Source organism: Solea solea, chromosome 18, assembly GCF_958295425.1.
Source record: "Solea solea chromosome 18, fSolSol10.1, whole genome shotgun sequence".
In the NCBI taxonomy this organism is placed as follows: domain Eukaryota; kingdom Metazoa; phylum Chordata; class Actinopteri; order Pleuronectiformes; family Soleidae; genus Solea; species Solea solea.
Genome location: NC_081151.1, coordinates 3,064,155 through 3,125,102, shown reverse-complemented (window position 1 = coordinate 3,125,102; position 60,948 = coordinate 3,064,155). Strand labels below are relative to the sequence as shown.

General features: G+C 43.5%; 2 protein-coding genes across 2 annotated transcripts; both read left to right on the top strand.

Moving 5' to 3' along the window:
* Positions 1–213: 213 nt before the first annotated feature.
* Positions 214–36,151, top strand: prkd3 (protein kinase D3). Its single transcript, XM_058615788.1, has 20 exons — positions 214–841; positions 2,019–2,189; positions 2,315–2,593; positions 17,909–18,047; positions 21,568–21,699; positions 21,810–21,967; positions 22,786–22,975; positions 23,734–23,811; positions 23,939–24,125; positions 24,535–24,658; positions 24,872–24,949; positions 28,767–29,043; positions 29,603–29,655; positions 29,937–30,009; positions 30,113–30,219; positions 31,119–31,280; positions 32,574–32,672; positions 32,756–33,023; positions 33,582–33,667; positions 34,517–36,151. The coding sequence occupies exons 3-20, from the start codon at positions 2,345–2,347 to the stop codon at positions 34,688–34,690; spliced, it is 2,634 nt and encodes an 877-aa protein (XP_058471771.1). The 5' UTR covers positions 214–841; positions 2,019–2,189; positions 2,315–2,344; the 3' UTR covers positions 34,691–36,151.
* A 9,992-nt stretch (positions 36,152–46,143) lies between these two features.
* foxa2 (forkhead box A2) lies at positions 46,144–48,827 on the top strand. Its single transcript, XM_058615369.1, has 2 exons — positions 46,144–46,463; positions 47,117–48,827. Exons 1-2 carry the CDS (start codon positions 46,392–46,394, stop codon positions 48,329–48,331), a joined length of 1,287 nt encoding a protein of 428 aa, XP_058471352.1. The 5' UTR covers positions 46,144–46,391; the 3' UTR covers positions 48,332–48,827.
* The last annotated feature ends 12,121 nt before the right edge of the window (positions 48,828–60,948 follow it).

Here is a 60,948-nt window from a genome sequence, read left to right as displayed (position 1 = left end):
GCATCCACACAAGTGTGTTAACATCTTGGTATCCGTAGATACTGGAGCTCGGATATTGGTATCAGTATCCCAGGCATCCCAGTTCAATTACAGAACATGGAGACACCAACAACTACTATAATAAAAAAAAAAGTGGCTTCTTTTAAGAAGAGATTCGAGAGATGAACCTTTGGATCATTCTAGTGGGGACACAGAGAATATGAAACCCCTCAGGGCCCCTGAGCCTCCTGGACTCCAGTGTGGAAAGCTGCCTGTTTCAAACCAAACCAGGTCGTGTGGGATAACGATTTTCTTTCTCTCTCTTTCTTTCTTGGCACTCATGGCCAAGTTAAAATAACGGAAAAGAAATGCACATGCGCGTTGGTTTTGAGCTCCATCGGAGGCGCCATTGCTTCACTGCGACTGTAGTTCAACTTTTCCTCCCCACACATGGAAAGTCAGTTATGCGGAGGTAATAAAAAGACTCCAAGCCCCAGCCCCAGCCCCACCGTCGCTGCTCTTTCTCTCGCCAGGCACAGGGGGGAGTAGTCACAGCTGGAAGCATAATAAGATGCGCATGAATTTACAATCATCTGGAATCAACGATAAGAGAGTAGAAATGGACTGCTCGGGAAGCCTGTGCGCGCGCGGGTGTCAGACAAAAGTTGCCGTTTGTTGTCGTTTGTAGGACGCGACGCTGCGCTTCGGTGCGTTTCCTCCACACACACACACGCACACACACAAGAGAAAAAAGGAGCAGAATATTCAAAGCTCAGGCGCCGCTGCCCGCAGTTGATGGAGTTCACAAGTTTCTTCAGTCCGCGCACAATGGAGAGAAAAGCGCCCTTCGCCGACTGTGAAGGTAAAGTTTCTGTCTCTTTCTGAAGCCTTTCTGTCGACGTGTACACACACACACACACACGCACGCACGCGCGCGGACGGACGGTTCTCAAACTTCTGCCGTGTCCAGTGAGCGGGTTGTATAACTTGTTTTGCTGGCTTTCTGCAACTCGGGCTTGTGTTGTGCCAGCGAGCCAATCATAAGTGGGAGGGGTGCAGATGTTCACGAGCTCTGGCTCCAGATGTTTGTTGAGTTGGAGCTCTCGTAAACACGCGGAAAGAATCGCTTTTACGCGTCTCTTTGTGCTGTTTTACGCACGGACACAGAGGCTGTGTGTAGTAGCCCTGGTTTGTTTTTGTTTTCTTTATTTAAGTAATGTTTACGAAGAGTGAGGAAAGGGTCGATATTGTGCGGTTAAAGCTGTGGTTCAGTCTATTATCATGGTTAGCCTGAAGCTAACTCTGGGGAAGTAGCCTTCACACAGTCACAGTGCAAGGCTACAGCAACACCATAACCACTTTATCACGTGTGATATTCATCAATATCAATAGTTGATTGGCATTGACTGATTATTACATACTTACTTGTACATGATTACACTTTGTTGTTCTCAGAAACCTCATAAATGCTGCTTATTGCACTGGAACTTGTTGAAATGTATATTCCAAAAGCCATACATGTCAATGTTACTTTAAGAAAGGAGTTAAACTGGTGTATTGTGTCAGATGCAGGGAAATAAATCAATAAAGTCTGCATTATATATCAGCTATTGGATGCCCTGAATTCTATAAAGATCGATATCAACCGTAGAAATATCCATATTTGTGTCTCACATCTCTTTTTACAACATGTCGCCTGTGCTTACTTAAGTATGTTATTTATGTTGTTACAGATTATATGAAAAATGTCCTTATTCCCCCCTTTTCTGATAAATAATCCAGTGATTTTGACCAATACCGACACAGGTATTAATCATAGAAATGAATTTGCAGAAGAAAACAAACGTAGGTAACTCTTATTATAAGTAATAATATGAAGTCTTCGTTATATGAGTGCTTTAATTGTATTGGCTGAAACAAATTGTGTCTGTAGTGCAAAAAAGAAGCGGTGGATTCATTCACACAGCAAGAAGAAGAAGAAGAGTTCATTTTTTCATGCTAAAAACAACCCTCTGTGTTTGTCTGTGTGTGTGAGACAGGTTTCCTGTGGTCAGAGTGGATTACTGACTTCAGTAAGAAGAGGGAACGCCAGTCCAGGTTATGAAGTTTGCGGCAGCGACTTTACGGCACAAGCCTGTGGACCGTTCCAAGACTTCTACCTTCTTCTCGCTTAATGAGTGTGCGGTGTGTGAAATCCGGCGGGCTGACAGGTTATTACCCTCCTAATCTTCTTCAAAACAATGTCACTTTTGACAAAAACAAACGGTGCATAGTCACTGTGACAAGAGGTTATCCCCTCTCTGGATGACCCCTCTCTGAATCCTCCACTATTCAGCGCCTCCACGTTGCTATTGGAAGAAAACCAATGTCTGCCTCCTCTCCCCCGTCCTTACCTCGAGCCTTCGTCCACTCTCTCCCTCCGCCCGGACCGCTCTACACGCGGCTGTCCAACGGCAGTCACAGCGCCCCCAGCCCCACCAACTCCCGCAGCTCTTTCCATGGAGTGTCCTTCCTGCTGCAGATCGGACTGACCAGAGAGACGGTGAACCTGGAGGCCAATGACCTGTCATTGTCTGCTGTGAAGGACCTTGTGTGCTCTATAGTGGACCAGAAGGTAATGTTTTCATTAAACTGTCTCTCTCTCTCTCTCTCATAACCTCTGAACAGTGGCGGTTGGTGGTGTTTGAAGTTATTTCTACACAAATTCTTCAGTAAATTCTGCAAACGAACAACTAGAACAAGGAACGACGACATTTATGTCAAACTGAAATGCCATAATAGTGCGTTACAAACGAAAATGGGCCCATATTGCCATATAAATAACACACAACGACCAGCAGCTATTTGTTTTCACACTTCCCTCATGAAATTCCTCCAATCAATATGCAGAAGCAGAAGCTTAGCTTCTCTGGAAGTGTCAATGTTGCCGCATTTGTCCAATCACCGCCGAGCTGCTACAGGATTCTGAACAAACTAGTTCTAATGGCGTTCTAGTTAGCACTGAAATGCAAATACAACACGGTTCATATTTGACGATGATTTATAGGAAGCTGAGCTTCTGCCACTGAAGTGAAATGTTTTCCACAAAACGCATGCAAACCTCCTACTTGTTGCCTTGTTATCAAACATGAGCAGTAATCCTGGAGGCAGTAACACGCTGTAACGTGACGAAGCACTGATTTGTTCTGCCATCTTTTATCCTGTTTCATCTGTTTGGGGTTTTTTTGTTTCCAAAGCAGACATCTGGGCCTCGTGCACTTCAGAAGCATGTGCACAATGACACAATGACATAAGCTAGTAGCATCATTTATTTACAATGTGGTGTAAAGTTACGGCACTCACATGATGCGTGCTGTTGTTATTGGAAATGCTGTATTTTCCATGACTTTGTTAACGTGTTGTTATGTCACCAGAGCAATAATTCCACCATAAGAAATTGGCTTTAAACACAAATACAGGCCACAACATGATTTCGCTGTGTAAAGTGGAAATCAATGGCGCAAGTTTTAATGTTGTTCTTCTTCAGTTGCGCTGAGAACGGCCTGATTGTGGTCTGTGTCTGCATGTGTATGTGTGTGTGTGTGTGTGTTTGTTTATAACGTGCAAAGTGAAATTGAGGCTTGAACTAGACGTTTTTATTTTCTACTGTGTAGTGGCCTTGTGTAATGATAAGCACTGTAAAACTACACCGCACATGTAATACCTTTTATGAGAAAGAAAGGGGTTTTCTCTGGCAGAGAAATATGTCCATGACTCTGCTACACACACACAACAAGACCAAAACACATCCCACATGAAGAAGTGAACTGTTCGAACCTTGGCTTGACCAACTGTAGGTGTAGGAGCTCCCCACTGTGACCCTCAAGGGGGATAAAGTGGTTAAAAATGAATGAATGAATGATTTGAAGCAGTCTCATGTAAAGTTATGACACCAGTTATGAGAAGGGTTTTTTCTCTGGTACAAATAAACTAAATAGTCACTTTGTTTCCATGCACAGCTGTGGTTGTAACTCGACTATGCCGTTCCACTGATTGGGCTACTGCCCAGTAGACAAGGAGTAGCGGGTAATCGATTCAATGAATGAAGTGTGTCTGCCTCAATTCTGCTGGGGGGCGTAATGCGTCGCTTCCAGCTTATTAGTGTAGGGTGGTTTCCAGTTTAGTATGCAGCTAGTTGTTAGCAAGTATCTCACTTTACGTACCGAGTATCTCACTTTACGTACAGAGTATCTCACTTTACGTACCGAGTATCTCACTTTACGTACAGAGTATCTCAGTTTATGTACCCAGTATCTCACTTTACGTACCGAGTATCTCAGTTTACGTACCGAGTATCTCAGTTTACGTACTGAGTATTTCTCGTTACGTACCGAGTATCTCACTAATCGTACCGAGTATCTCACTTTACATCTCACTTTACATACCGAGTATCTCAGTTTACATACCAAGTATCTCAGTTTACGTACTGAGTATCTCACTTTACGTACCAAATATCTCACTTTACGTACAGAGTATCTCAGTTTATGTACCGAGTATCTCAGTTTACGTACTGAATATCTCACTTTACGTACCGAGTATCTCAGTTTACATACCAAGTATCTCAGTTTACGTACTGAGTATCTCACTTAACATACCAAGTATCTCACTTTACGTACCGAGTATCTCACTTTACGTACCGAGTATCTCAGTTTACGTACTGAATATCTCACTTTACGTACTGAGTATCTCACTTTACGTACTGACTCTCTCTCTTTACGTACCGAGTATCTCAGTTTACATACCAAGTATCTCAGTTTACGTACTGAGTATCTCACTTTACATACCAAGTATCTCACTTTACGTACCGAGTATCTCACTTTACGTACCGAGTATCTCAGTTTACGTACTGAATATCTCACTTTACGTACTGATTATCTAATTTTACATACTGAGTATCTCACTTTACGTACTGAGTATCTCACTTTACGTACTGACTCTCTCTCTTTACGTACCGAGTATCAGAATGAGAATCAGAATACTTTTATTATCCCGAAGGAAATTGTTTTGTTACAGTTGCTCCATATCAGACTCAGAAGTACCAGTTTTTTTTAAAGGGCACACAAGTACAGAGTATCTCACTAAACTATAGAGTATCTGACTAAAGTACAGAGTGAGGGATTAATATTGTGTAAAGCCTGTTAGAGTAATGAAATGGCTCTTGTGTGCATCCACATGTTCCTGTTTTTTTTTTGAACCTCTTGTGAATAATGATGATTACTCCATTTGTGTCTGTAATTATCGTTGACTGGATAAAAAAGAAGGTGATTAAACGAAGCACTTTTCATCAGCCTCCGGGCTCTGAACATTTGGGTCGGTCAGAGCTGTGTTTGTGTATGAGGGGGATGACAAAAGAGTTAAATGAATAAAGAACAAAGTTGTGATGAACAACGACAGCGAAGATGCTGCAGCGTCCGTGCCGAGTCTGTGTCCTCTGGTTCCGCGTTGTCCAAGTTGACATTCCAGAGGAGCGCGGTAATGTTGTTGTTCTTTACGAGGTCTGCTGATTCTCACTAGCTAGTTATGAACAGTTCTGGTCTGCAGAGCAGAAAATCTCATCACTGCGCATATTTGCTGGGATCTCGTAACACTGGCACAGTTGCAAGAATCTGTAACAGGAAAAGAGTGTGAAATGCAATGCTCTGAAGATGACCCGTAAAGAAAAGCAGCAGTGGAGCGCTCACGCTGAGTAACTGCTGATCATCTGCCGCAGAGTTTATTACTGTCAATCACTTTATATCACACTCATTTGTCTAAAGATGCCTCACCATATGAGCTCTTTCATTTATGGTCAACAGTCGTAAAGGTTTAATGTATAATAAACATTATGTATCTTCATCATCTACATTATTGTGCATTTCCTCTATTAGACTCCACCAAACGCAATGCACCGCATCAACTATTTGGTGAAATACAGCCATGTGGCTTTGATATCAATGGAAAATATGACTGTAGTCCACTCTCCAGTCCATCCCCGCCCCACTTCTTCTTGCTCTGAAATATGTACGACAGCGCTGAGCCTTTTACAAAGTCCACTCATGCCGGACGACTTATCCAGCTGAAGATCTCTGACCCCAGCTTAGCCGTTGACAGTCGTCCCAGGAAGTCTCCACTCAGCAGAACCTCGGGTCCCTGTCAGCAGACGGGAGGCCAGGAAAAAGAAAAAAAGATTTAGACTTTATGTGGTAATATCTGTGTGGAGATGAAGTCTGGCTGGAAGTGTATAACCCCCCCTTCCCTCCATGCTGCCGTTTCCTCCGCTGAAAGCTGGCCTGCATCACTCAGTGACTCACCACCCAAGCATGCAACAAACATGGATGCTTATCCCTATTTATCCCCCCAGTCACTGTCAGGTTTTCTGCTGTGTCAGCTGTTGTGAACTTTCAGAATGGGGTTCAGTTGTGTGTAAAGTGTGTTATTAGAGATAGTGACCGGCCTTACTCGGCTTTATTTTACCACGGCAAAGCTTGTCTTGAGTATCAAGGTGTGAGTCAGAGAAAGTGACCCTGAAAAATGTCGTTTTGTGCTGAGGTTTTCCTCAACACACAAACAAAACCCCTACTCCTACCACTCACTGAGCAATTATTCAAATAAAACTGGTGTTGTAGCTAAAAAATACCTACTTTAAGTGCCATAAATCAGTGCAGCTTGTAATGTACTGCATTGGATGTTAGCTGCTTATCGTCATAATTAGGTTAATGCATTGTGTTACACATGACCAGGCCACATTGTGCATCGAGTAGCTCGCGTCAACTGTGTTTACGCTCCTCCATTTACTTTATGAAACTTGCTTCTGTGTATTAAAAGACACGGGCAGCACACGCGCCGTGTACTTGTGTACTTCCATTTTCCAGTGGGCGAGTGTTAAACTTAGACTTCTTATTCCAGAGAACACTACACCCCTGTTTCGACTGCTGGTATCTGCAGTATCTTTCTCTTTCATTCTCAACATCTTCTTCTCAAAGCTTGTGACCATAGCTTAAGGACAGACCAGAGAGCTTGCTTTTTGGTACATTTTTAATTTTCTTCTTTTGGAACCCGTCACTTTTGCTGCCTTACTATAAGAGTGTGACGTCTTTAGGTCTGAACAACATCTGTCAATAGCTCATATCCAGTTTTAAACTGAGCCTTTTTATTGAAGATGTAATGCAGAGAAATACTCTTTACAGACTGCGAATAAAAGCGTTTCTGCTGTAGCAGATGCACTCTGAATGGACTTGTACAGCTGTAAAGTGTCCAGATGTTTGCGTGCAGTGGTCTTTATGGCTTCAAGGTCGACATTTCATATCTTTTCTGAACCCGTCTGGTTCTGAATCAGTCTCATTGTTTGTCAGGGAGCCATGAAGCCTGTTGTAATAGCTCTGTATTGTATAGATTTTGCACAGCTCATTCCCTCTTCCTGCTAAAGGCTCGACCACATGACTTCGGCAGAGTCCGCAGACTAGATTGGCTTTCTCTCCGTTTCCTGCGCTGATCTGAGATGAGTGCTGATAGAAGTGGTTTGGACCACATTCGCCAACTTTTGCGGTTCAGGTCAATTGTAGTCCAGGAGAACCGGATCCTAAGGCTCAGTCTTGTAGAGCAGCTGTGGCTGTGACTGTTTTAATGTTAAAAACAATGGCACATGGGTATCAACTCCTGGCCAGGCTCCTTGGGGACTGTGAGAAAGGATGAAAGGAGCCAGTCACCCGCCCCAATCGGGTACCATCTAGCCCAGATCTAACCCATGACGGCCCACTGACGGCTCCGTGCGACCCCAGATCAGGGCAGCCTTGTTTTAACCAGTCTCGGTCTGGTTTTTTTTGTTTTTTGGGGCCTGATGAATGGTGCGAGATAAACATCCCAAAGCTTCCACTTGTTGAACATTTCCTGTTTGGTGTCGCCCAAGTCCTCTCGTGCAGCCTGCGAGGGAGCAGCGGCGGGGCAAAAGTTCACCACTCCCTGAGAAACGACTCCCCGTTTGCCACTTGGTCAGTCTGGACAGACAGACAGACAGACAGGCAGACAGACAGACAGACAGGCAGCTACAGAACATTCCTCTACACCCAGGCATTTTTGGAGGATGATGTGACGCCCGCTCGGGATGGTTGGGATTAGAATGCTCGGAAAATGAACGATTTGACATTCATAGGTCGTGAAAATACTGATGTTATAAATATTTCATTGTCTTTAGGATGTTGCTGCGTAGACACTGTAGCTGGAAATGTTGTGAAAAGCAGATGCTTTAGCCACAGGTTTCCCGAGTCAGTGCTGGAACTACCAGTTCTGGTTTAGGGCTGTACATCTGCCCTTGTAATTAGTGAGACAAAGGCTGTTTTGAGTTTGAAACAGGCTCGGTTGAACAATTTACAGTAAAAATTTGAGTATTTTAAACAAGTTGGATTTGTTCTAAACCTTTGAGTAATCTCTTTTCGCTTTTGTAGCTCATGGTAATTGTGTTTTCATGTGAGTTTTCATCACGTTAAGAAGAGAGACCTGGACCTGGACCTGGTCTGGGAATAATCTCTCCACAGAAAAGTGCAAGTGAAAATTTAAGAGCGAAGCAAAAATAGCCCGAAAGGAGAGTGCAGATGGAAACTGGAGGGACGGTAGTTACCAAAGCTAACTGAAACACACGGTTAATAAATCAACACCATCTCTCTCTCCCCCCTTCTTCTCTCCCTCCCTCCCTCATTTCTACAGTTAAGGCCACATCTGCATGTTTCCTATGGAGCTGGCAGCCACATTTCACCCCAGAGGAGATCCCAACAGCACAGGGCTTTATGTGTGATATACATGGAGCCAGACATTTCCTGGAAAGCACATTCAGCTCCTTCTGTAGAAAAAACAGGTCACCCCTGAATCAAAATATCCACTGTTAGTATTGGTTCTGAATACGCACTGTTGTGGCCTTAGCCTTATTTGGTTTGCAGTGTTCATTTGCAGGCATATTTGGTGTATTCCAAAGTCATGGAGTGGACAAAATTGATATCACAACTGGGAATGCTGAAATAACGTCAACTTAAAAGCCTCCTTGCACTAGGAATCTATCAATTTCTTCAGATTTGGAGTTCTTTGTGGAAAAGAGACGAGGTAGAGAGTGTGTGTGTGTGAGAGAGAGAGAGAGAGAAAAGGGGGGAAAAAAAGAAATCTCTGAAGTTAAGTGAGCGTCGTAATTTCTACCATCTGCAGTGCACATTTCTGCCGCCTCGCTCTCCTTCAAATGTAAAGTGGCAAAGCAGAATGCACGGCCGCGGCCACAAGAGTCACAGAATGATAGAGTGGAGAAGAGTGGTCCTCTGGGGAAAAGGGGCCGGGGTTGGCTGCATGGGACCGGCCTGTTGGCAAAGCCTCACGTGGGACACGGAGGGAGTGGGAGTGGGGGGGGCGGGGGTTGGTTGGGGCGGTTGTGGCCACACCTCACTCCTGATGTCTGATGCCAAAACCATCAGTTCAGAGCTGCTGTGGATTTTCCGTCCTCCCAGTGCCCAAATGCCCTTCACCCTTCATACTTGACTTCAGCCGGTGGGCGGCTGATAATCTCCATCACTCCAATCTGGACTAATGACCCGCCGAGTCAGGCTTTGATTGTGATTATGTTGAAGTGGAAGGCAGCACAACTACTCTACTTTAGAGCCATTTAATACTCAGGGGATCCTGGTGACTTTGTCCTTGTGAAGCCACCTCACACGTGGTGGTTAAAGAGCACTTCATGGGAGGCACGTTTTTTTTTCCCATTCATAAATTTGCAACTAGGGCACGACACGGTTCAGTGAGAGGTTATTATTTCTTTATCTTTACTAATTTACTCATTAACGACTTTTCCACCATGAATGCGTTCACTTACAGACTCGGCGTGCTCGGAGGGCTTGAGAACATGCCCCTCTTTAAAATGTTAACACTTGCTAACAGACCATGTGACCGTGGTATTATTGATCCCTTGCAGTGCAGCTCGGTTGCAGAACGTCTTATTCTTTGTTGTTTTCACAGCCTTTCCTGTCAAACTGACAGGAAGGTGGCAGGGGAAGTGCAATCACACAATCACGCAACGATTTGTTGATAGGTTTGGAAACGTGGTGCAACGCCGCCCCAATGAGACGCACGTCGGTTTGATTTCTTTGCCACTCGGCACGACACGCGTCTTGTTCACTGAGAATCTCCTCGGAGCCGCTCCCTGTTTCCATATTCTCCTCTCTGCTCTCTCTGCTCTCCAATCTGCTGTGGTTGGTGGTGCAGCGCTGCCCGTGAATGCCGCATGTGCCTTGCGCTCAAATGGCTTTTCCTTGTCGACGTGCTTAAAACTTCTCAGAAAGTGCGTCTTGGTGTGCGTTTTAAAGAAAGTGACAGCTCGCAATTTGGCAAATTAAAAACAGAGGAACCAGCTATTGTCCTTCTTAATCACGAAGCTCAGCAGTTATTATATATGCTAATCCAGGCCTCAGAGAGGCGGAGGATCGCAGCGGGGCTGTAACTCATCATCAGCAGCAGCAGCAGCAGCAGCAGTGTGCGGGGGCCTGGCCAAGCATGTTTTAGATCACACTGCTCTCTTCCTGTGAGAGGCTTTGGTTCCTGTGACTCAGCCTTCCACTTCTCCGCCCGGCCTCTGGACACTGTTATTACATGCTAGAGTCATGCATGCACACGTGTGCGGGACACAGTCAAAGAAGAGGAAGAAGAAAGCTCCTGTGATGTATGTTAAAGAGTCAACCAAAAAACGTGACCTCACCACAATTATCCCGACTTCACATCAGTGCATCTGCACCGCAGGTCCAATTACCACGGAGGATTCAAATAGTCAAGATCCTGGTGAAATAATTGAGGGATTTTCTTTGGAAAGCTGCACAGGGAAGAGTTCTGAAGAACCAGGGAGAAATTTGGCTGAAAACCATCAGCTATTGTGGTTTTTTAGAGTCTCATGATGTTTGATATAGGTTTAGGATGACAGGTGTAGAGTCTCCTGAGCTCAGTCGTCCATCTGCACCAGAAATGTGAATACAGACATGTTCACCAGGGGCCTCAAACTCAAAATGACCCGGGGGCCAGTGTACTTCTAGTCTGGTCAGGAGGGGCCGGGCCAAGTGAAAAAAGTCCAATGATTTGGGAAAAATGAACAGTTTAGTGATTAGAAATTAAAATGACATCTTGATGTTGCAATTACGAATACTTAGGATGACATCGCACACCATTTCAAAGTAAAAGTGTTAGTTTTGATCTATAGTTTGCAGAAAAAAACCCGCAATTTATGACGCAAAATGAATCTAAATAACAAAAACGGACAGAAATAAAACAGAATTAAAACAATAAACATGTTTTAACATGTTTTCAAAGTGAAATCGCTGCGGTGTCAGGGATGCTGATATTGACTGGACTTTAAGCGAAGACTTGCTTCACTCTTGGCTGACCCTCGGCCACGAGAAGCATCGCTGTTATTCATGCTGGATTTATTAGTCCCGAATAAGAATGTACTGTTGTGTTCCACACTGAAGAAACCTATGAATGAGCTATGAGCCACACTCCTGCCACATGGAAGGAAACGAGTTAGTCAGGCAGTGGAGTGAGAAAGTCACAGCTTCTCTTGCTGCACGAGTTTCCTCTCTGCTGCTTCAGTGGGTTACCCTGAGTGAGGTCTTCCTTCTGTGGTGGAAAACAAGCTGACTTTACTTCAGAAGGAGCACTTTTTTATTTTTTATTTTTTTATTATCATTATGCTCTTGTGGAAGGTGATAGGATGATGGTTGCTCTATCCTGTAGGAGAAAATAGGTTTAAAACAAATAAGGATAGAAACATGTGCGGCGTATGGATGTGGGAGTTACAGTACGGCACACATGCAAGGTGTGTGCTAATGTCGCACATAATTTACAATCTAAACTGTTGCAGCTGAAAATAACTTTTAAAGGTGAGCCTGTAAAAATAAGCGAGGGCCATAAATCAGGTGTATATTGGTGGGAACAGTGTATCGAGAGTTATTATCTATGTATACAAGCACATGTCGTCCAACATTATTTGGAAAGAAATGCTTGTTCACTCTGTAGCAATGATGCCAGGTTTGTGTTTTCCATCCTGCTCTAGTCCAAACAGCTCAGTTGTTGTTTCATGCTTTACAGTAGCTGTGGGCGTTCAGCTTTAATTTGGTTTATTGGAACAGCCACTTGTTGTTTCTGTATAAAACGACTTGTGCGAGACGACACGCGGCAATTATGAAACAGCGTCCATACCCCATAATCTAAAGGAATGTTCATTAGCCGTGTTCTTGAGGAAAGGACATACTCATATTTATGGCACACTTCTGAGACTCCTAATGAAAGAAATACTACTATAATACTAATACTAATTGTTATTATTTCCCTAAATCTAATAGTATTTTTGTTGTGGATATTAATTAATGTACAATAAGTATATGTTGCACCATTAAAGTGATTTATGACGAAATCATGCGACCATAGTATATGGAAATTGTAAAAGCAGGAGCGAAAACACTTCACGTTGAACAACACCGTGGAAAACTTCAGTGTTTCCTCTGTGATACCTCACTTAAAGTGACGCCGCAGTAATAATTTAACTTGCAACACATGTATTTCTCTCTTGCTCGGAATTGCATTATTAATAATAATAATAATAATAATAATAATAACATGACAATAACATAACAAAAACAAATACAATTCCACTGTTGACTTTAATAAATGAACACAGTTTTCCACACTGGTGTTTGATGTGGCCCCAACAAAGTAATTCCACAGCTTTTCCCCAAGGTTAGCGTGAGCACATAATTGGATTTTCCAATGCGTTGGTTTTTGACGAGTTCTTGAAAGTGTGTTTTTTTCCTCTGCTGTGGGCACTGACGCGCAGCTCAATGTCAAATAATCTTCTCCCACATTGTTTTGACATCAAAACACTGTTTTCCTACGTGTGAAAGCCGCGCCGCGCTCGTCGTAACTTTCTGTGTTTGACGACTGACTGAGGACCGAGAGCGTGTCGACGCGGCACATGTTGTCTATTAAATCTTCCGTATGTGAAAACAATCGAAGGAGCTTTTTTAAGTAAGTGTGAAAATATGGACTTTGACTTCTTCGCTCTTTAGGATTCATGCAACACAAACGACGGACAAAAAAGGAAATCAGCAGCCCGTGTCTCCTGATGTAGGTGTGATGGGTGAATTAGCACAATTAGATAAACGCGGGATTATCACTTATCAATGGACTTATTTATCTGGTGAATAAAAACACCTTGTATAATACGGATCTTGTGATTTCTTGTTTTGTCTTTATCTCGCCACCTCAAGCTAAATGAAGAAGAAGAAGAAGAAGAAGAAGAGGAGGAGCCTCCTCCCTCCTGACTCGATAAAACATATTTATGTTCAGTTCAGTCATTTGTAGTGATGTTGCTTTATTAAATCACAGGCTAGCTTTGGACCGAGTTCAGAAGTCGACCCTGTTGCTTATTCACAGTTCCCCAGTTGGACTTTGGATTCAAAACTGGCATAAAGTAGAAGAATGTGGTCCACATGTTGTTTACTCTTTGACCTGACAGAGTCTGACCCCTGGAGATTGTTAGGAGACATTTTGGGTTTATTAGGTCAGAGCGTGGCTAAAGAACGGCATAGAGAGGTCACCTTTATGATCACATGACAATGAAAACCTCCCTCTTTCCTTGACCTTGTGTTTTCATATGACCAATCCAAGTCAAGACAGAAGGACGCAACAGTACAACTAAAGGCCCGTGAAAAGTTTCCAGTTGCAGTTTGTCAGGACACATGCTTCTTGACCTTTGACCTGCCCCTGCACTGCTGCTGTATACACACAGATGCTCCCTCAGTCAGGTCTGATAGTTGTGCCACCCGTTTGGTTGTTTCTCTTCATGAAGACCAAACATGCGTCTGCTGTGTTTTACTCGCCCGTCGCCTTCAGGATGGAACCTGGAACCTGGAACCTGGAACCAGGAACCTGAAGCTCACGCGCGAGTCGCTGCAGTCCACATCTGTGTGGCCCGGTGCCAGACTAATAAAGGTGTGAGGAAGCCTGAGGTCGAGCAGCATACTTTTTTTCCCCTCAGTGTAATCACATGGCCATCTGTCAGAGCCTTTGCACTGCTGCTCTCAGCCCCGCTTCCTTCATGCCACCCACCTCTGTCTCTCTCTCTCACACACAAACGTCTAACCACAGAATCATGTGCACGCTATTCTATTTCCACATGAGTCCTTGTCGTCCTCGGTGACCGAGCGCCTCGGCACGTCGGTTCTGTTTCTGTGTGTAGTGATAGCAGAGCGCCTCGTTGCCCCCCCCCCCCCCTGTTTTATAATGTCACATTTAATCACTGGGTGTAATTATGCCCATGATTGATTTCTCTCATTTATCATTTTTGGAACTTTGTAGTACAAATGATTGTGATGCAATGCCAAGTGGCACTGTTGGTTATTGAAACCAGGCTGCCCCCCCAGCCCCGCCCCCCCAAACCCAAATCATCTCCCTTCTTTTCTCTACTCCCCTGCGTCTCACCCTTCTCTCCTTATAACAGGATTTAGCATATCAATGGTGGATTAGTGCGTTTAACAAAAGCTTACCACTGCAAAGCCCCTTTTCCACTCGTCCCTGCAGCCTGACTTGTGGACCTCACACACAGCTCCTCCGCGCCGGGGTCTTTGGTGTGCGTGTGTGGTCGCGGCGGCTCCGCTGAGTGGATTTGTGTTCGAAAGTGACAAAAGATGCTCTTAGTCACCATGAGCTTCAAAAAACATGCATTTGTGTGTGTGTGTGTGTGGGTGCGTACGTGTACGGGAGCATGGTGGAGGTGAATTTGTTTGTTTTTATATACAGGGAGGAGAGAATATGTGCCAACAAAGGGATTCCTGTGTTATCCACTCATGCCCCCGCAGGTTAGTCATCAAATATGACGCTTTTATCTCCATGATCTCAACGACATAATATTAAAATGTGCCCTGAACCAGGGATCTATTGTTCTTGTATATCTGGCTTCCTCTTGCTTTTTAATGGGCCTTGGAAAAAAAGAAGTGTCCTCTGGCCTCGCAGTCGTTCCGTTCTGGCCTGCAGATGCTCCTGCTCTGGAATGGGACCCAGTGTGTGTGCAGCAGTGGAAAGTGTTGCACTCCGTGCCGAAAGGAGGTGACTCAGCTGGCTAGATTTGGGCATGGATCGCAATTTATGTGTGTGTGTGGGTTTGAGAGCAGGCGAGTGGAGGAAAACCCCACCATGACACTGCAACTGCCTCAGGAAGGATGCCCCCCCCCCTCATCCCCTCGCCACACACATAACCCCCACCATCACCTCCCAGCGACTGCCGCTGATGGGGATGGTTTGGGTCACACAGCATTAATCACCTCCCAAGGAGACAGGATTTAGGATGTAGCCGTGTCAGAAGCAGCAGGAGGCGAGTTGGAAGTGTTCATATGTGCTCATGTGTGGAGCTGAAACAATGAATCCATCCATCGATTATTAATCGACAACTATTTTGATTAAAAACAAGCTGAAGAGCAGAGTTTTATGAGCAGCATAACTAACTTTTTGTGGTCACTTCTTGGCATTTTTTTCCAACTCATGATTCAACCCTGATATAAAATGATTCACTTCCTGTGTGCAGCCAGTGCATGAGTGTTGGTGATACAAGATCTAATCCCCACTACTGTATGTTGATGAGGAAACACAGTGAGAGTCATGTGGAGGCTTAATTAGCATTGTAAAAACTCATTTGACAATGGTTTGGATGAAATGTTAATTAACATCAACATGTTTTAAGCTACTGCTGCTATTTAGTATATAAATGATATGAATTGGAACATTAAAGTGCGCTTAAAATGATGAAAAATATCTCCTTCGGCTTTGTTAACCTGCAGAAAGGTGTGACTTTAGCAAGTTTGAATGATTAAAAAGGTCACTTAAGTATTTGAAAATAACTAAATACACCAGACTCCTCTTTTAAATATTGAGATTTTAAGAAATGTCCTTTGATAAATGTTGGAGATGAACACATGTTTTCAGGATTCTTAAGTCGTTTTAACTCATCTACAGTTCGGCATTGTTGGGTTTGATTCCCGTGTCGGACTTCGCGCTCCTGACTCTCCCAGTGACGAGGAGTGTAAAAGCGTCATTATACATCACATGTTAGTGGGGACCAAAGCAGCTGAATGATGAAGAAGAAGGCTACATCTAGGTCTGGTGGTGCTTTCAAAGCTCATTGCTGTATATGAAGTCAGTGTGTTTCTCTGTCTCTCTAATGCCTGAAGTATAACAAGCCACTGTAGCTGTAATCTTTTGTTGTTTTTTTTACATTCTTGCCTCGTGACGCTTCGTTCCCCTGACTTTGTTGATGCGCGCCGTCGTCCACTGTAACCATCTGTTTTGCCGTCTCTGTATCCGTGTTTCTTGGCACACGGCGGGCTGCAGGTGTCTTGCGTGTCCTGTGCCCCAGACACCGTGCCAACCTCGTTGCTCCTGGGCCGCGGAGGCATTGTTTTCTGTGGCCCATTGTGTGTGTGACCCTGGTTGAGAAGGAAACAGCTGGTGGATCCTCCTGTACCAGCCTGCTCTGCATTGAGCCAGCACCCAGCATCATTTTTTCTCTGCAGGCTTATACTTGTGACAAGAACACTGCTCTCACTGATCTGCCCTTAGCACAGGAAGTGACTCAGTATTGACTGGCGCTGCACTTCCTGTGCGCTGATTCTCCTCTACTCCTCTCAGGATGTTTACCTCCTCCTCCTTCATGTCACATTCGCCCGCCCTCCTCTCCGCCCCTTTCCTTGGTCATGTGACCTTATGTCAGCGCACTCGACTCAACAGTTCGTGACCTGGTTTGTCTGGGTTTGTTTTGGCCCAGACGTGAGCAAACGAAGGAGACAGATGTTTGAAATGTCTCGGCCAGGCTGGAACGGTGGTGTCTTTGTGTTCACCTTGTACATACAGTACGTTATATACTGTAAGTGCAGCTTTTCACAACAATGTTAGGTACATGATTCCTGAGGTCTTTATGACTCCATCCATCCATCCATCTTCTATTGCTTTATCCTCCACAGGAGGGTCGCAGGGGGTGCTGTGCCAACCTCAGCTGACACAGGGTCACAGGGTAGATAGGTGGGGTCACACCAGGCCATCGCAGGGCCACATATAGAGACAAACAACCGTTTGCTCTCACATTCATACCCACGGTCAATTTAGAGTCACCAGTTTACAAATCTAATAACCGATAAACCCTTTGTTTTACATTTAATGAAGTATCAAAACATATTAGAGAACAGAGAACATGAAACATTTAGTCACAGGTTTTCTGGGACTGAATAATATAGTATTTGACATCTTCATGTGGGCTGGATTGGACCCTCTAGTGGTCCGGTTCTGGCCTATGGGCCGTATGTTTGACACCCCTGCTATAGCACATTTGTTTGAAGGGAATAAACAATAACATATGGAGGAACTCTGTCCTGAGCCACAGGTTTCATAATAGTCCTCATACTAATTGGAATGTAAGCCCCAGGAAATGACATAATGTCTAACTGTGTGTGTGTGTGTGTGTGTGTACAGGACGTATACTATAGAAGTCATTGTTTTTCTTTGTCTTTCAGTTTTGATGATCAGATTTATACTGTATGTATACTTCCATTATTTATCAGGGTTAATATCGGCTTCTTGTGTTGCGAACACAACAGATGTCGCGGTCACCGTCTCTTGATTGGTTGAAACGACACTCTGACCTCTGACCTCCTCCATTTCTTTCACTCTCTTAGTTGAAGTGAAGTAAAAAATCTGCTCTTCCTTAATTATATCAACAACTTCATCAAATCTATGATCAAAATGAAGGTAGGAGGTGAAGCTGGAGGTTTGTGCCTGCAGCCATTAGAGTGTAAATCAGGCTTTGACATTGACGATGATCTGATCTTTACTCATTTCCTTACTTCTCCCCCAGTTCCCAGAGTGTGGCTTCTTCGGCATGTACGACAAGATCCTGCTGTTCCGCCACGACCTAAGTGACGAGAACATCCTGCAGAGGTTGACCTCGGCAGAAGACATCCACGAAGGAGACCTCATTGAGGTGGTGCTCTCTGGTATGTATTAGCAGCGACTGTGATTATTGTGTTCAAAATGTCAGGTGTGAGATGTACAGAGCGGACAATACTCGCGTATCATCCACACAGCTCCTGCTCCTCTTATTGTGACTTTCCAAAGTGATTTTGGATTCAAATGTTCAAATCTCATCATGGAAGCTTAGAGTCAGACACGCAGTTTAAAGGCTGTAGTTTATTGGCAGCGTACGTCCGCCTCCGCCTCCATAGGTGGCGCTGTTTCTCTCTATAATCTTGAAGAAAAGACGGTAGTTTGGATGGATGGTGCTGTAGTTCTGTTTGTTTCGTACCTGCTGTGCATGTACATAGCGATACAAATAAGATGTCAGACTATCTTGTTTACATTAAGAAAACCAAACGATTGTCTTCGTCTGCCTAAAATCAGACGTTTTAACATACATGTCAACACACTGACTGACATCTCTACTTGTGTTCAACACAAACACATTTGAGGTCAATGCTCTGCTCGTTCACGCTTCCAAAACAGAAGAAAGATGAGCCTGAAATTCCATAAACTGGAGGACACTTGACTTTTAGTCAAAGCAAACACACCTTCTCCCAAACACAGCCCGTGGCGTCTCCTTTAAGGGCAGACTCACTCGGTCAGACACTTGCTGTCAGGCCTCACTAAGAACTTGCCTTGACTCATGACTGTGAATCACTCAGCACTACACCCTTTTACTTGCTCTAGATAAGATTGTTTTATTTTCTTATCTGCTGTGTTTCTCCTCTCCGGTATTTGTAGTTAACTTCAGATTTAAGCCTGGGTTTAAGCCCACCCACAAAATATTTGTCTTTTATTAGAAACTATTTCCAGTGATTATAAAGCAAACAACTTTTCGTCTTTTCTCTTTGGCAAAAACAGTTTAACATTTTATTAACTGGATGAGTTAAGGCAGAGGAGTTTAACAAGAGCAGAGTACAAGCTAATAAATAAACACTGGAGAACGGAGTTATCTGTGAACAAGCACACGGTGACGTTTGCCACACAGAGGCCTGAAACAGCCAGGAAATAAGAAGGAGGTGCTTGATGGTTAGATTGCGAGCAGGTGTGCTCCCGCCGCAGGTGAACTGATTGCATGAGTGCAGGAGGCGGAGCCTGACAGGGTGTTTCCTTTAGCATTTGCAGCACATATGATAAACCTTTTCTAGCTTTGTCTATGAAGTAAAGTGAAACCCTTCCTCCATTCTCGTCTCATGCGGTCTTAACAAACAGTCCTACAGGTGTGAACACATCAGCCCTGTTCTTCACACACTCCACTGGCTGTTTGTTTTTAAATCAATCAGTGGGCTTGAGAATTTAACCCTTTGTGAAAATAACAGGGTGTTCAAGTTCAAGTCAGCATCTACTCTTCTTCTTCTACTATTTTTATACCAGTATCAGTTTCAGGGAAGCCTTACAACAAAGTGATAGATTGTTGATCCGCCATTGTAGCGCCTTCACAGGTGTCTTTCTTTGCCGTTTCCTTGCGTTGGATAAAGGAGTTTTCCTGTGCGCTGTGGGCTTAGAGTAACTGTTGTGCTCCGTCTGTCTCCACGAGGAAACACCTGACACCACCTGTGCCGAGTTTCTCCTCCTCCCTGTCGAGCCGAGACGATTGTTTGTAGGGATTTAGACGGGATGATTGTATAGGTTCAGGATGGGCTGATGCTCCAGGCATCGGGGGCTGAGGAATGTAGACTGAAGACTGGAGAACTTCCTTCTTGTTTTGTTTTGGACTGTCTGTTTGCCGTGCACACTCTTTTGTGTCAGTCTTTGTTACTTTCTCTCTCTCTCCCTCACTTTTTTCACTTTGCAACAGTCAATAAATGTGGGGTTTTTTTTCCATTAGAGGAGCTTTATTATGTCCGACACCTGATCCTTGTTTGAGAAACAGCAGAGCAGAGACATCCACGTTGCCAAGCCTTTCATTTCCGAGAAAATATGAACCTTCTCCCGCGCCCCGCAATTTGTCTCCCGTCATCTTCCGCTCGGCGCTCCTTAACCAACCTGTCGCCGGATTCCGCAGCTGTGGGAGAGAGAGATGGCCTCAGTATCTATCTCGGTATGAGACGGAGGCCAAAGTGGCTTTTTCTTGGCTGCGGGCTCAAAGGCAAAGGGCTTGTTTTTCCTGCAGTAAGTGATTGTAGTCGACCCGGGGAGTGTAAACACACTGGGACGCAGCGGACGCCGCACTGGCCATCTCGGCCCATGAGGTTTGAGGCTTGGCCTGACCGATTGTCCCTTTGTTCCGTTTTCCACTCCCTGAAGTTCCCACCCATTCACAAGCTCCTTATCCCCCCCCCCCCCCCCCCCCCCCGCTGTGAACCTGATGTTTTATAATACTTTCTGTCTGTCATTTTTTCATTTGACAAACTTGTTTTTCTCACATGGAAAGTTTGGGCCGTGAAAAACAGTGCGGCGGGTTTATGTTTGCCATTGTTTGACGCTAATAAGCACAACCAGCATGATTACGTAACACTGCGACTGCTAAGAAGCAGCTCGTTGTTTTGAAAAAGCCCCTGAATGCAGCCGTGCATGTGTCAGCGTGAGCGAGCGTTGACATGTGACTCGCCCCGCGCTCTGTCCCGTCTTTCAAATCAAACCCGAACAGCGAACGTCGGCCCCGCCCATCCCCCGCGTTCATTTCAAGTGGACGATAAAAATGTGGCTTGAGTTCTCTCGGATGATCTCTGCAGAATGTCATCGCAGTGATTAAAGACTTTATGAGTAGCCCTTGTCTTGTCACATCTGTGGAAACATCAAATGAGCAGATCCGATTGGTTTAGTGTAACCGTCTATGTGATGCATTTTTCTGTGTTTTATTGCCTCTGAATCTTAATTGTTTGTTTGTTTTTTTTCACCCCTTTTTGAGCATGTGTTTCCTCTTTGTTTTAAATGAAGCGTGTGGAGCTCACTGACCAAAAATCAGTCATATTTGTTGTGAATGTTGTGCTCACACACACACACACACACACACACACACACACACACACACACACACACGTGACATCACCACCACCACAACCACACAGGTTAACCTGAGTATAAGATTAACCACACCCCCTCTGTGGTCGCTGGTCAAATGATTGCACTGTGCTGAAGCTGCCTCTGACACACACACACACACACACACACATGCTGACTCATCTTCTTTGATGATTCACAGCCATGACTCGCTTCCAGCCATGAGCTCAGTGAGTCTGTTTGAAATAAACGGCAGAGAAACTCAGAAAGAGAGAGAAACACAGAGACGCAGTCACAGTTCTGTATGTGTGCACGATAACAAAGATGGATTGATAGAACGGGATCACGCTGCTTTGCTCTGGTGTCGTCTGGGTGTGCCCCCCCACCCCCCCTATAACTCTTTATCCAAGCGATGACGGAGTTGAAGTGTTGCCACTGAAGACGTGACGCCCTCTAGTGCAGCAGTGTGGGTACAGCACTGGTCGTCTTTTTGTTTCCTCTTCTGAGCAGTTGCCAGATACACGGTACATTGTTGCTCTCGTGTGTTGTTTTCAGCTCAAGCCACGGTCGAAGACTTCCAGATCCGACCTCATGCCCTTTTCGTTCACTCCTACAAGGCCCCCACCTTCTGCGATTACTGCGGGGAGATGCTGTGGGGTCTGGTGCGGCAGGGCCTCAAATGTGAAGGTTAGACACACACACACACACACACTTTTTGTCTTTTTTGTCTTTGCCCACACGGATGCACAACATCTCTGCTGACTCTGATGACTGTTGTCATCTGTGTTTGTTTTAAGGATGCGGGCTGAACTACCACAAGCGCTGTGCCTTTAAGATCCCAAACAACTGCACTGGTGTCAGGAAGCGGCGGCTGTCCAACGTCTCGCTGCCGGCGCCGGCGCTCTCCGTCCCGCGGCCGGTGCCTGCCGAGAATGCCGTGGTCGTCCTGGAAGAGGTGAGCCCTGATTGGTGGATGTGTGACGTGCTGTATTACACCTAGAAAAATTGGAAAGATAGTATCATCCTCTGAATAAAGAGGTCAGGAGTGCGACGATTTTATTTTATTTTACACAAATGGACCGTAATCAGACTGGATATGACGTGAACTTGCCAAGAATGTGAGGCATCCACTCTGAGGCTGTTAAAGATTTCTAAACTCGGCAAATCCCCGGGGCCCCGTCATAGATCACCACTGAATCAGGAAATTTAATTGAGCTTTACGGAGGTCAACGGCAGAATCCTCACCGAGGTCTTTTTGCATAAACCCACACATGAGAGATTATTCTCCTCTCGTCTATGTCCCCGCAAAAGGTCGTCAGAAAATATAATTATATGCTAACGACATTACAAGTCCACCGCTCACATCTGGACAAAAAAAAGAAAGAAAGAAAGAATGAGAGCGGCTTCCTTTTCCATTTCTGTCAGGAGCTTCCAGGCTGCTCCGTTTATTCATACGAGAACGGGAGTAAATTCACATATGTGGTGAAAAAATGACAAATCTAATAACATTGTGTCGACCACCAGGATTGAGAATGCTACGCAGACGCGCGCTAACTCAGTGTGACAGATTTCTTTTCCCCTTTTCCACTGACTTCTTTCTCTTCTTCTGCTGCCATGTCATCATTCACTCTGGCTGTCCCTGTCATTTGAATACTCCCTTTGAGGACTTCATTTCTCATTTTTATTCCGTCAGGCTCATGTTTTTTAATCAACTTTAACATCAATCCGTCTTCTCCTCTTCCTCCTCCATCCTCCCACTCTCCCCCACACCAGAGGTCTCATCAGGAGGCAGGGAAGCGGATCCTGTCGTGGAGTGGTCGGCCTATCTGGATGGAGAAGATGGTGCTGGGACGAGTTAAGGTGCCGCACACCTTTGCCATTCACACCTACACTCGGCCCACGATCTGCCAGTACTGCAAGCGTCTGCTCAAGGGTCTTTTTCGCCAGGGCATGCAGTGTAAAGGTAGGGCAGAAAAATGTCTTCTTAAAGTTGTAAGGGTTAACCACGAGCAGATATGTACAAAATGCCAACTTAGTTCAAAACCTCAGCTGCATACTGTTCATCATCTGTTGAAAAATTAAGCTGGACGATTTTGTCTTTCTCACAAACTCACAAACCTGAGAAGACTTGAACAACTGCCTGAATATGTGCCTGAATGTGTCGATTGCAGCCGCTGCTGTTCCTGCACCATGCAGCTCCAAATGTCCTGGACGAAGTCTTAATGTAACGCAGAGAGAAATAAAGAATGTCTTCAGGCAAAGAGCTGTGTGAGAGAGAGAGAGTGAGGACGGGTCGGGAGGAGAGAGTGTTTTTGGCAGTGTTTTGATATTTAGAAGTCTACAGGGGGCGATAGAGGTTCCACACTGGAGCGTAAAAACCCCCGCCCACTTCTTCCATTGTCGTGATAAATACTTCAAACATGCAAAAATAATCTGTGAACTTTATTTTACACTTTGTGGAAAATTGTCTTTGGCGGAATGGAGAGCTTGGATTTCAATTCAGTTGGACAATTTCATGAATTAACAATTTACCTGAGGTATTACAGAGGTTTAATTACCATAATATATATTTTTTGTCTTTTAAAATCAATACACACTACAGTTTAGTTTAAGAACACATCATAAATTTAATATAGATTTTTATTTGATCCATTTTAGAACATCATGGCAGTGTTTTACTATAATTACCATGCATTATATTCATAAACTCTCTTTTGTTAGATTGCAGATTCAACTGCCACAAGCGATGTGCGTCAAAGGTACCGAGGGATTGTCTCGGTGAGGTGGACTTCAACGGAGGTCAGTTCCACTACTAACTCATTCCAAATTGATAGTTATTATTTATTTAATTTATTTATTTAATTTATTAATCTTTTTTGCATTTGTGATTTCATGATCTCTGCATATTTAATGTCCACCTGCACAGAGCCGGCCAGTCCAGGCCCAGATTCAGACACCACCATGGACACGATGGAGGTGGACAGCAACGATATGGACGGCGGCAGAGGACTGGACGACTCAGAGGAGCCGTCGACACCAGAGGAGAGGATTTTTGACATGGACTCTCCTTTTTTGGACAGAGAGAAAGATGAAGAACCGATCAAGGCTATTAGGTATGAAGAAGAAGAATTATGTCTTTCACTTTGACATGTGTCACGATTTTTGTTGGTGATGACGTGTGAGGTTCTGTAGGTGGCGCTGTAGCCTTGTTCTGTTTTTATATTTTATTACTTTTGGTATTAAGTCAGGTATACAATGACGGGGGAAGACATGGAAGCAAAGGTCACCTTACTAATTCAAAGCGGGGACTTTGTGGTTGTGTCTTAAACCCACCACTGAGCAAAACCTGTATTTATTCTGCACCAGCAGTGGGTTTGTGTTTGCACGAGTGTTACCGTGTACACAAAGGACAGAAATATGTCACAGTCAGGAAAGCCCACGAAACGCTGGCTGCTTAGAAAATAAAATAAAACTTTCTTAATTAAATATAAATATATATCTTTTCTTTGTGCCTGCGTCTAGTCCGTCCACCAGCAGCAACATCCCTCTCATGCGGGTGGTCCAGTCCATCAAGCACACCAAGAGGCGGAGCTCCACTCTCGTGAAGGAGGGCTGGATGGTACACTATACGAGCAGGGACAACCTGGTAAGACTGATAACCCCAAAGGCTCAACAGAGGAGCCCAGTCTGAAATGGACTGAGCTCTTGCCTATGTGCTGGGGGAAACTCCAGTTCGCATGTGTTGAATTCAGCACAGAAGGTATTTTGCCTGAAAAACTAAAACATTAGACTTCTGCACTGTTGGTGATATTTTGCCACTCAGACTAACGTTGGTGTTTGTTTCCCCGACATTTAACAGCGCAAGAGACATTATTGGAGGCTGGACAGCAAGAGTCTGAGTCTCTTCCAGAACGACACTGGAGCCAAGTTCTACAAAGTAAGCGTGAAACTCTCATCGCCGCCTTGTTCTTGGGATAATGTCGTATTCTTTGCATCAAATTAACCGTGACGGTACTTAGGACCAAAAATACAGCTAAATTAAAACATTAATACGTAACATTTCCACATTTAAATGTTTAAAAAGTATGAGACTAATAATATATATAATGTTGAGTCGGGTTCGTACATAAGCCAAACTTTTCACATGGTTGCTACCAGTGTGTTGTCTTTTGTTTTTTTATTTTTTGTCACTTGGGAGCTTTTTTGGAACATTTGGAGAAGCACCTGTAGATAGTTTCCATTTTTTTTGGCCTGTTTTTTGCACATTGAGAGACAAAGAAACACTGAGAGACTCAAAAAATGTTATTGTATGTTTTATACTGTTCAAATGTGTTCAAATTTAACACAAATTTAAAATCTGTCGTTCGTGTACAACTGCAGTGTTTTTCAAAATAATTCATTTCATATTTAAATTGTTCAAACAGTATTTTAATATGCACTGAATTGTAAATAACTGCCAGACAAAAGCACTTCTGGTTAAAATAAGCAAAATAAAGGTCCAGGTTGACATTTTTAGGGTTATGTGTTAAAGGGTGAACTGCGTCTTTGTTCATAAATGAAGTATCAGACTAATATCTGGAGTTTGTGATATCTGTATCGATATCAGACACATAAAAGTGGTAGCGTCCCTAATGTTAATAGAATACAAGATGTACAGATTACAGATTAGGAGAAAATGTGCCGTGGCATGTGTGTGTGTGTGTGTGTGTGTGTGTGTGTTAATGCAAGTCATAAAGTCCATGTGTGGGTGTTTAAGTGTTATTATCAAACATCACCATCTAAACAGCTAAACAGACCGGACACTTTGCCACGTCCCTATAATCGAAACATCTCAAATATTAACCGTGAAGTCATCATGTAGGGGGATGTTTCTTTGTTTCTTTGTTTCTTTGTTTTCAGATTCACATTTAAATATCAGACGTGTGTAAATAAAGTGTAAGCAGTGGATTCCTGCGTGGTTGTTGAACAGCAACAGTAAACTACCGCCGATCACTCAAAGTTCCCCTGTGGGTTTTTTTAGTTTTTTCTTCCTCACAGTGCAGCGTGGCCTCTTGTGTAGACTTCATGAAGTGAACATAAAACAGCTGCTATGTTTAGCCTCATCGTGCATCAGCTCAGATTGGATATTTGAAGGGCTTTTCTGTGAGGAGAGACTCCAGGGAATCTCCCCGTGTGAAAGTGAAAATAAACCGATTTATTTATTTATTTATTTATTCAGTCATATTGCACAACCGTATCTCTGTGTCACCCGAGCTTTCAGTGCAGTGTGTAGAATCAGTTGTGCAGCGTGTGTGTGACACTTCCCACTCGGTGCCAGCTCCACAGTCAGTCATTACACTGCCGCAGGGGCTTAATAGCACAGTAATTACACACTGAAGACGGGAGGGAGGGAACGACAGGGCTGCTAGGTAAAGACTTCCACATGTGTGCTGGTGGTTTTGTACACGCGTGTGTGTGTGTGTGTGTGTGTGTGTGTGTGTGTGTGTGTGTGTGTGTGTGTGTGTGCGTGAGAGAGAGAGATGAAGAGATGAAGAGATGGGTCTGTAATCATCTTATTGTTCATGTTGCTCAGTGTGTTTTTGGGACACCTCCTCCAACTGTGGTCAAAGTCAAGTTGCAGTGGGATTGTGTGTGTGTGTAATTGTCTTTGTTACCTCTTTAAACACTAAACTTGTCAGGACCAGAACCTCATTTCTGAGGAGCTAGTTTAAGTTTAGGGCTAAGATTTGAATGATTGATGATGAAGTTAGTGCAGTGTCCTGAGAAGAATAGCTGCACAAACTTATATACATATATATATAGTGTATATATATATGCATCTGTCATGGACTTGGACTTTTACCTCACAACTGTAAAGGGTTTTTTTCAAGGTTAATACTTGGTTAAAGGGTTAGGTTAAAGGCATTTTAGCTGTGATGGTTAAGGTTAAGTTAGGGAATGCGTTTTGTGTCCTCTCTAAGTGAGCGGTACAAACAAATGTGTGTGTGATGTGATAGATTTTCCCTTTGAGTCTGTGCACGTTCAACCAGCAGCAGCAGCAGAAGCCACAACAGCAGCAGCAGCAGCAGCAGCAGCAGCAGCAGCAGCAGCAGCAGCGTCTGCAGTCGTCCCATTCTTCTGTCATCTCCCTGTTACGCTGCTTGTGAAACTAAAAAGCTTAATTACCTCGCCCTTCTCCCCCAATTACCCTGTCACACCCTGCAGACTCTGCCACTAAAGCCTCGGAGGGGAAACCTCAGCGGGGACCGGCTCCTCAGGGTGTGTTTACAGGCGGCTTTATGTGGATCCACTTGGCACTGGTTCTTGGTTTTAAGACCCTCACGAGGCTAATTGAAGGCTCGCTCAGAGATGTGCATGCTTGTTTGCAAAGTTCAGAGTGGAAGATAGATAACGTGCGACGAGATGACCTCCTGTGCTTCTTCTCACAAACCACAGATCTCTCCATTTCTCTCCTTTTCATTACCCTGAAGTTTCTTGTCTGCTGCTCATCAGCGTGCGGCCACCGTCCTTCCCTCCGTCTTCATACCTCCAATCTGATTAGTCGTGGTCGCGCGGTGGCCCGCTTGCCAGGCATGGCAGCCATTTTCCCCCCATTTGGAAGCGCGTTTGAAGACGAGACCCCTGTACTTGTGGCTTTTCCTCCTTTTTATGGGGGGTGAGGGGGCTTCTCTCTCTGTCTCTGCCAGATTGAGTCCTGTCACAATCAAACGCTGTGTGCACACGCACACACACGCTGCCCCCGGGTGCCTGTGTCTTTCGTGGTAGCGCCAGCGGCTCATGCTCAGATGGGGCCTCTGGCTGGGTCCTGCCTTGTAATCAGGAAACCAGAGCGCTTCGGCCCGCCGCAGGGCCTCCACTCACATGACCTGGCCCCGCTAACCACAAGCACTTCATCTGATACTCTGTGGTGAGCCACGCGGAGGGGACAGCGTGTGCCTCCGGGAGCCCCCATTGGCTGGAAGTTCTTTGTGTTTTATATTTTTTTTCATTTTTGACCCTCCCCTCCCTGTCTTTGATTTGACAGCGTGTTTGAAGGGGAAGGGGGGGGATTTTTAAAGTCAGTGTGCTACAACCGTTCCTCCTGAGTGTGCTCATAAGAGAGAGAGAGAGAGAGAAGAGGAAGGGAGGAAAGTAGAGCTTTGGATTATCTCATCGGCACCCGGCAACTGAGTGTGGAGACTGTGTGTGTGTGAGTGTTTATATTTGTAAATCAATGTTTTTAAGTGTCCTATTTGTGTAAAGTGAGTAGGTTTAGTTTTTTGTGTGTATTTGAGCACTTTTTGCCTCTTTCATAGGAATCCCAAGCTCTATAATTCATGTTTCATTCATGTTTGTAGAGCTGAAACAATTAATCGATTACTCAATTAATCGACAACTATTTTGATAATTGATGAATCGGTTTGAAGCTTTTTTCATGATTAAAACGAGATTGTTTAAGCTTCTTAAATGTGAGTATTTTCTTCATTTCTTTGCTCCGGATAACAAAGAAATCATTAAAAGTGAATCATGTTGTTTTGTAGACAAAAAAAGACATTTGAGAACATCATCATTTCCACGTTTGACGAATGTTTTTGACGATTAATCGATGATGAAAATAATTGTTTAGTTGCAGCTCTAATTGTTTGTGAATGTTTTTCCTGCCAGGAACTTGTTTATTCCTCAGGTGCACTGGTTGTAAATGAAAGGAACATTCAGAGAGAATTAAAAACTAATTCCCATTTCCCATTCCGTCGTGAACCCCCGTCTTTCTCCAGGAAATCCCTCTGTCCGAGATCCTCCAGGTGGAGCAGTCCAGAGACTACAGTCATCTGGCCCAGGGCAGCAACCTCCACTGCTTTGAGATCATCACAGCGACGATGGTCTACTACGTGGGCGAGAACAACGGCAGTCACTACCACAGCCCAGCCCTGGCTGCCTCAGGTGTGGGCATGGAGGTCGCCCAGGGCTGGGAGAAAGCCATCAGACAGGCCCTGATGCCCGTCACGCCCCAGGCCAGTGTGGCCAGTGCTGCTGGACAGGGCAAAGATCACAGTGAGTCACATATCGCAGCTCTCTGATGATGTTATTTTGTCATGTTTACGTTAAATATTTCGACTTTCCTTTTAAAATGAGTAACGGGCAGAGAAAGCATCCGTTTCTAGAGCTCCAGCGACTGTGAAGCAGCACTCAGTGTGTGACAAATTGTGAAAAATGATCTGGCGAGACAAGAAAGCGAGCCTCACTCGGGGACAGAAGTACTTCCTTTTCTTAGATCAAAGACAGGAATCAGTAGAAACGAATAGAAGATTGAAGATCCACATGTGCGCCGTGCTCAGAAATATCCTAATAGCATTTATTTGGGCCTTTTCAGTGTGTAGCATGAAATAAAGTCACACCATATTTAGTGCTACTTGCTCTCACGGTGCATACTTGCAGCATTCAGTCACACGTGGCCTCTCAGATCGATGTTATTGTGTAATAAACTGCTTCATTATGTGGGCCTGTGACTTATTGCATGCAGCTGCGATAAGAAGGAAGGAAAACAATACCACTGAATGACTTAAGTGCTTCATGCGCTGGTAACTTCAACATCATGTGTGTTCTCTTTCAGAGGAGTTGTCCATCAGCATCTCTGTGTCCAACTGCCAGGTCCAGGAGAATGTGGTGAGTGGGCCGTCCTTTGTTCCCCTCCCCTCTATTGAGAGCCCAGTGCACGCGCATGCATTCATTGTGTTTGTGAAGTAGCTATTGTGGTGACATCAGAAACGACAGTATAGTATATTCTAAGCCGCACAGAATGGGGAAGCTGCCGTGCTCTTTGTTGAAGGGATTTTTTTGTTTTACTTCAGCAGTGAGCGAAAGTTGGAGTATTTACGGTGATGTAACCGATACTGATTTCAAATGACAGCATAATAATAGTAACAGAGGACTTTATCTCTGCGCAGGACATTGCCTCGGTGTACCAAATCTTTTCTGACGAGGTGCTGGGATCGGGCCAGTTTGGCATCGTGTACGGAGGTAAGTCTCTCTTTTTCCACGTGCTACCACTTCCAATTTGTATTCGCCATCGATTCCACTACATCATTCATTTCCCCCCCGTGTTCGTTCTATTACATGTCAGGCAAACACAGGAAGAGTGGCAGAGACGTGGCCATCAAAGTCATCGACAAGATGAGGTTTCCTACCAAGCAGGAGAGCCAGCTGAGGAACGAGGTGGCCATATTACAGGTAAGAGAAAAAGAATTCTGACCACGAGATGACTCTCTCCGCCTACTTCCCCCTCCCCTCCCCTCCCCTCCCCTCGCTGAACAAAGAAAACTATAAATGTTCACGTTGTGAAATTGTTATTTTTACAACGAGAGATTTTCTAAAATTCCACATGTTTTTGGGGAAGAATTATGTGTGTAAATTCCCCCTCCTCCCACAAAAAGTTCAAGGTAATTTTATTATTCCTGAGGGGTAGTTTTGGCTTACATATAAATATCATCAGTACCATTACACAGCAAATGAATACATACAATAGAATAAATATGGAAGGTAAGAAACATTTTCGACCTACGCTGATGTGTCTTTTTACAAACAGCGTCACAGCATTCATACTAAAATTCAAATGTTTTTTAGTTAGTTTTTTAGTATTTAAAACTTGTGTACACGATGACATTTCAGCCTATTTACTATAACACATAGTATTTCGAATAGGTAAACAAGCCATTTTCAAACGATACACAGTATTACTTTGCCAATGAATTGATCTATGGGTCTGTTATAAAGTAACACATGGACTGCAGGTTTTTTATGTAAGCATAAAGTTTTTCTATGGAAGCATAAACGACGCACTGGCACATGACACTATATAGGGAAGAGGGAATCAAGGGCAGGTGCAAGTGATTACTTAAGGATCACCAGGTGAAGTGCATGAGGGAATTAGGGGAGATGAAGAAACAATGCGACAGAAAGACATTTACCAAAATAAAAGGGGAAGTGAAAATCAAACCCAACACCGAAAGTGACATGACCTTAACGTGACATTCAACATAAACTAAGACAAGAACTGAACTAAGTAAGACAAAAACACGAACAGATCTGACGCCTCGTGACACTTGACTCATCATCTGGTGTCCCTTCAGAATCTGCACCACCCCGGTATCGTCAACCTAGAGTGCATGTTCGAGACGCCAGAGCGGGTCTTTGTTGTCATGGAGAAGCTGCACGGCGACATGCTGGAGATGATCCTGTCCAGCGAGAAGAGCAAACTGCCCGAGCGGATCACCAAGTTCCTCGTCACACAGGTCTGTGCACTGCTTCGTCTCTTGGTGCCATGTTTTTAACTTTTGAACTAACTTTGTGTTGCCTTATTCCCTCTGAAGGAATCATGGTCAAATAAGCTGATAAACGTACATTTGGGTTCTGCCCTTTTCCACTTATTATATCATCTCTGCAGCTCAATAAAATAAAGAGATAATGATAAAAGATCCAGTTTGATGATATGCACATGCGCTTCATGGGCAAACAGCAGAGAGTCGCTGTGACGCATCAGTGATGAATAATTCAAAAAGAAAAGACAATACACTGGCTAATTCGACACTTCTCACTCCTGATCCTCGGGATCCACTGTCCTTCAGGTGTGTTGAAGCAGAAGAAACATCTAACGTTGATAAAGACGGAGAAACTGGGCTAATTGTTACCAAGCGATTTCAATAATGCTGGAAAAGGTTGGCTTCGTCATCGGCCTGGTTATTTTAATGCAAATGAAATATTACACAATAATATATTTTTAAATGGTATCGTTCTTTAGTTCCCGTTTTTCTTTTTTTTTTAGCGACTTCTCCCTTTGTAGTTTCCCTTCACCCTCTGTTTTTGGGGGATGTTAGCCCGCTGTGAGCCTGAGTCTGAGCTCCAGCTCCGGGGCCTGTTTATTCTTGTGGTGAGCAGATTTGTGTGTGTGTGTGTGTGTGTGTGTCAGGGTTTCGGGTTGTTTACGGGATCGGTCGACATGGCATCGCGGCCTCTTCCCTGGCCGGGGATTACAGCCTGCTTTGCGTCGTGGCTTTCGGGGGCTGATTAGAGGAGCAGCAGGCCCCCGCGCCTCTGTGGCTCCCGGGTTCCCGAACAGGAGCGGAGCCATTAACAACAGCTGCATTAGCTGCGGCGGGGGCCGCGCTCTGATGTGGCGGCGAGGGCTTCTGTCAGAGCCAGGGTCAGGACGGGGGGGGAGTTGGAGGCCGTGGCGGTGCTGTGGTTTTGGTAGAGCGCCATGGGCAGACATGCGTGCAGCACTCGCTCATGCCAGTACTCATGAATATAGATGGGATGATGAGACGGGGATCGTGTGTCTTGATGTGAAGGTACTCGTCAAGATGGAAGTACTTAAGAGCATTAGCGTGCTGTGATTTTTCCATGTGGCGGCAGCGCCGTGGCTTCTATTGGACAGATTATACAAACATGGCTCTGTATATATATATATAACATATATTGTATACATGAAAACATTTGGACGCTGGTTTAAAGAAAAACAACATCAGACTTGTCGTCGTCTGGCTTTAAGTTGCTAAATCTTTACGACTTTTTTGGGTTTCCGACAGATCCTGGTGGCCTTGAGACATCTGCACTTCAAAAACATTGTTCACTGTGACTTAAAGCCTGAGAATGTACTGCTGGCCTCTGCAGAGCCCTTTCCTCAGGTAAGGACATTTGTGCTGTGCTCTCCTCACTGCTGTGTGGACGTGATGATGATGATGATGATGATGCTGATGGTTTATCGTAGGTGAAGCTGTGCGACTTTGGCTTCGCCCGCATCATCGGCGAGAAGTCGTTCCGCCGCTCCGTGGTGGGCACGCCGGCGTACCTCGCCCCGGAGGTGCTGCGCAGCAAAGGCTACAACCGCTCCTTAGACATGTGGTCGGTGGGAGTGATCGTGTACGTCAGCCTGAGCGGGACGTTCCCCTTCAATGAGGACGAGGACATCAACGATCAGATAAAGAACGCTGCCTTCATGTATCCACCCACTCCCTGGAGGGACATCTCCGCAGAGGGTAATTTTGTCTTTTTGCTCATTTAATTATTTCTTAGAACACAGAGTTCGAGCCCCGGTTGGAACAAGGGAACTTTCTGCATGGAGTTTACATGTTCTCCTTTTTGTGTGTGTGTGGGTTTTAGGTAAATTGGAGTCAATGGTTTCTATATGTGACCCACATTTTTTTCAGGATTGAATTTGTGGAATGTGTTGAATTCAAAGTTCACTTTTATGAACAAAAACGGTCCAATTTTGACACCTGTGTTACACCTGTGTGTGTGTGTGTGTGTGTGTGTGTCAGACTGAGACTCAGACATGTGACCTAAGCGCTGCCCTCCCCACCCACACGTCTGGGTCGTCTGAACCGTTCCCTCCGTGTCTGCCTGTGGTCGAGATGAATCATTTTCAAATCTCCCCCAACTGCCTGAGCTGTAGCTCCTCCCACGTACAATGTGAAATGTCTGTTGATGTTAATGTGATCCGTGACCTTTTGCTGCTAACACGTTGAAACCAGATCTTTTTTGTTTGTATAAGATCAGATGAGTAATACAGTTACTGCCTGTTGTTTCTTTCACAGCCACAGATCTGATCAACAATCTCCTCCAGGTCAAGATGAGGAAGAGGTACAGTGTGGACAAATGTCTCAGCCATCCCTGGTTACAGGTGACATATTCTGTTTTTTCCCCCTAAACCTTTAAATGAACTCATTGTTATAGACTGTATATACAAAGTGGACTCTTCTAAGTCTATAGGACCTTGATGTATAACAGCAGCAGATATTTCCCTGAGAAGTGAATGGTCTCGATCACTAATTCCAGGCCGTATTCAATAGAACGTTATGTCAATTTTTTAAAATGGAGGAAAATAGATGATACTATGACACATATGAGTGGACAATAAAATGATTGACAGCTGGTTGTAGCTTCGTTGTAGGTGACGCTTCTTAAGATTCTTATAATGACACAAAAGTGCAATATACATATTTAATAACCCATGTTCAACCTTACTGTAAATGCGTCAAAAACTGCAGAGTCTGTTTTTCATTACTGGCATCTTGCTACTGCTGCATTTTTTACAAGAGTCACCAAACAGGAATTAAAAGGGACATTAAAATGAGAAAATACAATATTATTGTCAATATTAAAGATGATAACAATGGCAGAAAGAAAATTTATACCATTAATATCAGTTTTTTTCTCAACATGGAGGCAGAAATGACACAACGGTACAGCTTACATGTAAACATTAGGGCTGCAACTGACGGTTATTTTCATAATAATTCACTTTTAATGATTTCTTTGTTATCCGGAGCAAAGAAATGAAGAAAATACTCACATTTAAGAAGTTTAAACAATCGGAAATCTTGTTTTAATCCCGAAAAAAAAGCTTTAAACCGATCAATCGGTTATCAAAATAGTCGTCCATTCATTTAGTAATCGATTAGTAATCGATTCATTGTTTCAGCTCCAGTAAACATAATCCATGTCTCCGTGTCTCTCTGTGTCTCCTCAGGACTACCAGACGTGGCTGGACCTCAGGGAGTTTGAGACGAGGCGAGGCGAGCGCTACATCACCCACGAGAGCGACGACGCGCGCTGGGAGGAGTACGCCGACGAGCACAGTCTTGTCCACCCCAAGCACTTCATCATGGCTCCCAACCTGGACGACATGGAAGAGGATCCCTAGTGGCCCCGGGGGGGGGGACGGAGTGCACCGTAAAGGATCGACACAGGGGACTTTTCATATGAAGCTTTGGGAGCGCTGGATTTCCCCCGTCCTGGACTGTTTGTTGTGGAAACAGAAAGAAGCCGATCAGATGGAGAATTACGCTCCGGAGGAGGTTTTTTTAAAGTGGGAACGGTGGCTTGATGCACTGCTACGAGCATCGGGCGGGAGGAGGAGGAGGAGGAGGAGGCGCACGCAACTGAAACGCATTAAAAAAGTGTCACAAGGAGAGGAAGCGTGTTCTCCCTTTTTTTTTTGCACAATGTCAAAACATTCCACGGATTTTCTCGAGAACAATCACAAGCCAAAGAAATACACAAGGTGAACTATAGTTCATGTACATACAATTTAGGTGAAGTATGTGGCTGTTTATGTGAAAAATGAGGTCACAGAGAGAGAGTGAGACAGAGTGAGAGAGTGAGAGAGGGTGAGAGAGGGTGAGAGAGAGTGAGATCTCATCCCAGGAGTAAAGGGCACCGTTCACAAGGGATTCACAGTCTGAGGATCAAACTCAACTTGAGTTTCTTCTCGTTTCCTAACTGTTTTTGTGAGATTGTCCTTTGGCATGAAACTGGAACTATCACATGTATTTTCTATGTATTGTTTTTTTTAATGTATTTTAGTAATTGTGGTAGGTTTTTGCACTATATTACCAGTGAACGTGGTGAATGAATAGAAACACTATTCACTGCGACGCAGCGGTGACATCAGGTATTTCATTCATTTAAGTTTTCATTTCAGTGTTTTCCAAACTATTTATCTGAAATGAGTGTTTGTATCTGAAGTGCGACAAGGTAAACGTTCAGTAAATGCAATAAGGATGATAATAATACTAGTAATAATAATAATAATGGGGCCACTACCTCTGTTCAGCATGAGGTTAAAAAGCGACAATAAACTGTGTGTTTTTGAATGTTCAGAAAGTGTTAAGACCCCTTCACTGTTCTCTGCGTGTTTGCTTTAAGCTAAAATCCTCAGTCTACACACAGTGTCCCACCAAGCCAAAGCAAAAAAAGACATTTTATGCGTAAAATTGTGTTCAACGTGAAGGTGTTTTCAATTCTTTATGAATGTACTGTATGTGTTTGTTGCACGGCCGCACACAGCCAACCCAGGTTTATTTGTTCTTTTATGTGGAGCTAAATACTGGGCTCCACTTTCCTTGTTTGTGACGTCGCTGGGACCGTTTTTCACAGCCCCCCCTTTGTCTTGGAAAGAAAGTCCAATTCGGTTCACATGGGAGTTTATAGTGCTACAGTTTTATAGTGTGCTTTGTTGGTGTGTTTTGGGAGTACATTCCTGTTTCCTGTTGTCCTTTTCCTGTCTCTGTTGCCGCTGGATTGGCAGGTGTCAGTGTTTTGTATATTTCAGTTCATACCAATGGAATAAAAGAAACCCCAATTTCTTAAGTGAGAATGTAAAGATTTCTTCATGTTGTTGAATTTAACGGGTGATTTTTTTTTGTGTGATTTCAGTGCATAAATGGCTCTGGCTTGTTGCATCATGATGTGTGTGTGTGTGTGTGTGTGTTTGCATGCGTGAGTGCTTGTGTAGTGGTTTCACGTGTCAGATCCCATCCTCAGCAGCTGGATGTGATTGTTGCACCACACCACACCGTGCAGTGCGCCGAGCCAGCCGCTCGCCACAAGGGAGTAATGACACAGTTAAAGAGGGTGGCGGTGGGTGTGTGTGTGTGTGTGAGTGTGCGGGGGTGGGGGGGGGGGGTGTTTGTGGACAACTTTGAAATCACTCATGACAAAAACGCTGCCGTGGATTCGATTCAAGTATCAAACGTGTGTGTTAACTGCAGCCTGATAAAACTGTCCACTTGTCTCAATGATTTAAAGACGTGACCCTTCTTAGCGAGACCACGTGACCCCATTAACCTCGATCGACAATACAACAGCATACAACTGCACTGTTAGATTTCACTGGGTTGATCCTCCCGTCAACAAAATAAAAGCAGAACATAATCAAAGGCAGTCATTGAGAGGAAATGTGGAGCAATGTCTCCCTCCTCTGGTTGCATGCTAGTGTTATACATGTGTAGTTAATGCTTGTATAATGAATACATTTCATTTAAAACAAGATAAATAAAGGGTATTTGGAGATTTCACTGTAGCAGGGGGAAAATTGTATGTCTGCCCCTTTAAAATGTGATTTTGTTATGCTTTTAGACACGAGACTGGTGGACTCAAATGCACGACTCAAAGTCAATGTAAAGTTTCACAAAAACTTTACTTAATAAGAATATAAACAAAAAACACTCACAAGGAGGATTCAAAAACATTAACATAAGTCACACAAATCTCAATTTGAGTAAACTTAAGCAGAGAATCACAAATCACTTGCTAGGGAAAACATGTTAGGGACAACCAAACATGACAGGGGAAGACCAGGACTATTTAAGCATGAGGCAAGTGGTAACAGGTGAAAGCAATCAGGGGCGGGGCAGATAAATCACACAAGGGGAGGAAGTCAGGTTCTGAAATGAGAGAGAAGGTGAATACAAAATAAAACAGGAAATGCATAAGAAAACAAGACATGAGTGACTAAACTTAACAAACTTGATGTGATATTACAGATCGTTATTGGTATATTTGGGTGTGACGTTGATGCAGATTCTGCCTGAATCTATATTTAAAAGACTTCTTATTGTCACTCACTTATATCGTGTAGATGTGTCACAGCCTTCTCATGAACTGAAGCTTAATTTTCCATGTACTTGGAAACATGCAGTAAATAGTGAAAACTAAATAGTAGGTTTTCTTTCATTTAAGCGAATAAAAATCTAATTCCGTTATGGTAAAGAATTCTCAACTCTTCACTGCAGCTTTATTTCACAGATCATCTTCAATTAAGTTGGTATTTGAAAGCATTCGCTGTGATGGTGATCTGTACTTACTTTAAATATAATGACATTGAAATATTTAAACAGCAAGTCTAAAGTTCCTAAATTCACTATATATGTATATTTGTGTTAACCCTTAGAGCACGGATCATTTTGGCTGCTTTATTCCATTAATCATACAGTATGTACATACTGTGTATACTGGTATAAGAATGTGCAATATGGAGTGTCTCATATCCCTTTTTTCAGCACAGCCTATAGACGATCTGATGCAATTTTGGTCTAAGTTCACTTGGCTCGTTTTTATGAACAAAAAGAAAAGAAAAGCGAAAACATTTTTGTAACTTCTGCACAATTATTGCTACTTTATATCACCAATAAAAAGGAGATATAAAATGAATGATAACTTTGACTCAACAACACATAAGAAGACAAAAACCCCACATTTTTTAAAGCCTGAATATGTGACCTATAAACCCACGTGAGCACTAACATGCAGTTGAGTGGATGTACCTAATAATGTGGCCAGTGTATATATATATATATATACACAGTATATGTGCAGACTCCTCTTCATGGCCTGCTTCCATGCAGAAAGAAATTCTCTCTGCTGCCAGAAGGTGTCACTCGCTGTAGGTTAAGCTACTGAAGTGGTGGTGGTATGTGTGTGTGTGTGTGTGTGTGTGTGGGGGGGGGGTTTCTTGGTTAATTTTGGCCCCACTTTAAAGTAAAAAAATGATCATCACGTCATATGAAATTGCCTCTGTAAATAGCTGAATACATGTAATTTACATAACCTGAAACTGTGCTACTTGACAGAAATACCACATGGTGGAAGGATCAGAGGCAGCGATCCTGCCTGAGGTCTGTGTGTGTTTGTGGAGCAGCTTTGCCTGGTAGCTTCTCTGCAGGTCTCTCGTCACCTCACGGGGAGGTCTGATGATGTGTGTGTGTCACGCACGCTCGTCCACCACCACCACCTCTCTCCTCCACATCCTCTATTCCTCCCCTTCTCCTCTCCTCTCCTCTCCTCTTCGCTCCATGCTGGGTATCCATGAGCTCCAGACCAAACAAGCAAACAAACAGAACAACAGAAAAACCCATCACCCAGACAAGGTTGGCCTGAGCTTGGGAGCGAGATGGAGAGAGATCTTGTTTGCTTTCTGGGCCAGTGTCATTTCACTGTGACGGCACAGAGGGCCTCCCAGGACACGGCTACCCACACTTCTGTTTGACTTCCAGCGGGGATCAAGGTGGTCCTCAGTCTACACCGACACATCATCTTCTGACCCAATACACAGCTGGCTGTGTCTGCAGGGCCTGTAGCCTTTACCTAAGCTTATCCACTCCTGCTCAGCTGTGAGCCTGGCCTTTCCTGTGAGTGACTTGTCGGTGTGGCATTCAACCCACGGCCTTTCACGCTCACAATGCTGCCTTTTGCGTCATGACCAGTAAATAGTGATTCATGTCTTGTGCAGCACTTTTAGTGCACACACACACACACATGGAAATCTGGCTGTGAGGGCAACGTGTTCAGCGCCGCGTTACGTCTCATTTCCCCATGTTCTTGACAAAGGACAAACGTCCCAGCACAAGTAAATCCAAGTTTGAATGTGTGTTCAAAACATGACAAGTGGTCAAGTTTAGCTTTCAATTCCCCTGCGTGTGAACCTTGTGAATAAGGGCCTAAATAACTGGGGTTACATTGTGTACATCTGCTGGGAATACACGTAAAATTGCCCGTTATGCTTTAAATCATAGTCATTTAATGGCAGAGTATGTCATTTATGCTGCCAGGGGTTAAAGTTTCATGACATCGAGAAGCAGTGTTTTTGCTTTATGGGGACGGAACACACTGATGTCTCATGGGGAACTGTCCAGGTTAAAGGCCTAAATCAAACCTTCTGCAGCCTCGTACAGAACATCTGAGTGTTTGCGAATGTTTTGGCGACGGCGAGTGCACTTGTTCTTTTATGTAAACGTGACATACTACATCTTGAAGTCAGAGTTTTTAGACTGTGTATTGCAGGGGGAGGACGAGGTCAAAGCTGCATGTGTGGTGTCTGGTCGGCAACAACGCCGAGTCTTTTTCCCCTTTTGTTGTGAAAGCTGTGGAGAGAGGAAATGAAAAGCTGGCCGACGGTTTCCTCATCTGGGAAAATGCAGATGAGCCGCATAGGTACGTTTGATTTGCTGACTCCAGCTGTGCCGGGAGAATTCCCCCCTGACCCGCTCTGTGGATCGGTTGCTGTGTGAAGCCACATGAACCCCCTGCAATACACACCCCCACCCATCGGAAGGACAGGCCATTGAACTCTCAGGCAAGTGGCAATATTTGCTCACCTGAAATACACACATCTGGTCAGGGTGGGCTTGGGGGAACTAGTAGAGAAGGAGCCCTTGATGCAGCTGTGGCCTGGAGAAAGACCATACCAGGAAGTTTTGTGGCAGCAGAGGGGCGGGGGGCAGTCTTGGCAGGGGGCTGTTTAGCGGCGGTGGCCCTATTGTCTCTTTAAAGAGGCAGGGGCCGTATTTGTTCGAAGCTGCAGGAGGCTGATGAGGTGCTAATCTGCTGAGTGGCTGTGTCATAGGGCCTCTGTTCCCAATAGTCTGTTAGCTGTCAGGGCCTGTAAAAAAGCCACAATTTACAGGCTCCTGGCCGGGACTCGGCCATCGGCGTCCGCGGGTAAGCAAACACAGATTGGACACTTATGTTGTTGCTCTGAGGGCAGGCTTTAACCACCAGGCTCCTGGGGTGACATAGGCGGCCCCCTTTCAGATCCTCTTCAAGAGTTGTCAGCCCCCTCTATGCTGCTCTGTAAACACTACAAATTAGCCATCTGCATATGGATGGACACTCAGGAAGGAGACTGGTGGACGTAAATGCTCGACTCTAACGTGGGACCAGATGAGGGAGAGAGAAAAAAAATCCCTCTATCAGCTTTTAATTTCTATTCTAATGCATAAAAAACAAAGATAGTTAGAGAGATTAAGACACAGGGATTGGCGATGTGACAGCGGTGAGTCTCTGTCCAAGACAGCTTGAGGTTTTTTTTTTTTTTCTGCCTTTGAGGCAGGGGGATAATGAAAGTGCCGGCCCGGTTGTCTGAGATGGATTTGGGTCAGCAGTCAGAGGTAATCCCAAAGTTGAATTTCCTCATCAGCCAGGAATACAGATAAGACGGCAGCAGATATGAACCCCACTCTCTGAGTGACTGATGGAAAAAGGAAATGGGAAAAGAAGAAGCCTCTCTCAGATGTGTGTGTGTGTGTGTGTGTCCTCTCAAGAGGCCTCTCACAGACACACATTTGAGGAAATTGACCGTTGTCACGATCAGGGGAAGGCACTCCATTAAACGGCCATATTTCATATCAGTGAGCGGTTGATTCATTAATTCATCTGTCATGGACAGGGTGTGTTTGTGTTTTATTCCCACGTCCCTCGAGTCATTTAGGATTAGAAAGACCATTAAGGACACAGATTTTTTTTTTTAATCATCACACTGGGTTTGCCCTCTCGTCCGCCCTGACGGGGATCTGACAGCATGGCGGGCCGAGAGTAAACGGCAATAACTCATCACGGATTATGGCACGGGCTCGATTGTGGTGATATTTAGACACAGAGCTTCCCATGGGAGCCGGGCACTTTAATTAGCATAGCACGACTAGCCCCCCTCCCGTTTTAATTGCCTCCAGTCTGTGATTAAATGTGTATTGACTCTGCAGTTGGTCCACTAATGAATAACAATGTGCTGATTTGATGATATTAAATCTTTGGGGCTCTAATACACAAACCATCCCATGTTGCTTTGAAAGTTCAGACAAGGAAGCACACTTTTCAAGCTAATCCATATTAGCTTTTTTTTAATTTTCTTCTTAGCTTATTTGTAATTTTGAGTATAGAATTAACCTTTAATTCACATCAAGAATGAATGGTCACTTCTTTCTACATAACAATCTGTACAGCTCCTTTTAAAAAGGTCATATTCTTTTAAAAGTCATTAATGTTGTTCATAAATAGTGGTCATTTGTTCATAAACGATAAGTTTTGACTGATTTAATCTCTTTTCTGTCTCATTAATGATCTATAAAAGCGTTATTGAGAGATTTTCAAGCGCTTTGGCACAACAGACCCTGTTCATGTATATTAGACATTTACACACTCACTCTTCGGTGCTCTGTGTTTCAGATGGGACACCACCTTCTACTCCTGTGGTCTCATAGATAAACTGTCACCTTGTTTGATAAATGAAGGGCAGCGGTCAACACATAGGGTCCCTTTACCATGACAATCTGCAGCGGCCTGGATACAGTCAACAGAAAACATATCGAATGGCATTCCCCTCGCCCCCCACATTCCTCTCAATATCAAACGGTGCATATTTGAGGATGTCCTTAGTGCGTTTACGTGTGTGTGTGTGTGTGTGTGTGTGTTTGCTCCCTGACCCATGCACCGGGGGCCAGTGCAATAACTCTGGACTCCCTCCCACTGCATCTTCCTGCACTGACCACACTCACTTTTTATTTAGCCGGGGTTGTGTGCCTTCCCAGTCCGGGCCGCTTTTCAGATTCATTTCCAGGTAAACACAGTGTGGCCAGCCACAAACCTGTGGCCAACAGGCGTTGTCACAGCTGTGGCAGATAATGGCAAGTCCAAACTCCAGCCTGGCTCTGGAATGTTTACTGTCACCACAGGCAAGTTGGCAGCAAACACATTTTTTTTTTCTCTCTTTCACCCGAACACTTTCTAAGTGGAATACGCTCTTGCTATTATTAATTTATTTTGATGAATCACATGCTTAACCCTTTGCCCTGTGCTTTTGTGTGTGTGTGTGTGACTCAGTGCATTCACACAAAAAGAATCTTTAAATTTCAGATGCTTACTTTGAAAGTTGAAACTTAAAGTTAACACATTCCTGCCAACAACTTCTGGGTGTTTGAAGGAATGTTCCAAGAGATCCTTCCTCCTCTTCCTCAGAGCAAGACCCCCCCACACCAGCACCCAGACACTGAGCAGCATCTGTGCCAGAAAAGGTTGTCATTTTTTAGGGCCTTGTTCACACTCACGTCATGCTTTCACTTCTTTAAATGACCCATTACACTTTTAACACTCAGTGTTTGCCCCCCATCATAATCAGTGGAAGGGTTAGCACCTGGGACGTGTGAAATGTGACACAGATGATCATCATGGAGGCTGAATGATGAGCAAACCAAGCCTGAGGGGAGCAGAGAGGAGCAGAGAGGAGCAGAGAGGAGTACGGACGCACCAGGCACCGGGAGTAAAGTCAACCCTCCAGAAACAACACATCTCATTTACGTCTCATTTGTGTGGTAGTAGTAGCACGAGCTGCAGTCTGCACATGCTCTGTGATCACACATTCACAGCTCACACATGCACAGATTAAAATCTAATGAAGAGGATGATCAGAAATGATAGATTATTTAAGAGGGGGTTGGGTTTCTTACTATATTACTTTAATAAAATCATAATACAATTTTATTGTGTATTGAAGACACATGTATTGTCCATAAAAGTCCTGTTTTTATTCATTTATTTTTTGCTTAAAAACCTAATTGTTGATATATGTTGTTCATTTAACACCAATGTCCAGAAACAACTGCAAACATTTAGTCTTGTAATGTTTCTTTATTCACTAGCTGTTAAATCCGGGTACAAATTTGACGACTGTTCTTCTATAAATGTTTTTAAAATAATCTCATAATTCCCATCTTTTTGCATTTTCTTTTATGTATTATTGTTGCTACTTTATTCCTCTTTTGTAAGTCACTTTGGATAAAAGCATCTGCTAAATGCCTAAATGTAAAATGTTGTACCATTGTTGTCTGCCTGTAAGCACATGCAGTATATTTTATGTTTTGTGACTTTTAAATGACTATTTTTTAAATAATCTGTAAAGTTTGATAATGAGTGCAATGAGAATTTTTGGAGAAAAATATTTTTTTTGTTTTATTCATATTGCATAATGTGTGAGGTGTGATGTGTGAGCCTTAAACGACCAAATCCTTTGTTGCAGCCGAGGCAGATGCTGTTCATCATCATGTATTGATTGTACAAATAGAAGCAATATGTTAAAATGTCCCAATCACAGCAGGACGACCACACTGAGACCTGGACACATTTATATGTAATCTGCTCACACACACACACACACACACAGGATTTGTTGAGTTCTGTTACCATGGAAGAAAAATTGATACAAATTAAACGATGAGGTTTATTAAGGACTAACCAAACAAACGAGCCACATTTTCAGCTCTCTCTGGCGAGATGTTGTGAAACACACATCACAGACTCATGTTCCTCTGTGACCTTGCAGAGAGGACACCGACGGTTGCCCAACTTTCTTGCACCTCATGTGAAAAAGCAACCAGAACAAAAAAACAGCTCTTCATGTGAGACTGAGGACACTGAGGACACACACACACACACACACACACACTACAGCAGCAGAACAGGTGAAACTGGAGTCATGATGACATTTTTTTGTTGTTTGTGTTTTTGACTAAATCCAAAAATGTGACCTTCACCCATGTGGGAGGACCCATGAGGCAGGTTGATGATTAACAGTGGAATTAGCTCCATGTCTCATTCAGGAACACAATGTCAAGTGGGTCAAGGACCATCTGAGAGGGTTTGTGTATAAATATATATATAGTATATGAAAGAAATCACATTTTAGGACACACACACTTAGATTTGGTCATAATTCAGCAACAGTGAAGACTCATTTAAGCTCACATTCACCAGCACATATTTGCTCTAGTCACACAACACATGGTGTAACACACACACACAGATTTAATTTAAATATTCTATATTTTTTTAAATACATTATTCATGAGTGCAGCGTTTATTGTCATTTTATACGAGAGCCTATACATGCTCAGCATCCCTAATACATGATAGACGCAGCTCGACAAATATGCACCTGATTATTAAATATTACATTCATAGAATTAAATATGTCATTTTAAAAAATAATAATCTATTTTTTTTATTTAAAAAAAGTGAAGCCGAGAAGGCGCAGATTTGACGATTTGCAGCTCTACAACTGACGCAGTCCTCAATCCTCAAACACACACAGTCACACACACACACACACACAGGTTTTTTTCCTCATGATCTCATTTCCAAGTTAAGCAGACTCTCTGTTAGTCCCTCGTCAACACGACAGGGTTTACTCGCCTTTACTAATGGGGCTCTATACTGATAGTTATGCTCTTGCGTAAATATGCAGTCAAATAGATGTACAACCAGTGACACGTGGCTGGCACCGGACTGCAGCCTCACCTTGATGTTTGTGTCGCACAAATATACAGTAGAGAGAGACAAGCGGGAGCAAGTGAAGGAGTTTCCACTATTATTTGAAGAGCGTCCTCTATTTGAACACAACTCATTTAAAAGCATTAGGGTTTATAGAAAGTGTACATTCTATTTAGCAAGCAAAGCGGTGGGTAAACACACAGAGTTTGTGCTTTGATAACCTGCGTAATGACGCCTTCATTTATTTGCGTTCATTTAGTATGAATGCAATTAATACTAATGCTCTTTATTGTTTCTGAAAAATGTGGATTTTAAATTTCAAAGACATTGGAAAAAAAGGACTATTTTCTTTTTTCTCTTGTGCCACAAACAGCCCCAGTCAGTTGGAGTCAATAACCGAGAGAGGGCGCTCTGAAGCTGTGTCTGCCATATTCAACATTAATTAAAGCGTTTGGAAACAGTAATGCACTCATCCAGGTTAGTAAAGCAGAACAAAGTCTCATCTATCAGCAAATATTAAAGACATTATTCAGGGAAAACATGCCAATGGATGTAAAAGCGCTGCAGCTTTTTTCTATTTTTATTTTTATATTTTACTGGAGCACAACTGTGAAGAATCTGGGGGAAAGTGATGATATAATCACTATTATCACACATTTTAGTTTTTTACCAAAACGTGTTTAAATGATGTGAATTGATGAACATGCAGACTCATAGCAGTAAACCATTTCTTAGGGCGTTTAAAATCACAACAGGCCTACGTGTGTTTCCCTAAACACACAATTTATAAAGCAGCAAATTCCTTTCACTAAATATTTAGTCCAAATAATGATTTCTTTCTGTTAAAGATACATGTATTGTTGGATTATTTGACCTTAATATCATTTACACTGCTGCTAAAACAGTAAAAACATGTGTATTATATAATTCCAGACTATAAATTCAAATAATATAATAAAACATTTATGATTTTTTTTAAGCTCAGATGAAATGGACTAATCATGTTTGGTGAGGATGTGCGTGATGGGAAGCCACGCCGTGGAGGAGCGACACACATTCCTTTTATGGCTCTCCTTTAAAAAACAAAAAAACACAATACGATGAGTTTCTAATGACGCTTTTCATATGAAACTGTTCTTTTCAGGCAGCGAAGGTGTACAATTGGGGAGGTGGTGGTGGTGGGTGGGGGATGAGGTGGTGGTGGGTGGAGGGGGAAGCTTGAGGAGTCTCACATCTAGGTGCGAGGAGATTATTCAAATAGGGCCCAAGGCGTAGAAGTAGGGATTGGAGGCTTGCCTGGCGCACAGAGCTATATCACAGCGCTAACAGGCAGCTCGGAGCGTCATTTGAACTCTAGTCACTGACAGACGCGTCTCACTGCTGGGCTGCAGGAAGACACACATGCACCAGTCCTCGACGACGGGACACGCCGACGACCCACGCGCACCCAGTGGTCCCCAGTCACCTGCTATTGGGGAGACTTTTGGCTTTTCCTCAGCTGGGACACGCTTTGTAGAAAGTCCTCCATGATGCTTGGAGCAGTTAAAATGGAAGGACACGAACACACCGACTGGAGCACCTACTACGCAGAGCCCGAGGTGGGTACCTTAAATATATAGATATATTTTTCCCCCCTCGTCTAAAGCCGATCCCATTTTATACAACTCAATATTAGCCCTGAGATAATATTAACTTTGTGATCAAATATTGACTTGAGGCGCCTCCAAATCCTCCCCCATCTCCACGCAGCGCGCTATCCTAACAAAGTTGCTTGACATGTAAGAGGGGAGGAGGGAGGAGGGGGCGCCTTTTATTATTATTATCATTATTAGTAGTAGTATTATTATGTTGGATTATAATTTCGTGAATCCAAAAAGTATATTTTCGAAACAGGATTATTATTATAATTCCCTGCTGGGCGGCGTCTCCACTCTACAAACACCCGCGCTGTTTGCTTTTTGGTGCGGATGTGATTTAAATATTTGCGCTGCAGTCACTTTTTTTTGTGTTAAGTGTCAACATTTTCATCAACAATGTACTTTCTTATTATTTGTGCAGCGGATTATTGAATTATTGCGGTTTTATTTCTGATTCTAATACTATTTTATAAAAATGCTTCTTTTTAATGCGTTAATTATAAGAAAAATAATCTGTTTTTGGGTTAAAGAAAAATAAGGATGTGTGTTTTTCTTTAATGTGCTTGTGTCACATGAAACTGATGAGTGTCTTTCTTTCCCTCGCTCACTGACAGTGTTACACCGCTGTTGGAAACATGAACACAGGCCTGGGAATGAATTCTATGAACACATACATGAGCATGCCCGGCATGAGCACCAGCGCCAACATGACGGCCAACTCCATGAACATGTCCTACGTCAACACGGGCATGAGTCCCTCCATGACCGGCATGTCGCCGGGCACCGGAGCCATGAACGGCATGGGCGCGGGCATGACGGCCATGAGCGCAGCGCTGAGCCCCAGCATGAGTCCCATGACCGCGCAGCCCGCGTCCATGAACGCGCTGACATCCTACAACACCATGAACGCCATGAGCCCCATTTACGGACAGTCGAACATCAACAGGTCCAGAGACCCAAAGACCTACCGCAGGAGCTACACACACGCCAAACCCCCGTACTCCTACATCTCCCTCATCACCATGGCCATCCAGCAGTCTCCCAGTAAGATGCTGACACTGGCCGAGATCTACCAGTGGATAATGGACCTCTTCCCTTTTTACCGGCAGAACCAGCAGCGCTGGCAGAACTCCATTCGCCACTCTTTGTCCTTCAATGACTGTTTCGTCAAAGTGCCCAGGTCGCCGGATAAACCCGGCAAAGGCTCCTTTTGGACTCTGCACCCGGACTCCGGGAACATGTTCGAGAACGGCTGCTACCTGAGGAGGCAGAAGCGCTTCAAGTGCGACAAGAAGATGGTGAAGGAGGGCGGACGCAGCAAGGGGGGAGACGGCGGCTCCTCCAACAGCAGCTCCGAGAGCTGCAACGGCAACGAGTCCCCGCACTCCAACCACTCCTCCAGCGACCACAAGCGCTCTATGTCGGACATGAAGACGAGCCAGGCGCTGAGCCCGGAGCACGCTGCTGCTGCTGCTGCTGCAGCCGCCGCCGCTGCCGCCGCCACCGCCTCGCCGGTGTCGCAGGGGCAGCACCTCATGTCACAGCATCACTCGGTCCTTGCGCACGACGCGCACCTGAAGCCGGAGCACCACTACTCCTTTAACCACCCTTTCTCCATTAATAACCTTATGTCGTCGGAACAGCAGCATCACAAAATGGACCTTAAGACTTACGAGCAGGTGATGCATTACTCCGGCTACGGCTCCCCGATGGCCGGGGCTTTTTCCATGGGCTCCATGGCGGGGAAAGCCGCTCTGGATTCCTCATCCATACCTGACTCATCTTACTACCAAGGCGTGTATTCCAGGCCGATCATGAACTCCACATAAACTGATCCAGATGTAGATTTTCCTGCCCTTTCAATTTGTACATTTGTATAAAAAAAACAAAAATATAGAGTTTGTGTACAATATGTATTTCAGATATTTTTTTGATGTTTCCCACCGTTTTTAGTTGTCGAGTTTGTTAGTAGCTTAATTATTTTTCAGAAAGGGTTGTTGACGATAATGATGATAATGATGATGATGATGATGATGATAATGATAATGATGATAATAATTAAAGACAAAAAAATGATAATGATGATAATGTGACGAGATCTGTTCAGAGGTCAGGCTTCAGGAATGGACCCAAAGACAAACAGAAAACTTGCTGTAAAAAAATAGCCTCCATCTGCATATCAAGGATTCCGACATGAATTTAAATGATGCCTCACAGGATTTCTTCAATCATTTGTGTGATTCCTATTTATGGCTTGTATATGTGTATTCTTGTAGTGACAAGAACAGAATCTATATTAAAGTGTTATTGGTTTTGTTTCCTGAATATGAGTGTTCGACCATTATTATTATTATTATTATTATTGTTATTATTATTATCATAATATAAAACAGGGTGTTAATCGAATATAACAACATATAATTGTAAGCAGAGATATTTCACATTAATACTAAATTTAATTCGTTTATAATGAATAACAACGACTATTTTTGAAGAGCAGCTTATTTTACAACATGCATAATAACCCATACTAACAGAAAAGACATGCATAATGGAACAAACAACATTAACACACATGCAGCCACCACATACAAGCAGGAAGATGCCTGACTGTCTCAGAAGGATTATTGTTTTCTTTTAAATTCTGGCCATCAGTGTTGCTGTGTGCTGTTTTGACAAGGCGCATATTTTCAGCACGGATTAATAGATTTGTTGGACAACACTGAGCACAATGCTCTCAGTTTGTCAATTCTGAACATGTCAACAAAAGCCAGAAACCAACACACTCTCCATTAATCCCAAACATAAATGTGGGATATATAGTTACAGGGGGGGAAAAGTTTATCCAGCACATCCAGTCACTCTCTGTCATATCTTTGGAAATTGTTGTGATCCAGAAGAAAGAAAGGGAATATTCAGAGGTATAAAAAAAAAAGTGCAAATAAAATCTATGTACTCTATTAATCCCAAATATATAGTGATAGATTATATAGAAGGGGAAGTTTATCCAACACTTTTGGAATTGAGAAACATAAAAATAAACAAGTGGTAAATAAAAATGACACCTAACATAAATGAATACACATATATGATGTTATGCATATAATTTAGTGTCATGTGCAGAGGACTCAGTTGGTCAAATAATAATAACTCTATGAGGTAATTGACGTTTTTTTTAATCATCAACCTTTTTAATGCGCGCATGCACATATACAATAAAGTTAATAAGTGAGACTACACACACGCACACACACACAGCAGTTTAGATCAGTGACTAAGATTAAGTGTCATTGTCACATAAAACAGGCTCCCGTGGCGCAGGAGAATGGCTGCTGCAAAAGGAGGCTGATTTGGGAACAGAGCCGCCTTCAATGTGCTGCTCTAACTTCTATCCCCACAATCTGGGGCTCCATTGTCTGCCGCCTATTTTAAAAGTAGTCGGGCCCTCCCCTCTTGTTAGATAAGATAGGCTGTAGTTGTCTTCCACATGAATCAGGACACCCCCAAACCTTCCTCCTCCACCTCCATCTCCTCCTCCTCCTCTTGCCTGTGTTCTCCCCCGCTGAGCTCACATCCAAGGCCAGGAGAGTGTGGTGCACATTTTTCCCTGCACCTCTCGCAGCACCACATGACACCCTTCGCCTTCTGAACACGTAGCGGCCTAAAGTGTGCGTTTATTCTCCAGACCCTCTTTACAGATCGCACTTTAAACAGCGTGATCTGCGAATAAACAAAGCCAGTAAACAATGGAGTGGAGGCTATGCCCACATATAGGGAGAGTACACACACACACACACACACAGACACGCACACACACAGAATTGCACAAGTGTAAACTTTGAATAGGACGCAGCAGCGACTCTGTAAATTTACACAGACATTAAATTTCGTTCTATTCATTTTTAGACATATAATGCTAAGCTGATTTTTTTTATAGCACACTGATCGATATCTCTGTAAAATAATCATTTTTTTTAACTAGCGGGGCAGTGAAATCTTTGCTTTGTGCTAAAGTCAACAGTGACAGAGTTTGAGCTCAAATAAATGCCGTGATGTCTGGAGCCCTTTGCAGAAGGCAGACGGCGAGCCTCTACAATGGGCTCCTGTGTGGCTTGCCAGCAACAAGCACCGGCTATTTTTGCACAGGTATGAAGCATTTAATTTCTATATCATCTTCATTATCTTCTTCTTTTTTCTTTTAAATAGAAAAATAACTTGGATATGTGTTATACTGCTGCATGAGATGCTCTCTGTGGGACACGGATGAGGAGGAGGGGGTGCAGTGGACGTGATAAGGGGGGGCAGAGGCTGCTGATATCCTAAATTCATGAGAGAAAGGAAACGTATAGGATTTTTTTACGACAGGGTGGCGCAAAGCTGCACGACGAGATCTGCGGGTTGATTGTGTGACTGAAGTTTTTTTTTCTTTCTTTCTTTGTGTCTCTTTGAGTTGAGAGATTTTGCTGCACTGCACGAGAAGGTGAAAATAACATTAATAACAATAATAATAATAATAATAGTAATAATAATAATAATAATAATAATAATAATAATAATAAAAAGAAAATGATCGATTTTATTTTCTGCAGAGGATGCAAAAAAAAAACCAACTAAATTAAAGCACCAACATTTCATCAGTATGAAGAAAATGCCAACATGCAATTCTAAGCGAGAAACTACAGCGCGTGTTTTAACTTGCTCAGTGAAATATGAGACTTGTTGAGATGGATTTTTTTTGCAGTACATGCGGCGGATCGATATCATCATTGCTGCAGCTGATGCTTTTAAATGAAACATTTTATATTATAGAAACATTTTAAATGGCTTTTTTAAACCACTCATTTTACGCTTTTTGAAATTTTCCATATGTTTTTTCCCTTGTTCATATTTAAAGCAGCTAGAATACTAATGTTGATTGATTTTGAATTTGAATTATTTGTATCCCTTCAAATGATTTTTAATATGACAATGTATTAATGTATATTCGTATTAATGTGGTATTATTATTATTATTAGTAGTATAAATACACTATAATGATGCTATTATTATGGTTATAATAATATATACTGTAATATAATGTTATAATCGTAATAATAATATTAATAATAATAATAATAATAATAATATTATAATTAGACTCTGATGCTGAAATAATATTCAACAGGCCGTTCGTGTTTCCTTTAAACATTAAACTGCTGTATCCTGACGCGTCAGCTCTCCTGTGACCCTGCACTGGTGCAGAATAACCTCAGTCGAGCCCTCGCTGGTGCACACTGATGGGAATGGCCTTCTGGAGCTTTGACGGTTCAAAGGTAACCAACCTCAATCTGTCGTGGCGGGCTAAAGTTCGCCGAGGCCACGTCACATCACTGTAGTGCACCTTCTCCCCATATCTCTCCCAACTTTTCCCCCCCCATGCATCAGGGCGGATATTACAGAGGCTGCTTTACCTCTGCAGGCTCCTGCGCGCGCCATCATAGACGAGCACATCTGTTGTTATAGCAACGGAATAAAAGGACCGTCCAGCCTGTTGATCCCCTTTTAGCCGCACTAACCTGATTTCTCTGCATTTCTTCTGTGCGCGCATTTGCATGTTTCTTGATTAAGGCCTGGATGTCAGTGCGCTTTCTCTCTCTCTCTCTCCCTCTCACACACACACACACGGACTGAGCATTGGCACAAACACCTCTGGATTTTGGCTGAAATGTTTTTATTATACCTAAAAATAACGTGGCTTTGTTGGACATGAAATAATATTAAAGCCTATATAAAAATCTACTAATCCTTTTTTAATTTGTTAGGCCTTAATAATTTAATCTAATCTAATAAGTGATTTGCCGCCCCCTTTTTCTTGTCCATGCCTTTAAATAATTGTCCTCAAATCTCCTGAGTGAGAAATTGTACCTACAGCAATGCATTTTAATGGCAAGACGAGTTTGGGCCTCATTGTTCAACGAGTGACTCAGTACAGTATAAGCCATACGCGCATCCACCCATGGGCGTCAGCTGGATAGAGTGGCGCACGCGGGCGCCATTAGTTTTACGCATCAAAGAGATGTAAGAAAAAAAACAAAAATTGTTGTATGTGGAATATTCCATTTGCAACAGCCCTGCACATGAGTGTAGAACAGTGTGGTCATCGGGGCCTGCATCTAATAAAGCGCTCGGCTCATCTGTCTGCATGTTATTAAATCAGGTGTAAAGTCAGTGCAGGGATTCAGACGCGGGGCTGTGTGGCGCAGGGTGTCTCTCTCTCTCTTTCTCTGCTGCTGCACCTATAGGCTCTGCAGCGAGCGCTGCAGCCCGCGCACTGGAACACCCAAGTAGATCTGTCTCCAAGGCGACAGCGGGACACCGGTCCAACAAGCTGTAATTCTGTCTCAGCCTTTTGCAGGGGAGGGACCGTCCACACTAGCCCGTCTTAACTCCCCTTTCACCAGAAATACTCCTAATCCCATATCTTAGCAAGGCAAACTGCCGTCCCTCAGTATATTAAAGGGACCACAAAGTCAAAACTCAAAAGCCACCCATGGTTTCTCAGCAGGAGGCCCCGTCCCGGTGAGAGACGCTCCGTCCTCCCGTCTGTCCGTCCATCCGTCCACCTCTGCCGTATGTGTCTCCCATTTTATTCGCACTTGTTCACTCAATAAATCTGTCAGGGTGTTATTGCTTCTCTTCTTCTTCTTTTTTTATTAAGGCACAGAAGTGTGTGAGGGGAAAACACACCTCCACATGTCTGTTGATATTAATGTTTGATTCCAATTGAAATCCGTTTGAATTTATGACAGTATTTAAAATAACAAGTCTGTTATTTAAGGCTACTATATGAAGGACCATTTTGGTTTCTATACAGCTTTCACAAATCGTACTACAATCATGCACAGTGCATTTAATACTGGCAAATGTGCACCATTGTGAGAGTAAAATGAGGCACAAAATAAATAACACATTTTAAGTTTTCAAAGCAGCCTGGACAACATCAAAAACGGTCAGTCCAGACCATAATTCAATTGTCATTTATACAAATGATAAACAGTTATAATCAAACCATCAGAAATCTCCACTCATGGATGTAAAAATGTATAGACGTGCATTTATTTGACCTTAAATGTAAATTTCAGTCAATATAAATAATTAGAATTATAAAAATCGATATATTATATCTTGCACTGCAACATTATCTTTGAAAACAAACTGAAACTGTATAAGAACTTGAATCCATGATTAGGAAAGTACTAATACTTTCTTTCATTTCATATTTTTTGTTTTGTTTCAAATTGAAGTTGCAGGCTAACCATTTGGGAATTTTGCATTCCCAATTTTATACACTGCAGTTCATGTCTAATTGTTAGTCTGTTGAATCTTATGAAGGTAGAGAGTATTTTTTTAAACAAAGAGTCCTAATCTTCTGAAATATCCTTCCAAAGTGTAATGAGGGATTTACAGAAGTGCATCACAGTCACAAACACATACTCTCCTTTGCACTCATTCGCAGAAAAATAGGACTCCTTCCTCTTATATTTTTAACAATATTTCATCTTTACTAAAGATGACAAATGAACTGTTCTGAAGAGTTTTACAGCAAGTGATGTGGCTGTTAATAAGAAAGTGAACGGCCGCACAAGGGCCTTGCAGGTTCAGAGCGCCGCTGTGATGGAAGACGCTGTGAGACAGAGTGAGAGAGAAGGATGTGCAGGATGGACAGGGTGAGAATGCGGCCAACGGCTGTGATGTGTCTGCACTCTTCTGACACGACCATGTGACATTCCAGTGCAGGACTCCTTCATGTCCTAAGAGAGGGAGAGCGAGAGAAAGAGAGCGGTCCATCAACAATACCCATTGAGTACTGGTGAGGCAGCAGCTGGTGGGATGTGCACTGACCTAAAGGCAATCTATTCAGGCCAGCACGGGTGCCTCTCACTACCCTGCTGCTTTTATATGCCTGGAAGTGGATGGATGGCCAGTGTTTATCCTTGTAAAGTATTGCAACACAGGTCTGGCACTGTGCAAATGGAAGGGAAAAAGGCCTCCAACCTACTTGGCGGACTGGGGGTTTAATGAAGGAGGAGACACCAATCAAGGGCCGTGGAGATAATGTAAATGTCTGATGAGGAACTTTCCATATATTAGTGCGATGGAGATGGAAATCAAAAAGCTGTCTTTCTGTCACAAACAGCTGAAGCGAGACTCGGAGGACGAGAGGGAGATTAGATTCTCAAGCAGAAACATGGAGCGTGAAGAAGCCGCTTCCATATACGTGGACTCAGCCAGGTAGAAAGATACTATACTGAGCGGAGATTAAAGATACTCAAAACATGAAGTCAGGTAATGTTTGTGTGGATGCACACACTCGTGTTTCAAGCCCTCCTTCTTGGTAATTCCTCAGGCATTTCCCAGTGGGTCTCATGCCTGTCGTTGAGATCAAACCTTGTTGGCAAAGCAGCCATAAAGTGATATGTCAGTCAGCTGTGGTAAAGGGAAGCCTGTTTGACTGGGATTGATGTTCCAAGTTTTCTTTATTCCCCTTGAGGCTCAACACCCCCAGGTTTTTAGATTCACCAGTTGCCAGTGCTGATGGATATCTGGGGGTTTTCTGCTTTTGGAATAGTACCACACACTTCACCCCCTTTTTTTTTCCCTCTCTGACCCATTTGCACATTCAGCAGCACATGGCCATAACATGGAAGCCAACACACTGCGAAAACGTGCTCACTTCCCCCTCAGCTGCAGTTCCAGGAAGTAAAGGCAAAGCTTTGCCAGCCAATCGCAGCGAAGGACACCCAACTCATTAAAAGTTAATGAAACCTATAAACGTGGCGCGCCAGCGATTCATTTAAACCCCCAATCCAATCTCCTCTCCCAGCAAAGGCAAACAAGCCCGGTGCCCCCAGCGCTGTCCTCGGAATAACAAACTGCGGAATATTTTGTCCTGCATATGTTCTCCTATACAGATATGTGCGCGGTGATAGGCTATCGTACAATGGGACTTGTCCAATTTAGTGAATGCCAGGACGGTGTTGTGCAGGGGTGAATTCTGTAATCTGTGACCGAGCTGAATTTAATGCCCTGACTTTACACTGCACAGCTTGTCGGAAATGGCGGGCGGCACAGATATGCCATTTCAACATTCATGAGAATCACTGACATTCAAATAATGTGCTCATTTTAATACCGTACGAGTGCGAGCCAAATGGGTGTGAAAAGCGTGCCTTTACTTCCTCGGTCTTTGCTTGCGAGTGTCAGGAACTCATCCTGATCCATGCAGATAGACGAGGCCAGATGTGAGGGTAAGCCTTCTCCCCCAACCCCCCCCCCCCCTTAAAGATAAACCCAACTCTCTCTGGTCTGTCTGCTCTACTTCAGGATGCTCTCATCCAATAACACCGCTCTTGATTTGATAACATCCCATCAACAGCAATAAAACGCCACCTTTACGAGTCTCCAAATCTAAAGAGAGGAACAATACACCCCCTTGTCTTTAAGACCTCCATTTCAACGCAGCCCCCAGCGCCCCCATAGTGTTTCCCTTGGGGGGATTCAAATTAAATTCTCCCCATGTATACTGCCACTTTCAGCCCACTAATGAATTCCCATACCCTGACTTGAATCAAATTAATCCCCAATTTAATCCCATATAAATGGCCGTGCTATTTATAATGGAAAGGCTGATGCTCGGCTGGAGGATGGAGGGAAGCTGGAAGGTGTCTATAGGGCTGTTGACCAGATTACGGTGAAGGATGACGTGCCTCTGATTTCCACACTGCAGAGTAGTCCCCTGATGCACACTATTTAACCCTCGCCTGCTTGTCGCTGACAGAGGCATCGCGGCGTTTGCCACTTCATATGCTTCCAGATTAAGAAGTCAACTGACATATTTATTGGTCAGAGCTGGGAGACACTTGTGTTTAAAGTGGCCACCAGAAGGAGAGAGTGAAGAGTGATAGGTGAGCGTCGTCACAGCGAGGGCCGCAGTTAACCGTTCAGACTTGTTTCAACCGACCACCGCGCTGAGGTCAAAGTGTCGGCGACCGTTGTGTTCATGCATCGATGCAAATGTCACACTGACTCACGTTCGTATGCAAAACTGTGACGGGAGAAGAATTGTGAGAAATATTACCTATTGAGAAAAACCACCTTGAATGACAGGTAGTCTGTTGAAGGTCTTGTTTACACAAATAGCACGGCGTCATCCTTCATGGTGGAATATCACTAAAGCTTTTCACATGCAAATACAACGGCGCGCGATCCAATCGCATGCGTTTGAGTAGAGAAAAGCAAAGTCCAGATGGCAGCTCCAGGTTCAGTTATTGATGTGTGAGCGACGGGGACTGTTGTTAGACCGCCCCCTCCTGTCTTGTTGTTGGCCTGAAAATGAAGGCGTCGCAGAGAACGAAAACAGAAACGTGCAGATATGCCAGTATGATAATATTTATATAAACCACAGTCATTTTTCTTAACCCCCCCCAACAAAAAGAAAAAAAAAAAAGAAAAATCTGCAAAGGATAAATGGGATATTTACGATTGATACAGAGGATTAAAAAGCGTGTGAGCAGCCAAACATTAACAGTTTCAACTGTGCTACTTTGTTTTTCTCATAGCTTCAAGATAGTTAGGAGTTTTTGAGGGTTAAAATGATGACGTCCATTAAGTAAACAGTTAGCGGTAAGCAGTGGCATTGAGCGATGTGTGCTCCGGCGTCACTTTGGCGGTTCAGAGGACACTTTGGAGCCTTTTGAAGTTCCGTCCACCAAATGTCTGAACAGCTATGGTTTATTGAGGCATCTGTAAGCTTACTCATTTTATTGCCAAGCTTGGCTCGTGCACCTACTGTCAGGGAGGAAAAAAAAAAACAACCCCAACACAACACACACGTACACACACAAAAGTTTGCTGTTTGCCTTCATTGCACCAAATCCTTGACAGCCGCGCTATAGCCCATCACTATTCATACCATTGTGCTGTCACAACAACTTAACACGTCATTTGTGTTGCACAAACTCATCCTGCATGTATCCAATACCAAATGTTTGGCGACTGAGGCGAGGCAATGGCGGGGCGGGGGTGACGGGGGTGCATAATTTGCTAGGAAACATTTTACCGAACATTTGGTGATAAAAACGCCGGCGTCGGCCCCGAGGCTTAAAGCAATTAATTCAGGATCCTGACATAAACTCTCCAATCCTTTGACAGCTTGGAGCTGAAATAAAAATGCTAGTTCTCCTGGGAACGGCAGGAGATAGCTGGCTCTTTTCTGGACTGTTTGCTCACTGGCCCTGAGAGCAATCTTCCCCAGTCAGAATGAAATGCAAGGACACAAACAATGTACCGGCGAGAGAATGGGAGATGGGGAATGAACAGTTTGGACTATTTGCTCAGCAGAAGGGCAGCCACAATGGCCGGCCCATGGCTTTCCCATGCATCAAGCCTCTTAGTCTTAGGCCTCCCTTTGTTGCCTGGTTTCTTCTTCCCCGGCCAGATAAGAGCCCAGCTGCCCTATACTTTTAATTCCCATTGTACACCATACTGTATGGTCATTTATCTGTCCACATTCTGCCTGCCATGACGGCGTTGTCTAATTGAACAGGTTATCGCACGTGTATCTCCGTTCACCTTAGCATGTGCACTCGTTTAGGGATTGAATCGCATCCACTATGCCATAAAAGGCAGGGTGGCAACCGGGGGGGGCGGGGAGGGGGAATAATGGCTGACCCCTCTTCTCTTCTTAGAGGAGGCAGCACAAGTCAAGCACACAGCGCGATAACGAAACCCAAGTGGTTTTTTTTGCCCGAGTTGACACAGAATTGTCCATTTTTTAGAGCCGGAAATTAAGGAGGAGTTTGGGGTTGGAAATTTGAGAAATATCAAAGTGTGTTTAAGAGGAATTAATAGTGTGGAGAGTCCGACAAAGATGCACTTTTCCAGCCAAAGGCAGAGCGCTGCTGAGGGCTCTTGAGAGAGAAATGAGATGCGGTCATTATATGACCTAATGGCAACTCCAGCCAGAAGAGAGGGCAAACACAGCAAGTGTAGTGGCTCTGGCGCACAGAGAAAGCGACAGAGAGAGAGAGATCCATATTGTGCTCTTTTGTTTTGGTTTGTTGGTTTGTGTTTGCATTTACTTTGAGCGGTCCTCGCTGTCGAATGCGTATTCACAGTCACTACATGTTGTCATGTTGTCTGCGTGGCAGGAAGTGGAAGAAGCGTAGCTTCCCCGTTGGGGTCTGAAGGGAATAAAATAACAATGGCAAATGTGTCTGAAACAGACAAACAAACAAACAAGACTAGTGGGATGTCACAGGAGGATCAATACACATAAGATGTAGGAGCATATTTATGCATGTGAGCAGACACTTGCCCAAACACACACACACACACACACACCCATCCCCCTCTGCAAAGGTTGTGGTGTCAGGGACCCCCTGGGTGGTCAGACTGAGGATGATTTCTACAATGATTGAATAAATAATTCAAAGAGAATATAATAATAATAATAATAATAATAATAATAATAATAATAATATGTATGACTATGATGATATATGAGAGAATGGTTAAATAAATGATAATGAATAAAAACAATGAAATATGATGGTGTGGAGAAAAAAAAACCCCTTCAAATTAGGGAATAATTACTCAGCATTTTCTTACTTTCACATATATAACCACTTTATATACATTCACAAACACACACATATATATATACACATATGTATATATGTGTATATACATAAATACTTTAAATAAAAGCTGTAATGTGTACATAGAGAGTAACAATCCCGTGTTAAAAGCCGCTTTCACACTCAAAGAAATGACAGCAAAAACTGTTCTTTTTCCACCACAGTGAAAACATAACCCGTGATGATTCCACAGTGGTTTATTGTAATAGCTAAGCTCTTAATCTGTCAGATCACATTTCAAAGTGCCAGTGGCTGTGCCAAGACAGGCCCCAGGAAGGACAGCCCTTTTGTTTGTGGGGGGGGGGGGCAGAATTTTTTAAATGTATTTAAAGATGAGACTTTTATTCACATGGGCCCAACGTTCACACACACACACACAAAGGTATGGAAGCAATACCCCAAAGAGCAACATCTTTAGGAAACAGTAAGTGCTTGTTTTCACATCCGCCTTTGGTGCACCATCAGCGTTTCGCCTGCATGTCAGACCTCAGGTATGGCGAGATAAATAGCCGTCTTATTTGTGCCTGTGAGAGCCGAGCTCCTTGTGGGGTGGTGCTCTCAGCGTCACGCTCCACTAAAGCTGAAATAAAGCTCTGTTCGAAGCATTTCAACACTGCTTAAGGTTGTCCGTGGCTGTGTAATTTATGAGTTGAGAGGACTTTTTTTTTTGTTTTAGTTCACTGCGGCCAGCATTCATGGGTGGAGAAAAGAGCTGCGTGAGTCATAGGAAACTTACAACACTCCTCCAATTACCTTCAACAAAGGTGGTTTGAGTGATACCTGTAGACATCTTCTTCTTCTTCTTCTTCTAGCTGTGTGGTTCAGCTGCTGAGTCTCAATTCGATGTGACTTGAGGTCACTGGACGCACAGGCACTGCGAGGTGTTTTGTCACCTGTAGGTCCGTATAAAGCTGCAAGTGGGAAGTTAGACATGTGCACTTCATGTTCCACATTCTCAGTGGGTGGTCACGTGTACGGACAAACAGACAGACAGACTTGTGCTTATCCTCTTGCCCTACAAAGGACAACCTCTTGTGAGGTGACTGTGATGTGGTTCTTGGCATTTGTGGTGCAATGAATATCAAAAATACGTGTATTTAAAAATAAATAAATGATGAAAATCAAAATTCTGTTATACCTGTATATTCTTTTCCACATTCTAAATAATTATCTTAACTGATTTTCTCCAAATTTATAACATGTGATGACATTTTGCACATCATTTCATAATCTTTATATAAAAAATACAATTCTTAGGACATCAAAGGCAAAATGTGTTAAAAAAAAATTGCAGCTGTTTTGCTTGGGTGAACATTTTTATTTACAAATCTTATGTTTGCTCGCCGTTGCAACGAGTGGATATACGACTGGATAATTGTGTTTTATTGCTGCCGCATAAAGGGAAATGAAACCACACACTATCAAACTAATTTTATCAGTGGTATAATGTGTGACTCCATCGTGAAATTTATGATCAGAGTCATTATATTTTGTTTGTTTACTACAACCACATAAAAATAAATAAAAATGAATTCACATAAAAAGCAGAAACAATACTGCTAAAACCATGTAAAATAGTAATGGGAAAAATAAACAGTGAAAGGAGATTTTATTTAATTATGGAAGAAAAAAAAGTTCTGTTTTTGAATTATATAATTATCAATAACTACAACTAAAAACTATACATTTTGAAAATGATTTCACAGGGAAAATAAATAAATAAAACAAAAGTACAATTAAAAATGTGTATTAACACTGTTTTTTTATT

Excerpts from the sequence above, each read along its gene's own strand:
- prkd3 (XM_058615788.1), top strand. The coding sequence starts at position 2,345 with ATGTCTGCCTCCTCTCCCCCGTCCTTACCTCGAGCCTTCGTCCACTCT. Across the intron at positions 23,812-23,938 it reads TGAGGTGGACTTCAACGGAG|AGCCGGCCAGTCCAGGCCCA; the intron begins GTCAGTTCCACT and ends CCACCTGCACAG. Across the intron at positions 33,668-34,516 it reads TCAGCCATCCCTGGTTACAG|GACTACCAGACGTGGCTGGA; the intron begins GTGACATATTCT and ends GTGTCTCCTCAG.
- foxa2 (XM_058615369.1), top strand. The coding sequence starts at position 46,392 with ATGATGCTTGGAGCAGTTAAAATGGAAGGACACGAACACACCGACTGG. Across the intron at positions 46,464-47,116 it reads CCTACTACGCAGAGCCCGAG|TGTTACACCGCTGTTGGAAA; the intron begins GTGGGTACCTTA and ends GCTCACTGACAG.